The sequence below is a fragment of the Nelumbo nucifera genome, chromosome 3 (assembly GCF_055504915.1).
Source record: "Nelumbo nucifera cultivar China Antique chromosome 3, China Antique-T2T, whole genome shotgun sequence".
Taxonomy (NCBI): Eukaryota; Viridiplantae; Streptophyta; class Magnoliopsida; order Proteales; family Nelumbonaceae; genus Nelumbo; species Nelumbo nucifera.
The window spans coordinates 92,366,663-92,438,751 of record NC_142651.1 but is presented as its reverse complement, the minus strand read 5'-3'; the positions used below and the strand labels follow the sequence as shown (position 1 = coordinate 92,438,751).

Below are 72,089 nucleotides of genomic sequence, written 5' to 3'. Positions count from 1 at the left end.
CTAATATGTTTTGTGATATTAGTCAATTTTTTTTTTTTATCTAATCAAGGTTTGTCTAATATTGATTTAAAAATTTGGTATCTTGGATTGTGATTTTTGGTATTTCTTATTGAAAGTTAGAAATGAGAAGATTTTTTTGCTTATAAGGAAAGATCTTGCAATTGGATCCTTCTTTCCACACAAAGAAACCTTGAGCTTGCGCCCTCAAATGGTTAATCATTCCATGAGAAGAAACCCCTCTGGATCAAAATGTTTTAGCAATGGATTCCAATGGCCTTTTATTAATTTATGGTGGAAGAGTTGATAAGTTTTCTTTTGCAACTTTTGGTGTTTGTATTTTTTTTTCATGAGCCTAAATTTCTTATGGCTATAGGTGAAAAAATAGATAAGATCTCAAATCCTTTCAAATCAAAGTGTGTTGTTGTCTGGGAAGCTCTATGCTTGGCAAAGTCTCAAAACTGGAAGTCTTTTTATCTCTTTTCAGATTTTAAATTTTTTAAGGACGGTAGTAATGAAAATTTGTCTGGTATTTTGTGGTAGTGTCCAAGTTGGGTTGATAGTGGCAAACAGGCAAGTTGTTTGGGAACATGTCTGTTTGGTAGGGTTTCCCCCGTCTTGGTTGGAACCTTTTGTAAATATTTATTTTCCTTGGGTGATTCTTTTAAACCTGAATATTAATTCTGCAGATTTCAATTTGTCGATGGCTTGGTGGGCTTTACTTTGGTATTTTGTTTGGCAATCTAGAAATGAGTTGTGCAATTAGGGCTAGGCAAACTTTGAACTCTTTTAAGCATGAGGATACCATTTGTGCCCTATCAAATCCTCCTTTGGAGAGAAACTTGATTGTCGATAGTCCTCTTGGACCAAGTTTCAAATGCAACCTTTGTTGTTTGTGCTTTTATTAATGATTTTTTGGTTTGTTTGCATTCTGAGAGGAGCAAGATAACTTTCTTTCATGGCTGTCCATTGTCTGGGCTTTGTACAATGCTATTTGTTTCAAAGGGAAGTCCGTTGATGTTCATAAACTTATTTTTCAAATTAATAATGCTTTTGAGCATTGATGTTATGTAAATAACAATGTTTAGAAAACCATGCCAGACTGGCCGATCGAACCAGTTGAACCAGGACTAGGACCTTGGCCGGTTCAGTCTTACCCCAATAACTGTTTTTATTAGAAAACTGGTGAAAAGTGGTTAACCAGCTGGTTTAACTAGAAAACTGGTGAACTGGTCCCAATTTCATGAAACTGCCTAGGTCCTTAACTAATTAAAATTTTAAAATGTGTTTAATCAGATTTTAACACATGGCCCTTATTTTCATTTATTACTTAATTATCATTAGTCCACCTCTTAACTTGTGTTAACTAATGACTTTATTGTGCATATTACTTTATATGCATGTATTTTAAAGAAAATGTAAATTAAGAGACTTGAACCCTAGTCATTTGCTTTAAAAATTAACAAGCTTTCCATTCATACACCATCTTAAGCATATTAAAAGTTGTAAAATAGATTATATATATATATATATATATATATACATGCCACGTCATCATGGTTCGGCCCTGGTTAAACCTCTGACCCGTGAACCTCTCCCTTTTCTGGTTCTATGTACAGTTCAGTTCTCTGAACACCAACAAATAATTGTGAACCTAATTTATCTTGTCACCCTCCTTTTAATCCTCCCTTGTAGTCTATTATGGTTACAATTTAGTGTGATAGGGGTATTATTAATGATCACCTAGGTCTTATAGAGTTATAGCTTTAACAGATTCAAATAATAAGTCTTTGTTTGTTATAGGAGGACAGTGCATGATCAAAAGTGGCCCGATAGAGGCAGAACTATGGGCTATTGTTTTGTGCTTTGTAGACTTCTATGGATATGAACCTCTTTTCTGTGGTTATCAAGCTGGAGACTTTGCAAGCCATTTTTGGCTTTTAAGGGGACTTTGTTCTTCTCTTCCTTGGTCTTACTCTCTTGTGGATACCATCTCTTCTCCATTGTTTAAATTTAGTATTGTTTCTTCCGACCATGTACATAGAAACTTGAACTCCTTTGCTCATACTTTAGCCTATAAAGCTAAATGAGGAAATGTGGTTTTCTCCTACCCTTTTTGGACCTTGTTTGTGATAAAGCAGAGGAATCTACTCCATACGAGAAGAACAACAGGATAGAGAATCATGGATAGAGGATATTGGACTTTCCTATGTTAGAAGATTTCCTTTTGTTAGAGATTTCATATCTTGTGTATATATTTTATTTACTGATTTCTTGTACAAGGACTTTCCTTCTAAATATGAAATGTTGATTTATAAATACGGAGCTAATACTAGTTCACGAATTGAATAGTTGGGTGAACTCTTTCACAACTCCCTCTTGTATTTTTCTTTATGGTATCAAAGTGGAAGTCCTCCGCATCTAAGATTGAAACAATCCAATACCGATCATGGCTAAGAACAAGACAGCACTCACCATTGGAAATTTTCGTCAGATGACTAGCTTGATCTCGGTCAAGCTCTCAAGCTCCAACTTCTTGCTCTAGCGATCTCAGATCTTTCCTCTCATCAAGAGTTCACATCTTTATCAATTGAATGAAGATGAACCCAACAAGAAGATCAGAGATGGCGAAATTGAAAAGAAAATCCAGAATATGAAATATGGCTCAACAATATGGTCTTCTCTCTAGTTGGATTCTCAATACAATGACAAAAGAAGTCTTAGGACTAGTTGTTGGCTGCAACACAACCAAGCAAATCCGTAGCTGCTTGGAGGAAAATTTCCTTCATTCAACTAAAGAGAGAAATACATTTAAAACTTCAACTTTTAATGATGAAGAAAGGGAATCAACCACTTGATTTTCTAAAAAAATTCAAACTATTGTGTGATAGTCTCGCAGCAATCCAACAACCCATGGAAGACATGAATAAAGTTTTCTATCTAAGCCTCCCTTTCCTTCTTTTAATTAATACTAGTAAAAGTGTACGTGCGTTGCACGTGGCAATATCAAATGATGATGATGATAATAGTCCGCAACCAAATGACCTTATTGGTTGAACCATTAACCTTTTAACTAGGAAAATGAACAATAATTAAGACATTAATTCATTTTTTGCTTTGTATTTTAGCCATTTCTATCTTTACCAACAATAATTCTTATTTTTCAAACATATTTTTGTTTAATATGAAGAATATATAATATTAATGTATGTTCAAATTTTTCTATAAAATTTATAAAAAATTCTATACTTTTATTTTTTATTATTTAATTTATGAGATAATAAAAATTACTTATTTACCAAGAGGAAATGCAATTCCAATATATTGTTTGAACATTGGTTTTTAATATTGTGGTCAAATCAATTATATATATATATATATATATAATTTATATATAATATATATGTTATAATAGAATATAAGGGCAACTTTTGGGGTTTAATATCAATAAAAGTAATATTTTTTAAAAAAAATCAAAAATAGGTTAACTTTTTAAAAATAATATCAATAAAGGGCAAAAACACTATTCATCATCTTCTTCTTGCCATTTGTTTAGCAACGCCGCCACCCGCCACATCTGTCTGTTGCCGCCCGCCACCCATCTCCACCTACGCTGATGGTCATTCCTCTGCCCAGCGCCGTCGTCGCCACCTCTGTCTCCACCCACCTTCGGCAACGTTGCCGGAGGCGGAGGTGGCGGTGGCGACGCTGATAGTCATTCCTCTGCCCAGCGCCGTCGTCGCCACCTCTGTCTCCACCCACCTCCGGCAACGTTGCCGGAGGCAGAGGCGGAGGTGGCGGCATTGGGCAGAGAAATGACCACCAGCACCACCACCGCCACCTCCGGCAATGTTGCCGGAGGCGGAGGTGGAGATGGGTGGAGGCAGTGGTGGGCGGTAAAGGACGGCGATGGCGGGTGGTGGCGGGCGGTGGCAGACGGTGGTGTTGGTGAACAAATGGCAAGAAGAAGATGATGAGTAGTGTTTTTGCCCTTTATTGATATTGTTTTTAAAAAGTTAACCTATTTTTAATTTTTTTTAAATTATTACTTTTATTGATATTAAACTCCAAAAGTTGCCCTTATATTATTATCCCCTTATTATAAATATGTTATTTATATTGAATTTTTCTAAATTTCTTATATGATGAAAATAGTTAAAAAATACTTGTATTTTTTGTTTTCTTTGTTTCAATTATTATATTTTCTTTTCCTTTTAATAATTTATTATTTTTTTAAATTAAATCGGGTCGTATCAGATTCGGATATCCAGTATATTGATCGAATTCAGATTTGAATCAATATTTATGAGATCCAAACAGATCTTCAAATCGAATCAAATTCAAATATACCATGATTCAAATCCAATCCAATCTATTTGCATCCTTACCAAACCACTTGTCTACAATTACCTAGATAATTAAATCATTGAACAATTTGACATGGTTAGTGGGGTCATGTGTTAGACATTAATGCTCTTTATTTTTTATCCTAATTTTTATCCCATTTCTATCATTAATGAAAATAATTCTCATTAACCACACTTTTTTATATGATGAATATATAATATTATAGAATGTATCCAAAATTATGTACAAATTTCTACATTTTCTAGAATTTTATGTATTTTATTATTTAATAATAACATCATGTGTTGATCCATTTGACATGGATAGTTGAACCACTCACCCACCACTTGGATGGAAAAACCATTTTTTTCTTTTTCGATTGATTTTAAATCATGTATTACATTTTAACCATCAAAAAAAATAATTCTTATTTCCACATTTATTTTTGCACATTGTAATAATCAGTAACTAAAGGACCTTATTGGTTGAACCATTAACCTATTTAACCAGGAAAATGGACTATGATTAAGACATTAATTATGTTTTTCTTTGTATTTTAGCCATTTCTATCTTTACTAACAATAATTCTCATTTTCTAAAACATATTTTTGTTTAATATGAAGAATATATAATATTAATGTACGTTCAAACTTTTTTTACAAAATTTATAAAAAAAAAATTGATATTTTTATTTTTTATTATTTAATTTATTAGATAATAAAAATTACTTATTTACCAAGAGGAAATGCAATTCCAATTTATTGTTTGAACACTGGTTTTTAATATTGTGGTCAAATCAATTATTTATATATATATAGTATATATATATATATATTATTTATATATAATATATATGTTATTTATTATTTATTTATAAATATGTTATTTATATTACACTTTTGTAAACTTTTTATATGATGGAAATAGTTGAAAAAATACTTATATTTTCTGTTTTTTAATTCAAATGTTATATTTTTCTTTCTATTTTAATAATTTATTATTTTTTTTTAAATTAAATCAGATCATATCAAATTCGAATATCTGACATCAAAATCGGATTCGGATTCGAATCAATATTTATGAGATTCAATCGAATCTTTGGATCAGATCAGATTTGAATATAGCCTAATTCAATGGTGTAATTTGTTTGAATACATACCAAACCACTTGCCTACGATGAGCTAGCTAATTAAATTATTGAATCATTTGGCATGGTTAGTCAGGTCATGTGTTAGACATTAATGCTATTTATTTTTTATACTAATTTTTATCTCATTTCTATCATTAATGAAAATAATTCTCATTAATCACACTTTTTTATATGATGAATATATAATTTTATAGAATGTACCCAAAATTATCAATAAATTTCTACATTTTCTAGAATTTTATGTATTTTATTATTTAATAATAACATCCTTTTGACATGGATAGTTTAACCACTAATCCATCACTTGGATGGAAAAACCATTTTGCTTTTTCAGTTGATTTTAAATCATGTATTCCATTTTCTTCATCGATAAAAGTAATTCTTATTTTTTACATTTATTTTTGGTTAATATGGTAAATATATAACAATAGAATTGTATCAAAATGTTTTATACAATGATTATATTTTTCTTTGAGTTTATGTATGTATGTATGTATGTATGTATGTATGTATGTATGTATGTATGTATGTATGTATGTATGTATGTATGCATGTATGTATGTATGTATGTATGTATGTATGTTTGTATTTAATATTCGTTAGTTATGACCTCAGAGATTGACTCAATTGATCCAGAATGTTAGATCATTGACCTACCTACCATCTACATATGGAAATGGTTTCATTTTCAAAATGGTTTTAAATTTTGCATTTCATTTATATCATTGATAAAATAATTATTATTTATCATACTTATTTTTGTTTGTATTATATTAGTATATAATAGTATAGATGTGCCCAAAATTGTTTCATATTTTTTGTACTATTCTATTTAAAAAAAAAATTATTTTTATTATACATCATGGATTAACCTAATTTGACTTGAAAAGTTGAACCACTAACCCACCCTCTAGATTGGAAGATGGTTTAATTTCCAATCGGTTTTAAGTTGTATATTTGATGTCCATCATTAATAAAATTAGGTCTATTTTATCATAGTTATGTTTTAATATGACAAATATATAATAATAGAAATGTGTCCATTTTTTTCTATATTTTTTGTATTTCTTATATTTCTAAATTTGTATTATTTATTTATGACTTCATGAAATTATCCATTTGACCCAAATGGTTGAAGTACTTAGCCACGACCTAGATGGAAAATATGATTTCATTTCTAGGTTTATTTTAAAAATATAAAATTTCTATTAATAATTATTTTGTATGGATTTATTAGTGGAATTTAATAATGATAAACAAAAGTATTTTTTTATATTTTTAAATTTGTATTATTTATTAATGACATCATGAAATTATCCATTTTACCCAAATGATTGAACTACTTACCCAACACCTAGATGAAAAATATGATTTCATTTCAATGTTTATTTTAAAAATATAAAATTTTATTCTATTAATAATTAGTGTGTATGGATTTATTAGTGGAATTTAATGATGATAAACAAAAGTATAAATGTTGGATTCAATGAGAGAGAATGTGATTTATTTAATGACTTAAATGTGAGACTTAATGAGAGGTAATTGAATGTATTTAATGGTTTTCTTTTAATTACATTTTTTGCCCTTTCAATGGAGATGAACTAAATTCAAGAGGAGAGGTATTTCAGTAAAGAAAAATTCCATAAGCCAATACCTCCTCGTTCACACTTTTATAAATAGTATAGATGTAATGGAAGAATGTACAAAAGCGGACTTCAATCATGCGTTTGTTGCTCAAAGAGGAAAACGTAAAGGTCAAGGTAATGGAGGAAGAAACTTCAGCTAACAAGGACCCCACCAAAAGCCACATCAACAAACCAATGCAAATCATCCTAATTCAAGTAGAATTACTTGTCAAATTTGTGGGTGTAATGGTCATACTACTCTAAAATGTTGGTATAGGTTCAACCATGCCTATCAGAGTGAAGATCTACCCTAGAACTTTGTTGCTATGAATCTCACTAATGATGATCAAAATCCTAACTTTTATGCAGACATCAATGCTACATCTCATATGACATCTAACATGGGTATTCTACATTCCTTAACCCCTTATAAAGGTACAAGTAAGGTCTACATTGGTGATGGTACTCCTCTTAATATCTCTCATACTGGATCCTTCAAGGTTGGTTCAGTTGAATTGAATAAAGTTTTAGTTGTGCCTAAATTAAAAAAGAAACATAATGCAAAGAAAGCTGAAGATTTAGTCTGCACCAACGATTGGGGCATCCAAATTGAAATGGATCTTACAATGCTTATACATGCAAACCTACATCTTCGATATTAGGTTGAGAGCTTCAGCATTGTAGTCTATCTAGTTAACTAGGGATGGAAATTTTCCCCATCCCCAATGGGGACCTGACTTCCTCGACCCCATTGGGTTAGGAAAGGGATTGAGATCCCCGCCCTGCCCCAACCTCGACTTTTCATATATATATATATATATATATATTACAACTTTTATTTATTTTTCAAAAAATATTGTCGTCTAAAAAAATTCGGGGATTCAAGTCCCCGTGGGGAACCTATCCTCGTCGGGAATCAAGGATGGAGGACAACTTTTATCCCTAGTGAGGATCGAGAACAGGAATTGGGAATATGATCCCCACCCTGAACTTGCCCCATTTCCATTCCTATAATTAACTGACCACCTACACCAACTCTTAAAATCGTTTCACCGTTCTTTAAGTTATTTGGCAAGAACCCAGACTACTCCTTTTTAAGGACTTTTGGTTGCCAATCTTTCCCTTGCAACCAAGATCTTTGCCATGCATTTTTGTTGGTTATAGTCCTCTCCATAAAGGGTATTGGTGCCTTCATCCACCTACTCAACGTATCTTTATCTCCTGACATGTTATTTTTTATGAGCATTTCTTACCATTTACTAACCTCATATTATCTATCCACAAGAACTAGTATGTAGGGGGAATTTGTAACATATCTAAATAGTGATGAATGGATTCTAGAACAAAGGTATCTCCAGCCATTTTCTATATAAGATGAATTCTTTTGCTCCTAGTGCCAATGTTCTTCTTCTTAATAAACCTAGACCCACAGCTAAACCTACAATTTTCCTCACAACCAAACCTTCAACTTCCCTACCTTTAGTTGGTCACCCACCACCTCCTTATAACCCCACTTATCTCTCTTGTCATCTTATGCAAACTTGAATGTGTTTTAGTACTCACACAAGACATGTGTGAACTAAGTTTGGCTTCTCTCAGCATTCTCTCCTTGCTGATTTGTCACATCCACCAGACCTTGATATGATAGAATCCAAGTCTATTAAATTAGCTTTACAACTTCCTCATTGGAGTGCCGCAATGCAGGAAGAGTTGGATGCACTTTGCTATAATCATATTTGGGATTTAGTTTCTCAACCTCCTCATGCCAATGTTGTTGAATCAAAGTGGGTATTCAAAACAAATTCCAAGAAGAGACTTTGATGATACTTTCAGCCCTATCCTCAAGCCTACAACACTTTGATTAGCGATTGCTCTCTCTATTATATTGGGTTGGCCTATACGACAATTTGATGTTAAGAATGTGTTCCCTCATAGCGAATTGAAACAAATAGTGTATATGCCTCAACCACCAGGTTGGGCTTTCGTGACCCGAAACACCATGATTATGTTTGTCTCTTAAGGAAATTGATCTATAGCCTTCGACAAGCCCCATGGGCATGGTTTGATTGCTTTACCCTTCATCTTCTAAATATGGGGTTTCAATGCAGCCAGGTACATTCCACCTTGTTTGTTTTAAATTCTTCTCGAGGTGTTGTTGTGCTCATATTTGTACATTTATGATATACTCATTATTGGTAGTATTGCTGGCCTACTTAATGTTGTTATTAAAACAAAATTAATCTAGTGAGAAAAACAACACCCAAACGTGAATTACATTGCTGAGGTTTAAATACAATAAAGAGGAAGAGTTTGAATGAAACTCTCCTTATTCAAGAAAAAGGTAAAATAGGGTAATCTCATAAAACTAATTTTAATACAGTTCAAACTCTATCACGATCCAGATTCTGGGTAAGCCTTATCTTTTCCTTATCTAATATCCCCCCTTAGGTTATATGTGGACATTGCACGTTTAACTTGGACCGAAGTAAGGAGAAGCGATTGAAGGTAAGAACCTTGGTAAGGCAATATGCCATTTGATCGGAGGATGGAACATGTTGAACAAGGAGATGCTTTTTGGCAACAAAATCACGCACAAAATGTATGTCAATTTCAATGTGCTTAGACTTGGTATGAAGGACTAGATTCGCAACCAAAAAGGTAGCACTAATGTTGTCACAAAATAATGTGGAGCTGACTAAAGAGGGAATCCAATCTCATGTAGCAAAGAGCAAATCCATATAGTTTCAACAACAGTAGAAGCGAGGCTCCTATATTCACTCTCAGTGTTGAACCTGGCAATAGTTGTTTGTTTCTTAGAGGACCAAGAAACCTGATTGTTACCTAAGTAGATACAGAACCCACTTTGGGACTTGTAATCTACTGAATCTCCTGCCCAATCAACATCCGAAAAAGTGAATAGAGCATCAGTGGATGATGGAGTTATACAGAGCCCATAATGCATGGTGGCCTTTAGATAGCGAATGAAGCGTTTCACATCAGTCCAATGAGCAATGGTGGGGTTATGCATATGTTGACAGTCGTTGTTGATAAAGCTATGTTTGGCCTGGTTAATGAGAGATACTGAAGAGCTCCCACAATACGTCGGTACTAAGTGACATCAGAAAATGAGTCATTTGTTTTAGTACACAGCATAGAAGTAGAGGAGAATGGCGTACGAGCTGGTTTGGCATCAAGCATACCAGCACTTGTGAGCAAATCAATAATGTACTTATGCTGTGTAAGAAAAAGACCACTTGGAAGATGAGTTGCTTCTACACCCAAAAAATAATGATTAATCCCACCAAGATCTTTGACAGCAAATTAAGAACTCAAGGAGGAGATAAAAGATGAGACAAGATCAATATTAGTCCCTGTGATGAGAATATCATCAACGTAAACAAGTATGAAAAGAGAGTTGCCATCAGCATGTTTATAAAATAATGAGTGATCAGTTCTAGAGTATGCGAATCCACACAGGTGTAAAATGTCTACAAGCTTGTTGTACCAAGCCCATGGGGCTTGTTTCAATTCATAGAAAATGCTTTGACAGGCAAACATGGTTGGGCTTTGCAACATCTTTAAAGCCTAAAGGTTGCTCCATATAGACAGTTTCAGCTAGATCTCCATGTAAGAATGCATTTTGCACATCAACTTGATGGATGGGCCAACCTTTGGAAATAGCAATAAAAAGCAAGAGTCTGATGGTGGTGGGCTTCACAACAAGACTAAATGTCTCATAATAATCTACTCCTTGTTGTGAAAACCCCTTGGTGACAATATGAGCTTTCTACCATTTTATGCTTCCATCAGGGCCACGTTTCAAACGGAAAACCCAATTGGATCCAATGAAATTATGGTTAGTGGGGAGAGGTACAAGAATCCAAGTGTGGTTATGTTGCAAAGATTCAAATTCTTCTTTCATGGCCAAGCACCAATTCTCGTCTTGGAGGACATGTTTGATGGTGGATGGTTCAGAAATGGGTTCAATAGGTGGGTGTTTGGGAGCAAGATATAGTTTAGGCTTGAAGATACCACTTTTAGCTCTAGTGGTCATAGGATGAATATCGGTTGGTGGTGGCTCAATATGAATGGTTGAAGAGGAGGATGGTTGGTGATGAGAGGTGGACATTTCAGTGAGAGGTGAATGAGTAGGAGATGGGCTTAAATGTGGTGGTGAGGTTACAGGCTCAGTGGCAATAGATGGGATTGATTAGATTGGGGAAGTTGCTAAAAAAGGTTCTATAGAAGGTAAGGACACGAGTACAGGTGGTTTGGGCAAAATGATTGATTGAATGAGAAGGGAAGGGGTAACAGTAGGAGCAGAGGGTTCAGTACTTCGTGAAGCCATGATTTTGAAAGCAAAGTTCTCTTTTGAGTTTCCTAGCTACAACTGATAGAGTCCATTATTATTCGACCCTTGTAGAAGAATTTTCTTCGTTTTCTGATCCTTCACAATAAAGAAATGATGATGAAATTCAAAAAACACATTGTTATCTGCTGAAAATTGTGCTACATATAAGAGATTCTTTGTAACTTCCGGAACATGTAAAACATTTTTGAGAACAAGAGAACGTAAAGGGGTTTGTAAAGTAGATGAACCAATATTCTTGATTTGCAAACCTATCCTATTTGCAATGTGAATTTGATCTAAACCTGTGTATTCAGAATGAAGCTTCAGATTGGAAAGATCTGATGTGAAATGATTTGTAACTCCTGAGTCCAGATACCAACTTCCATCATTAATAGAGGGGGCCATATTAACAGAATTTGCAGCTTTCTCAGATTTTTCTCCATCTTTGTGATATCTGAAGTAGTAGTTCCTTGCAGTGTGGTTTTTCTTCTTACAGATTTGGCAAGTCACAGGAGAGGATCCTATGTTGCCATCATCAAATTGAGGCTTCTTCTGTTGTTGTGCTTTATTTCCTTTCCCTTTATTTTTATTGTATCCTGACTTTTCTTGTTGTTGGTCCACGCTGAGCAACGTGGACATTGGAAATGTTGGTTTCAGGGTGAATCTTCAAGGCTTCCAACCTAATCTCATGATTATATAGCATATCTTGTAAATCATCAAAGGAAATTTCTTCAGATTGAGTACTTACAGATGTGATAAAAGATTCATAGTTTGAACCAAGTCCAATAAGAGTGTGAATCACAAGATCATAATATGAAACCGGTTGACCAACCATTGATAGTTTGTCTGAAATAGCCTTGGCTCTATGGAGATATTCATTCATACTGAGATTGACTTCCTCAGATTCATCAATTCGGTATGCAATTGCATGATTCTGACTCTAGAATGAGAGGTAAAGAGTTTTTCTATACTACGCTAGATAACTTGAGTGATGGTGCATCCAATTACTTGCCCTAGAATGCTTTCTGATATTGTTGAGAGCATCCAACTCAATAAGAGTTGATCCGGTTTTCTCCATTGTATGTAGGCAGGATTGGGAATAGTTTTTCCATCTTCTTGAATGATCTGAGATGGACAAGGGAAGGTACCATCTGCATAACCAAGTAAATCAGACCTAAAGAGAGCAGGAAGAATCTGTGATCTCCAAATCAAATAATTAAATCGGTCCAACTTTACTGTTACAAGTTGACCAAAATTCAATGTTGAAGATGGCATACGAACAAAGAGAGTTTCTCCAGTTGTCATAGCTATGGCAGCAGGCGAGGATGAGTTGTTGTTGCTGTTGCAGGACGCCATCTGCAACTCTGATACCATAAAACAAAATTAATCTAGTGAGAAAAACAACACACAAACATGAATTGCATTGCTGAGGTTTAAATACAATAAAGAGGAAGAGTTCGAATGAAACTCTCCTTATTCAAGATAAAGGTAAAACAAGATAATCTCAGAAAACTAATTTTAATACAGTTCAAACTCTATCTTTTTTTTTTTATAAACTCAGTTCAAACTCTCTCACAATCCAGATTCTGGGTAAGCCTCATCTTTTCCTTATCTAATAGTTATATCTCATCTTGGACAAGTTTTTGCTATAAAGTACCTTGGTGTCCTCCATTATTTTTTGGGTATTGAAGTCAACTATTTTTCAGGTGGTATTATTCTTTCTCAAAGCAAGTATGCCCAAGACATTCTCGTTCATGCTTTCATGTTGGATGCACCACTTGTTGTTAATGTTACCCCAACTAATCAAGATCCAGTAGATGCTCATGCTTATAAAAGCATTGTGGGTCTCTTTCAGCATCTTACAATCACTTATCCAGATCTTGGTTAATGTTGTTAATTATGTTTGCCAATTTATGCAAACTCCTACTATTTGCACATCTTCGCCAAGTCAAACACATCTTACAATATGTCAAAGGTACTCTCCACTATGTACTACGCTTTCTTTAGCAAAGTTCCACTTCTTTATACAATAGATTTTTGTGACATTGATTGGGCGGGCTATTCTCTTACTCCATCTCCTTGGGTGCCAATTGCATTTCCTAGGCTTCAAAAAATTAACCTACCGTTGCATGATCTAGTGCAGAAGCCGAATATTATGATATGGCATTCACAACACCTGAAGTTGTTTGCATTACTTATTTCGGGATCTTGGTATTCATCTCTACAACCCACCACAACTTTTATGTGACAATTTGAATGTTTTACATATGACTGTCAATACTGTGTTTCATACCCGCACGAAGCACATCGAGATTAATTATCACTTTGTGTGGGAAAAAGTGGTGCTTGGGACACTTGTAGCACAATATATACCAGCTCGGATCAACTAGCTGATATATTTACCAAACCTCTCTCTAAACAAGTCTTATTGCACTTTCAATTCAAGTTGTGAATCCACGCTCTTTCCCTCACCAGCTTGAGAGGGAGTGATAAAGCAGAGTCTGATCAATATGAGAAGAACAATAGGATAGCGAACCATGGACGGAGGATATTAGACTTGCCTTAATTGGGGATTTCCTATTCTAGAAGGTTTCCTTTCGTTAGAGATTTTGTATCTTGTATATATATTTTAATTACTGATTTAGTGTTTTCCTTTTAAATATAAAATGTTAAATTTTAAATACCAAGGTTTTAAAAACTGGACTGGACAAGGAACCGTTCTAGGGTCTGGTTCCCAGTTCAAACAGTCCAATCGTCTGGTCTGAACGGACGGCCCACTTTGACAAAAGAATTAAAAAATTAAAAAACCCATAAAACAACCAAAAACCATTCTCGGGACGAACAATTCAACTGCCCGAGTCAATGATTTGCTGACCAAATCAACGGTGTTTGGCCAAACAACGAATTTGGGGTAAAACGAAGGTGACCAGTTCTATTTTTTTGGTCTGACCGTCAAGTCCAGTCCAGTTTTGAAAACATTGATAAATACAGAGTTAATAGTGGTTCACGAATAGAATGATTCAATGAGCTCTTTCACAACTCCCTCTTGTATTTTTAGTTGGTAGTCTAATTAGGGGTTTTACTTCTATCAAGGTTTTATACAAAAACCGAACCTTTATTGTTTGTGCTCATACCGTGGCCATGAGGGCAAATTTGTTGTGATAGATCGGTTCGTAATTCGCCTTCTTTGCTTGTAGTTTGAATGGATGTTCACTTAAATATATTATAAAAAATTCCCATTAATCCATCACATCGACGTCAAAGATTTGTTATAAATTTATAATTATCAAACTACCAATCCAATGGTTTATCATTCTTGTAAGGCGAAGCCGTTAAGGGGTGTGTATCCCACACTCAGGGTGATCCTAAAGCTGTGTAGTGTGCACTATATAACAATGTTTTAAAAATTGGCATGGAGGTCAAACCGTTTTTTTCTCTGGGTCACGGGTCACCAATTCGATCGACCGGATTGAACGGTTCAAATAGTGCCATATCAGCAGATATATGTATTATTTTTTTTCGCTTCATGGAGCTACACAACAGGGGGTAGCCCATCCCCTTTCCCTTAACCCCTCCAACCCCTGGTGGCAGCGGGATTTGATCCCAGGTCTCTACTCCAACAAGTCAGAGAACCTACCAACTGATATGTATTAAATATATATATATATATATATATATATATATATATATAAATTTGTTTTAGATATGTTATATGTATTATTTTATATTTAATTTATGTTTTTAATTCAGTTTTTAATTTTTTTTATTTATAAAAATATTAAAAATTGCAATTTATGGCCAAAAGGGTTTTTTTTTGTGAATCTTAGCTGGGTGATGGTTCAACTAGCCGGGTCAACGCGGGTTAAAATCATTGCTACATATTGGGCAAATTTGTTAAAATACCCTAAGGTTTAGCTAATTGACTAATTTTACCCCTACTGTTTGACAATTATCTTAAAATATCGCTATTATTTCTAACAATTGACTAGTAACGTCCCTTAATATCCTACCAAAATCTGTTACCACGTCACATATAAATATTTTTAAAACCCAATAATACCATCTCTCTCTCTCTCTTTTCTCTTCGACTTTCTCGCAAAGGGATGGAGCCACCAACTTCAGCTCGGAATGACATTTGAAAACCTAGACCATTTCCTAAAAGCTAGCCTTGAAATCCCAATATCTCCCATCTTCGACTTTCTGCTCCTTCAACAGCTTCATCTTCAAACACAAACAGAAAATAATCAACCAACGCATCTTCTCAAAAAGTTCAATTCCATAAAAAAAGCATTCATTTGTTACATTTTCATCGAGAGAAACCCTCAACTATGCATTTGTTTCCTGAAGTGCTTGTTCAAGCTATGATACCTTCTCCAAATCAAATATCAACCGGTCCTTTTTCAATATTTTCTGCCACAACCACCCCATCTCGAACTCAAGCTTCGACACCCGAGATACAATCGCCATGGACGTGATCTTTTGTGCCAAGTCAAGCCGGTCATATGGATCCATTGGAATAACAGACAATATCTCATCAGGCAAATGGAAAATATGTCCCGTCCCCACTACCCTACGGCATCTCCCTCGCTTTCAAACCCTAAATCTCCAAATCCCACAAACAGAAACAGAAAGAAAACCCTTAATTAAAAAAAGGGAAAAAGAAAACTAACTGTCAAAAATAGTCCATGGAAGGAAGAGAACCAAAATCAAAGAGTTGTAGAGAAATTACTCACAAAACTCATGACTTTTAGACGAAACGATAATGGGCACTCTTTCCCTCACCATGGACGTGATCTTTTGTGCCAAGTCAAGCTGGACATATGGATTCATTGGAGTAACAGACAATATCTCATCGGGCAAATGGAAATCCGTCCCGTCCCCACTGCTGTAATTACCACTGCCCTGCTGTCACGGGGCTAATCGACGGGGCCCCGTGCGGCGCTCGATTGGGGTCGAGAAAGCCTACAAATGCAAGCAACAACACACAAAAGGAAACAAGAGTGCACACAAATTAGACAAAAAGCAACTTGTATTGCATTAATCAGTGGTAAGCACAAGCACACAATACAGTGTCGAGGGGATCTCGTGCTTAACCTTTACACGCTTATGAGCTCACTCGACTACCTACCTCCCCTCAAGGAGTACGTTAAGCTTTTGGAGGAGTGACAAAAGGATACATCAAAATACTATACATTCATACTACTATTTACATAATTGCCATTGGCATATACCCCCCTTACAAAAAGAGTACAAGGACCCCACCCAAGACACTTAGATGGCGTGCTGATGGCGTGCTGATGGCGCTGATGGTGGTTGAACCATCACAGTCTCCCCCACTCAATTCAATCTTCGTCCTCGAAGATTCTTCCTCAAGTACTCGTCCAGCTTCACTGCGAACGGAAGGAGGTCTTCTGCAAGCTCCCAGGTGTCTTCTTCTGCAGGTCCCTTCCACTTCACCAGGTACTCCCATTCTGATGTTTGGGAGGATTGGGATAACCTATGGTTGAGGATGGAGTCAAGGGATCGGTTCTTGGGTGGTTGGTAGGATGGGTGTGGGCGTTGACTTTGGTTTCGGGAGGTGTCTTGGTTGTCAGCATGGTAGGGTTTAAGTTGGCTTACATGAAAGACATGGTGTACTTTTAGCCATGGAGGTAGTTTGAGTCTGTAGGCTGAAGCTCCTACTTTGGCTAGGATTTCACAGGGTCCCTCATATTTTCTTACAAGCCCGGGATGAACTCTTCGAAAGAACCTAAGGCAATGGGTATGGAGTTTTACTAAGGCCAGGTCACCTACTTGGAAGTTCTCGGGTCGTCTACCTAAATCGGCCCATTTCTTCATTCTTCTAGAGGCTTTCTCTAGGGAGGCTCGAGTGATGTCAAGGCATTCTTTCCATTCCCTGGTGAAAATGAAGGCTCGAGGGCTTCTTCCTTGATGGTTGTTGGCGATGCTGTGCGGACATCTTGGTAGTTGGCCGGTGATGACTTCAAAAGGACTTTGATTGGTGGAGGAGCTCTTCTGTGTGTTGACGGAGAACTGCACAATGTCCAGCAATCGAACCCAATTCTTCTGTGTAGCTGATATTAAATGGCGGAGGTACTCTTCAAGGAGGGAGTTCATTCTCTCTGTCTGCCCATCTGACTCTGGATGGCTGCTGCTGGAGAAGTTCAAGTTCGAGCCAAGAAGCTTGAATAGCTCTGTCCAGAAAGCACTAGTGAATCGGGGATCCCGATCACTAACAATGTTCTGTGGGACTCCCCAATACTTCACCACGTGCTTGAAGAAAAGGTATGTCGTGTCTTCAGCTGAAAGGTGCTTTGGTGCTGGGGTGAAAGTGGCATACTTGGAAAATCTATCAACAACAACAATGATGGATGTATATTCTCCCACTTTAGGAAGACCGCTGATGAAGTCCATGGAAACACTCTCCCGAGGTTGTGAGGGAGTTGGAAGAGGTTGTAGGAGTCCAAGAGGCTTGGCACGTTCGGGCTTGTCTTGCTGGCAAATCAGGCATGTCCTTGTGTATTCTCGAACATCTTGCTCCATATGAGGCCAATAGTAGGCATGTTGTAGAAGTGCCAAGGTATGTTGCCACCCAGGATGTCCTGCCCATAAGCTGTCATGACATTCACGTAGGAGAGTCTTCCTCAAGTCTTCAACTCTCGACACAAATATCCGCCTTCCCTTTGTCAAAAGAAGGTCTTCTTCAACCCAAAACCGCCTAGTCTTCCCTTCACGAGCCACTGTCAATAGGCTCTGAGCAATGGGGTCCTTCTGGAGTCCTTCCTTGATGAGCTTGATGAGGTCTAGTCTGATCTGGCTTTGAGAGGGACCTTCACCTGTGGATAGTGCTGCAAGCTCGGCCTTCCTGCTAAGTGCATCAGCAACCCTGTTCATCGGCCCTAGCTTGTACTCTAGAGTCATGTCAAACTCCGCTAAGAAATCTTGCTACTGAGCTTGCTTAGGGCTCAGCTTCTTCTAAGACTGAAAGTAACTAGTAGCTATGTTGTCAGTCTTGACCACGAACTTGGAGCCAAGCAGGTAGTGTCGCCATGTGCGGAGGCAGTGGACGATGGCTGTCATCTCCTTCTCTTGTACAGTGTACCTCCTCTCTGTATCATTCAATTTGTGGCTTTCGAAGGCGATGGGATGTCCTTCTTGCATCAAGACCCCGCCAATAGCAAAATCAGAAGCATCTGTGTGTAGCTCATACGGCTTGCTTGGATCAGGCAAGTCGAGGACAGGTTCTACTGAGACAGCTCTCTTCAAATCATCAAAAGCTGTTTGGCAACATTCACTCCAGGTCCACATATTAGTCTTCTTCAGTAAGTTGGTGAGGGCAGTGCCTCGTGCTGAGAATCCAGAGATGAATCTTCGATAGTAGTTCATGAGGCCAAGGAAGGAGCGAAGTTCGGTGACCCTGGTGGGCGGTGCCCAATCTTGAATGGCCTTGACTTTAGCTGGATCCATACTGATTGTGCCTGCTCGGATTATATGACCGAGGAAGGCCACCTCTTCTGTGGCGAAAGAACATTTCTCCTTCTTAACAAATAGGTTGTTGTCCCGCAAGACCTGTAAAACAGTGCGGAGGTGGTCAACATGTTCCTCCAAGGTTCTACTGTAGATTACAATATCATCAATATACACAACAACAAATTGGTCTAGGTAGGGATGAAATATTCTGTTCATCAATGTACAAAAGGTGGCTGGAGCATTGGTAAGCCCAAAGGGCATGACACAAAATTCAAAGGACCCATAACGGGTAACACAAGCTGTTTTGTGTTCATCTCCTTCGGCTATACGCACTTGATAGTACCCCGACCTCAGGTCTAGCTTGGTGAAGTACTTGGCCCTGCTGAGCTGGTCAAAGAGGTCAGCCACCAATGGTATGGGATATTTGTTCTTGATGGTGAGCTTGTTGAGAGCTCGGTAGTCAATACAGAGCCGAAGAGATCCATCATGCTTCTTCCGAAACAGGACTGGTGCTCCGAAAGGGGCCTTAGAAGGCTGAATCAATTCAGCATCCAACAACTCATTCAACTATCTACGTAGCTCGGCCAGCTCAGGAGGAGACATTCTGTATGGCGGGCGTGCCGGTGATTTGGTTCCAGGCTCCAACTCAATCTTGTGATCAACTTCTCTCCTTGGAGGAAGCTTCTTCGGCAATGTGGGAGGCATGACGTCCTGGAATTCTTCTAGTGCCATTGTAATCGCTGGTGGGATATGCTCGGTTGGTGGATCAGGCAGGTCGGAGTCCACCAATGTGGCTAGGTAAGTGGTCTCTCCTTTCCGCACTCCATCCTTGAGTTACAATGCTGAGAGCATCTTGGGGGTGGACATGGTATCTGGCACAACCGGAACTATGCAAGGAGCATGATCTTCAAATATGCACACTTTGTTGAGGAAGGGCATGGGCACCACCTTTACTTGAGTTAAGAAGTCCATGCCGAGAACACCTGAAAATCATCCATGGGCACGACTGAGAGGTCTATCATCCCTTCCCAGTCACCAAGTTGCAAGACCACCCCATGAGATACACCTTGTATGGGTTTGGCATTAGAGTTCACAGCCTTCAACCATCCAACTTCCTTGGTAGGTGCAAGTTCTACTCAAGATGTCTCCTCCATAGAGATAAAGTTGTGGGTAGCACCAGTATCCACCATGGCTCTTGTGAGCTTACCATTCAAGCGAATGTCTACATACATCAGTCCCTTCAGCTTGAACTTCGATGCTCCTTGCGGGCTCGTCTTTTTCTTCATTGCATTGAGTCTTCGTAGAGCCCCCATTCTTGTCTCCCCTGGTTCCTTCTCCTCCTCACTATGCTCATCATCACTAAGCTTTGCAAGCAAGGCATTGAGCTTCCCCCGACTAGGACAATCCTTAGTCCAATGCTTTCCCTCACAGATGAAGCATGGTGCCGGAGGTGTTCTCTTCACAAACTGGCCACCCCTGTATCCAGTGTCTCCTTCGGGTCTCCTGTAGAACTTAAAAGTGTTGGGTTTACTTGGCCCAGAGTCTCCCTTGGGCGCGTAGTAAGGTTTCCTATCACCTCCTATCTTGCCTACGCCCTGATATGAGTTGGGTTTGGGGCCGTCTTTGCTTGGTCGCCTGTTGTCTACCAATTGTTCAGCAACGGCCATGGCTGTGGCGAGGTCCTTCACACTTCGTCTCTGGAGTTCGAGCTCGGCCCATTGTTGTAGGCCGTCCATAAAGTTGAAGAGAAGGTCTTTGTCTGACATGTCCGTGATCTCGAGCGATAGTGCGGAGAACTCCTTCACGTACTCATGCAATGAGCCCGTGTGTTTTAGGTTCTTGAGCTTCCAACGGGCTTGGTACTCCACGTTCTCTGGATAGAACTGGCGCTTTATCTCGCTCTTGAACACGGACCAAGTATTAATGGAGCATAATCCTCGCTCCGCATCGGCACATCTCCTGCGCCACCATAACATAGCAACATCAGTAAGATACATAACAACAGTACGCACCTTGGCCGCCTCCTCGACGAGTTCGGCGGCAGTGAAATATTGTTCCATTTGCCATAGGAAGTTGTCAAGCTCCCGGGCATCGCGGGTCCCTGCATATGAGGTAGGCTCGCGGACTTTGATCTTTGGAGGGGCTGGAGCAGCAGGTGTGCTGGCTGTACTGGCCATCAGCCTCTTCAGAAGGGTCACTTCACCCTTCAAGTCTTCAAGCTGGATCTGTAGGCACTTCACCAGGTCTTCTAGTGGGTTATCTGGCCTGTTGGAGCTGTCACCGGACTGGTCCTCCAATCTTTCCACGACCGATGCTACGGTCTCAAGGTTGATTTGAAGCTCGTCCACACGGTCACGAGTTTCGCCAACCACTGCTTCACAGCGCATGATGCGCTTGTCCATGGTCGCAAGCCTGTCAACTGACTTGTCACGCTTGCTATGCTTTGAGCTGATGCCTTTGTCCTTGGGAGAGCTACCTCTAGGCTCGTCCTCATCATAAACCCGTGAGATCCCTTCCTGGATCTCCTCTCGCGTGTCACGATTCTTCATCCGGCTGGTGTTGTTGTAGGGCACGAAAGGGACTTGTTGCGCTTGACAACCGCTAGTGTCAACGAGGCTCTGATACCAACTGTCACAGGGCTAATCGACGGGGCCCCATGCGGCGCTCGATTGGGGTGGAGAAAGCCTACAAATACAAGTAACGACACACAAAAAGAAACAAGAGTGCACACAAATTAGACAAAAGGCAACTTGTATTGCATTAATCAGTGGTAAGCACAAGCACACAGTACAGTGTCGAGGGGATCTCGTGCTTAACCTTTACACGCTTATGAGCTCACTCGACTACCTACCTCCCCTCAAAGAGTACGTTAAACTTTTGGGGGAATGAAAAAAGGATACATCAAAATACTTACATTCATACTACTATTTACATAATTGCCATTGCCATGAAACCGTCACACTGCTCGTCTCCCTCACTTTCAAACCCTAACTCCCCAAATCCCACAGAAACCGAAAGAAAACCCTTAATTAAAGAAGGGAAAAAGAAAACTAGCTATCAAAAAAAGTTCATGTAAGGAAGAGAGCCAAAATTAAAGAGTTGCAGAGAAATTACTCACAAAACTCATGGCCTTAGACGAAACAATAATGGGCGCTCTTTCCCCCTCTTTCCTCTCTCTCCCTCTCTCCTCCTGGGTTATGCTTCTTGAGAGTTGTTGCCTCTACGAATTAGAGCATCAGCTATGTTTTCTCACAACGAGTTTGTTCTGCTTCAGCTCTGTTCGCTCATTCCAACGGTGGAACTGATTTGTACACCCCTCTCTTCTTCTTTGTTGTTCAAAGCCGAGGTTCTCCCGTTACGTACACCCAAACCGGGAAACCTAATTCAAGTTCGCCCCAGCACAGCAGACCGGCTGGCTTGAAGGAAACATGAAGTCTCGGTGGTGATTCCGTTTAAAGGTTCCATGATTATCGATGAGCGGAGGACTAATATGTCCAAATGTATGACCCATTCTCATAAATTCATGTTTTTTTCTCACAATTTCTTACTAAAATCTCTGAATAAATTTTTTTCTCACAATTCATGAAGGAATTAAGTTTTATTTTGAAAATTTGAGAAATAATCTAGAGTAAATTAGACATTTTAAGACAATACTGAACAGTAGTATTTGTAATCATATGTATTTTGTATTATTTTGCATGAATTTGAAAAGTACATATTTGTATTTGTAATCTAAACTGAGCGTTAGGAGTAGTTTAAGAAATTTGCCCATACATATTTTCCCCCGCGCACTCGAAAGTCGGATGCCTGTTCCCCGTTAACCGTCAGCGCCACCTTATCCACTGAGTAGTAGTAGTGGAATAACACTCCCAGGAGAAGAGAAATGGCTGCAGTTTATACGCCCTCATCGGCCTTCCTGTCCACTCCACCCCAGAAAGTATACTCGTTTGCTTCTCCCAAGACTCCGTTCCTTGGATTTCCAGTTGCAGCAGCCAAACCTTCTATTCAAGCTCGAGCACTTACCCTCTCTAAGCCAACCCCCAACCAGATTCATTGCCAGGGAGGTGCAGTAGTTCCCAAGGAGCAGAAGTGGATGTTCGACGAATCTAATATCAACGGCCCGGTAATTTTCTCTTTCTTTTATCTCCGGCTGTCTTTTTATGCGCTTATGCGTTTGCAATTCAAATTCATAACTTCCATCGAACCTAGTGAAAGCATGTGTAAAAGGGTTAGAGGAGATTTCAAATGGGTCTGCTGAATGTTAACGTTTCTTGAATTGTTGAAATTTGAAAGAATGTCTGGAGATGGACACAAAGTTCCATGAACAGTTTAGACGTGTTTCTAGGGAATGTACTCATCTCAAAGCCCCAGATGGCTGAGACAATATTGGGTAATGGTCTTTATGTAACGGTGGAGGATCGCTCCTTGGAAGAGTTCCTCCACCAGCAGATGTCCAGTGATCCAGTCCAGTGGCTATGAACCTCTGTTTGTGAATCTCCGTGCATCTCTTCTTCAAGTTTTTCTTCATAAAGTGCAGCTTATCCACCAAAAGAAGGAAAACAAGTGAAGTAGCACTCTACAGATGAATCTTCTTCCTCTTTCCTCGGTATTGGTGAACTGCAGAGAAACTGTAAGCTTTATTTTTTATTATTCTATAATGGAAGGCAAGGAATGTGATCTGAGGGAGTCAAAGGAACATGAAATAGTTCTTTACTTTGTAGGTTGAGTTAAATCAATTACCTAAACTGACTGAAACCCTGCTCTCACCAGTTTTTGGCTTCGACATTACCAGTTTATTATGGGGCTCAAGCTGGTCGATTCATCCATACTATCTAGGCCTTAGATTTCGGGACAACTAAGACTGCATTTGGCATTCCTTATTTTAAGGACTTATATCCTTTTCGATGTTAAAAACTCAGTGTTCATAGGAGCATTTTAACTGCAAATAGGAGATAAGTGCTTAAAATAAAGAATGCCAAATGCAGCCTAAGTGAATTCTGTTTTGTTATTCCAGTTAAGTACTTCCTGTTGGAGCATGTTTTTGGTTGGCCAACTACAAACAATTAGCATGAGGCAGACCTGCTGTGGATTCAATTTTTAACACAATTTTTTGTGCATAATTAAATTAGTATAATATTCTTTAACATTGTATTAATGGGCATTTAAGGATATTGCTCTAAGGTTCTTGCTTCATCCATGTTTGGGATCTTGAAACTGGTGTGTTTAGAATAAAGAATGCCAAATGCAGCCTAAGTGAGTTCTGTTTTGTTATTCCAGTTAAGTACTTCCTGTTGGAGCATGTTTTTGGTTGGCCAACTACAAACAATTAGCATGAGGCAGACCTGCTGTGGATTCAATTTTGAACACAATTTTTTGTGCATAGTTAAATTAGTATAATATTCTTTAACATTGTATTAATGGGCATTTAAGGATATTGCTCTAAGGTTCTTGCTTCATCCATGTTTGGGATCTTGAAACTGGTGTGTTTAGTTTTTTTGTTTTTTGGTAAATGGTGTGTTAAAGTTGATTGATTTTTAATCATTCTATTTTGGTTTCTGTTTTTTTTTTTTTTGTTTTTTTGTCTGATTCTTTATAGGATGAGATTCTGTGACCAATGCCTTACAAAAATAAATTCTGACATTGATGAAATTGCTTTCACACTATTCTTGTTAAGTCTTTTCTTCTAGGATCACTCAAACAATTTTTCATATTCTTTTCTTTTTTAAGGATATTTGGAATAAGACATGGTACCCAAAAGCTGCAGATCATGTAAACACAGAAAAAACATGGTATGTTGTAGATGCAACTGACAAAATTCTGGGAAGATTAGCATCAACTATAGCCATTCATATCCGTGGGAAGAATCTGGCAACATATACTCCCAGTGTGGACATGGGGGCATTTGTCATAGTGGTATGTATTATGTATATATGCTACTTACAGATGATTAATTTCAGCTTGATGTAGGTGTAGATATGTTCTTTTCAGTTACTCTACTTTTGTGTATTAGTGTATGCTGCCTTGTGATATAAGTCAGTTCATACAATTCATATTTGAAATTTGTTTTTTTTTTTTAATTATTTTACATTATGCAAAAGATGATGGTCTAACAGGGTTAGACAAAGATATTTTTTCTAAAAGGTAAGGTAATTTTATTAAATAGAATACAAGATACAAAAGGCCCGACTGAAGGGGCTACCGACCGGGCCTAAAGGCCCTACAAAGATTACAGATCAAACAGACTTGTAGACCTCAGCTGGCACCCAGCACCCTGACCTGCAAACCTTTAGCTGCTGTCCAAGAGACCAGTTTGCCAAAAGAGGTAGAGATTAGGCAGTTTACATCCCTGGAACAGTTTTGGAAGATTCTTCTGTTTCTTTCCAACCAAATAGTATGTATTACTGCTGCAGGAACTGTCTTCCACACACATTTAGCCAACTTTGATAGACCCTGGAGCTCCCAACACCAAAGCAGATCCTTCACAGAGGTAGGCATGACCCAGACTACACCCACGGAAGAGAGATAATGGTCCCAAATTTCTGCAGAAATAGGGCAATGAAGAAAAAGGTGATTGTTGTCCTCTTCTTCATGGCCACACACAACACACACAACAAATCTTGTAGCTGAACTCCTCTCTTGACCAGGTTCTTTTTAGAGAGACTTCTGTCTAGCACCACAACCCAAATAAAGGCATTAACTTTGGAAGGAGGAACTGGATTCCATATTTTCTTAGCAGGAATATCGGCTCTGCCTCCAGTTACTAGATTCCTAGCAAAGGAGTTAACTAAAAACAGGCCATCCGAGGTCCAGTTCCAGCTCCAAGAGTCTTCTTCCAACTGGTTTAAAGGCTGAGAGGATAGCAACTGAAACAGCTCAGCCACTTGTTCTATTTCCCAGTCTTGGAACTGTCTTCTAAAACAAGGAGTCCAAGTGACACTGTTATCTCCCACTTCATAACAGTCAGCAACCAAAGTGTTGGTTCGGCTGTCTTAATTTGTATGTTTATCTTTGTTGGGTCTTAAGTCATTAGTTATTGGGCCTTAGTTACTGGGCCTAATCTTATTTAGTGTTTATTTTGACTAGGTGTCCCATCACTAATCAGGGGCATTCTGGTCTATTTATGTAACATTATGTAATGTTCTTATATATAATAGATTAGGGCTGGCTGAGAACTATTCTGCCGCCCATCTCATATCTTCTTCTTCTTCTTCTTCTTCTCCTCTCATTCGACAGCTCTATTTCAGCAAACATGGTATCAGAGCGCTAATCTTTCGACTGGTTACAGCAGCCGCCTCTTCTTCTACTCGTAGTTAACTCTCTCACTTCTTTTTTTTTGGTTGCTGCAAAGAAACCCTAGAGTTGGTCGTAGAACACAGCTGGACCTACATCTAGGGTTTCCCTTGGTTGTAGGGCCCAAGGGGAGTTAGACCTAGAGGCTGATGCCCTAATAGACGCAGTACAGCAGACTGTAGCCATTCGGCTAAGATAGATCTGTGTAGAACAGATCTAGGCGGAAGGACTAATCTCAGCAGTCCTAGAACTGTTCGTGGGTGAGGTTATAACCTGTGATAGCAGTGCTTAGCACACAGTAGAAGCCAACACAGCAAGTTGCAAGCTGCGGCAGCAGTAATTAGGGCACAGTGTGCAGTGCAGTACTTGGTGTTTCAGCTCTGTGTCGGGTTCTCAGGACTGAGTTTACAGTGCAGCAAGTTCCGTAAGTGTGAAACAGTTCACTATATATTGTGTTTACAGTCTTGACATTTACGAGTAAGAGAAGATGTCTTCCATATCCAGGGAAGTGTCTTCTAGAGATGTTAGGGCTTGTGGGAGATCTCCTAATTTGGAGAATCCAAATCTGCACAGCCTACATATCACAAGTGTGTTGTTGGATGAGTACAACTTCAGAGAATGGTCTGTCTCAGCCATGCTTTTCATCACATACCGGGAATTCACTGGTTACTTGGACGGGCAGAAGAAGGAACCCGAAGTGGGGAGTGCTGAATATGCAACTTGGCACAAGGAGAATGCTACAGTTATGTCCTGGCTACTTGCCTCAATGACTCCAAGAGTAGCTAGGACAGTTCAACATTTCTCCACGGCTGCCAAGATATGGGAAAAAGTTTCTAAAACCTATGGGCAAAAAAAGAATAATGTCAGAATTTACAGACTGAATCAAGACATTGCTGCCTTGAGGCAAGGAGATATGAGTGTTGCAACATATTTTGCTACACTAGAAGGACTATGGGAAGAGTTAGATCACCACCTTATTATTGATTGGGAGAATGCCAGAGACAAGGAAAAGCATGACAAACAAGTTGAAGAGGGTAGAGCATTTAAGTTTCTAGCTGGCCTAGATCCTATATATGAGAGCATAAGGTCCCAAATTTTGGGAAGGGATGAAATGCCAGACTTACATCATGTTTACTACCTTGTGAGGAATGAAGAGGTGAGAAGAAAAGAGATGCAGGTTGATACTCAAACTAAACTAGCTGAACAGTCTGTGGAACATTCGGCCCTAATCTCTACAAATCAAAGGGGAAACAGGCAAGAGACATCTGAAGTGCACCCACTGTGGAGGGGAAAGGCATGTGAAAGAGACCTGTTGGGTTCTCCATCCGCATCTGAAGCCAGCTGCATTGAGGAAAGATAAGAAGCATCAGAAGGGTCAATCTGCAAGTGTGAATCTGGCTACGGGTCAAAGTGATGATGGTTCAAAACACTCATTCACAGTTACTTCCTCTTCCATGGGACAGACTTCTAATTCCCCTGGAACCGGGTCCTTGGGTTTTACTGCCGATGAGGTAGAGGTACTTAGCCGGGCCCTAGCCCGTCTAAGGACCAAATCTCTTCCATCCTCCTCCCTTGCCAGATCAGGTATTGTCTCTGCCTTTAGTGCATCTAGTACTATTGATCCTGCCTCTTGGATTATTGATTCTGGTGCAACTGACCACATGACACACATGTCTTCTCTATTTTCTTCCTATCATTTAATGTCTGGCCAAGATAAAATGAGGGTTGCTGATGCTTCTCTCTCTACCATCTCTGGGAAAGGAGTGGTTGACCTAAGCAAGGACCTCTCACTCAAATCTGTCTTGCATGTTCCCAATCTTTCTTCAAATCTCTTATCTTTTTCAAAGCTTACCAAAAATTTGAATTGTAGTATAACATTTTTTCCTACTCATTGTGTCTTTCAGGACAGATTGACGAAGAGAACGATTGGGAGCGGTCATGAGTGTGGAGGTCTCTACTACCTTGATGTAGACATCAGTTCGGCCTTACAAACATCTACTACTAGTAGTCAGTCCAATGTGGAGTCAATAGCTAGGTTACATCTGTGGCATGCTAGGCTAGGTCATTTACCGTTTTCATCATTGGAAGTGTTGTTTCCAGAATTATTCAAAGGTGTTTCAAGTCAAGAGTTAGTTTGTGAAGTCTGTCAACTATCAAAGCAATGTAGAACTGTTTATTCAACTTCGAGTAATGACATTCAAGCTCCCTTTGACTTAGTCCACTCTGATGTTTGGGGCCCCTCTCCCATTATTTCTGTTGATGGCTTTCGATACTTTATCAGTTCTATTGATCGCTATTCTCGATGCACATGGATCTACTTATTAAAAGCACGAGAAGAAGTACCGCGGGTAACCATGACATTTTGCAAAATGATTGAAACACAATTTGGCACGAAGATCAAACAATTCAGGTCAGATAATGCTGCAGAATACTTTGAAAGGTCCTTGAATCTGTTTATGGAGGATGCTGGAATGATTCATCATTCATCTTGTGCTAGTACCCCCCAACAGAATGGGGTTGCTGAACGCAAGAATAGGCACCTATTGGAGACTGCCCGAGCCTTACTATTTCAGCACAAAGTTCCAAAAAACTATTGGTCTCAAGTAATCCTTACTGCATCATATCTGATAAATCGAATGCCATCCAAGGTATTGGGGATGAAAACTCCTTTCTCTGTTCTTTGCCCTCATCTTCCTGCTTTCACCGAGAGTCTTTGGTTGTGTATGCTTTATTGTCAAGGATCCGAAAACCAAATTGGATCCTAGGGCTACAAAGGGAATCTTTTTGGGGTACTCCCCTACTCAGAAGGGATACAAGTGTTATGATCCAGTCACCAAGAAAAAATATGTCACAAAGGATGTGGTATTCTTTAAGTCTCAATCCTATTTTCATTCTTCCCAGAATCCTCTTCAGGGGGAGACTAGTGGAATGGAAGAAGATTCTTCTGTTCCCCCATTCTTTGTGCCTCTCTCTACCTCAGGCCTTCCATCCTCTCCTCCTAATCCACCTAGTTGTGGTATCCCGGGTGAATCTAGTGAGGCTCCCATTGTACCAACTACTACTAGTGATGTTGCAAATATTACTGAAGACTCCAACAGGCTACAAAGAGATCTCAGAATCACCTACAACAGAAGGAAGAAGAGCCCTCTAACTCATGACAACAACCAATTGGACTCGGATCAACCTGTCTCAGAAACTCAAGGTAATCCCATCAGTTCCTTTGACTTGGATCTTCCTATTGCCCTTCGTAAGTCTACTCGTTCTTGTTCTTTTGTCTCCTCGTTATTGTTCTTTTGTGTCTGCTCTCTCTTCTGTGCATGTTCCTACCAGGTATTCTGAGGCAGTATCTGACCCAAAATGGAAAGAGGCTATGGACGAAGAAATGAAGGCCTTAATGAAAGCAGGGACTTGGGAATTAATGGATCTACCAGAAGGGAAAGGCACTGTTGGATGCAAGTGGGTGTTCACTGTGAAGCATAGGGAGGACGGGTCCATTGAAAGGTACAAGGTTAGACTGGTAGCAAAAGGGTTTACTCAAAAAGAAGGGATTGACTACAAAGAAACCTTTGCTCCGGTGGCAAAACTCAACACAATCCGAGTTCTATTATCATTAGCTGCAAATTTCTCATGGGAGCTACATCAGTTGGACGTGAAGAATGCTTTCTTGAATGGCGACCTGCATGAAGAGGTGTTCATGGATCCTCCACCAGGTTATGGGTTTGGCAAGAAGGTATGTAGACTGAGAAAAGCCCTATACGGCCTTAAGCAGTTCCCTTGAGCTTGGTTTGAGAAGCTATGTGGGGCCATGAAGAAAGGGGGTTACACTCAAAGTGGGGCAGATCATACCCTATTCATAAGGAAGAGAAATGGCAATCTTACAACACTTATTGTCTATGTGGATGATATGGTAATTACAAGGGATGATCAGGAAGAGATTAAAAGACTAAAGGAGGTCTTGGCTGCTGAATTTGAGATCAAAGACCTAGGCCAACTGAGATACTTTCTTGGGATTGAAGTTGCAAGATCCAAAGAGGGCATCTATATATGTTAGCGGAAATACATCCTTGATCTTCTTCAAGAGACAGGCATGATGGGGTGTAGGCCAGTAGATACTCCAATAGAACAGAATCATGGTCTACAGGAGTCAGTAGGAGAGGACTACCTTGATAAGGAAAGATACCAAAAGCTAGTGGGGAAGTTGATTTACCTGTCCCTCACTCGCCCTAACATTGCTTATGCTGTATATGTTGTCAGTCAGTTCATGCACACTCCTAAAATTCCTCACATGAAAGCTGTGGAAAGGATCCTCAGATATTTGAAGTCTTGCCCGGGGAAAGGGATTCTGTTCAGGAAAAACAGTAAAATTGAAGTTGAAGGATATACTGATGCAGATTGGGCTGGCTCTGTTGGGGACAGGAAGTCTACTTCTGGGTACTGCACCTTTGTTGGAGGAAATTTAGTTACATGGAGGAGTAAAAAACAGAATGTGGTTGCTAGATCTAGTGCAGAGGTTGAATATCGAGCTATGGCTCATGGTGTTGCTGAACTTTTATGGCTTAAGATCCTGCTTGGTGAACTTGGAATAAAGATTGAGTGTCCTCTCAGGTTGTACTGTGACAACAAGGCTACCATCAACATTGCAAATAACCCAGTGCAACATGATAGAACGAAACATATTGAGATAGACCGTCACTTTGTCAGAGAAAGAATTGTCTCAGGAGAACTCTGCATCCCTTATACTCCCTCCGAGATGCAGATTGCAGATGTTCTGACTAAAGGGCTAGCTACAATGAAATTCGTGGACTTACTTGGCAAGCTAAACATGATTGACATCCATGCTTAGCTTGAGGGGGAGTGTTGGTTCGGCTGTCTTAATTTGTATGTTTATCTTTGTTGAGTCTTAAGTCATTAGTTATTGGGCCTTAGTTACTGGGCCTAATCTTATTTAGTGTTTATTTTGACTAGGTGTCCCATCACTAATCAGGGGCATTCTGGTCTATTTATGTAATATTATGTAATGTTCTTATATATAGGCTGAGAACTATTCTGCCACCCATCTCATATCTTCTTCTTGTTCTTCTTCTTCTCCTCTCATTCGACAGCTCTATTTCATAAAACACAAAGCATCCTGGTTTTCTGCAAGCTGGAATAACTGGGGGAAGGATTCAGCTAGAGGCTTGTTATTGCACCAAGGATCTTTCTAGAATATCAGTCTGTGACCAGACCACAGCCTAAGAGACAAGCCTCTATTGAAAAGTGGGGCCACCTCCATGATTTTCTTCCATTGGGAACACCCCAAAGAGGGGAAATTTGAAGTAGTTGTCCAATCACCTCTGTCAGTACCAAGTTTTGCTGCTATTAAACTCCTCCACCACCTTTCCCTTTCTTTCCCGAATCTCCAAAGTCCAAACCCATTTCCCCAAAAGGGCCTTGTTGAAGATTTTCAACTTTCTAATCCCCAGCCCCCCTTTTTCTTTTGGTACACACATCTTGTCCCAATTGACTAAATGTATTTTCTTATCCTCCTCCCAGCCTCTCCATAGGAAGTCTCTCTGTAACTTTTCAATTCTTTGCACTACTTTAGATGGGATTGGGAAAAGGGAGAGAAAATATGAAGGTAAATTTGAAAGGGAGCTCTTTATAAGGGTGATTCTACCTCCCAAGGGAAGGTATTTAAATTTCCAGGAGACTAGCTTCCTTTCTAACCAATCCACCACAGCATCCCACACTAGAGAGGAGGTGCACTTGGCTCCCAATGGAAGTCCAAGATACTTAATAGGCAGAGAGCTAACTTGGCAAGCCAGCACATCAGCAAGAGCTTCTAAATTTTCTACCCTTCCAACTGGTATTAAGCTGCTCTTTGACCAATTAACTTTCAGCCCCGACACCACATCAAACCAACTCAGCACCCCTAGAAGGACTTCCAATTGCTCCACTTCAGCATTGATAAAGCAGAGTGTGTCATCAGCAAACTGCATCAAGTGAACCTGCTCCCCCCGGGCTTGATTCAAAGATATATACTTCTATTTTCCACTTTGGCTGCAATTGATTGGACATAAAATATGTTGCAAGACAGCTATTTATAAAATATTAATTTTTAGTGATCGGCTGCCAGTAAAATACCAAGGGTAGCAAAAAAAATCCAAGTCTAGAGTGAGAACAGTGTAAAATGACTTTTTCCCTTTCCGAAGTTAAGTCAATGTACCTTTTTTCTTGGTTGAGATTGTAGGCTTTACTTTTAAGAATCCTACTGATAACTGTCTACTTAAATTACTCACATCCAAGAAAACCTGCGATTTCGTAGAAGTCTCTCTTTTCCATGTAAGCCTAAAATTTAGTGTTCTTCTGATGGCCCTGTTTTCCAAGTTTGTCTCAAAGTTGCAATTAAACATTAAAAAATTATGAAAATATTTAAAAACTAATTATTTTTAGCTCACAATTTTTTAGCATGCCAAAATATTTGGCATGCTCTGTAGAACATTCTGCTTGCACTTCTGTTGCTATTCCATCACCAAGAATCAGGTAATGCTTTCTTGCTATTTTTTCTTCTGACAAGTTCAACTTCAAACATCCATACTATTTCATAGCAACACAGCTTATTCTTCTTTTGGCATAAGATAAAAGGCTGTTTTTCTCATGGAATCCATAGATCCATTGGCCCACATGATAAGAGGGTAGTGAAGAGTTAATTTCTTCATTTTGATGCAGACATGATTATCCTTTTGCAACTTTGCAATCAATAGTTCAATAATGCAAGACAGCAATGTTTAGATTGAACAACCAAGATATTTTATTTTTAAGGCGATGCACTGTGAAAGTTTATGTTTTAGGTTTAACTTTAGTTGGAACACAAGTTTTCTTCATTCTAGAAATTTGGTAAGTCAAATGGGATATATGCATCTCGTGCCAAGTGTTGGAATCCACCTATTTCTATATAGTTTTACTGATATCCTTTGCACAGGTGAAGATGTTTACTTAGCATTAGCACCTTTTTATAGTGACAATGGAGTGATTATGGAGTTGCAGGATATAATTTTTATGGTCTGACCTGGATTCCAATAGAGGTGAACAAGGGAAGAATGGTGAAGAATGACAACAGAATTGTAGATGAGCATGTCATGACTAAGGATGGAGATTTGGGAGGCCCTGAGGATGGATTGGAAAGGGAGGAGCAATATTGTCAATGTGGTAAGCAGATGATTGTCGTTTTGGCCTCATAGGTAATGGGGTGACCAGTCAATGCCTTGGTATTAACTAGTCAAAAACAAAATATATTTTCTAAATTTAAGATATAGAAGATTTAGTTTCAGTAATCTTGTTTTTGCATATATTGAAAGGAAAGCAAGATATGCTGAGATAGGGAGTGGCGGTCTTTGTTTTTCAAAGAAAGACTGCAACTTTGACTATTTGATGTGGTCCCCTTGTTTGTGGCAATTCTTTATCAGCACAGCACCAATTGGAAGAAGGCCTAAATGAACTCCTTCACTATTCTTATCTTATTGCTTATTTCTATTTTATATGCCATCAACCAACTACATGCCATTGCAAATTCTTTTAGCAACTAACTTGCATATAACAAAATAAAGGCATGTTATATGATGTTGTTTTAAATAATTAGAGATTAAGACAAGAAAATAAAACTTTAAAATGCAACATTTCCATTCTATTGCATCATTATTGAAGGAGGCTAACACAACATTTATAGTTTTCATTCCCAAGCAATAAGGTGTAGTAGAGCTTAAAGATTTCTGACCCATCAGCTTAATTAGCAGCATTTATAAGATAATAGGTTAAGTGTTGACAAATTGGATGAGAAGAGTCCTCAATCAGATCATGTCTCCATCTAAGGGGGTATTTGTTAATGGAAAGCACATTCTTGATGGGCCATTGATAGCCAATGAATGAATTGATTAGAGAACGAGAGCAAGTCTACTAGGCGTTATGAAGTTGGACATGGAAAAAGCTTATGACCACGTCCTATGGGATTTATCATCAACAATGTCTATTGAAGGGGTGATAGACTAATTCATGAATATGTTGATTTTCTATGTTTGAAATAAAGCATATACATTTTTTGAAGATTTTAAACAACTAATAGTGCAAGATAATTGCTGCTTACTATGGAACCTAAGGAATTACACTTGGATTCATGTTTTTATTCAAAAAAAAAGAAAATCACTTAGGTGACTAGGCAACAATTGATAGTAAAAGATAGGTTTTATTAAAAAAAAAAAATTCATCACCTAGCCTAGCCTCAATTCCTTGAAAACTATGCCTCCAGGGTCCACTGCCTTACTTTGACAATCAAGAAATACAAAGATAGCTTAACATGTGGAACAAAGTAGAATTTTCAGAAGGAAGAATGACGAAAGAATTCCCTCCTTGTTCAATTCAAAAGGACGACTTGAAGCCATCTAAAGGCATCGAAGGTTTGGAAGAACTGACTTCAAGGGGGGGATGAATCAAAGAAATCAATCAAGCAACTTCTTCAAGATAGAGAACTCCAACGCCTTGAGTCTATTTGATTAATTCCACAGGTGAGGAAGGAAAAGGTTTACATGGGGGAAGTTGAAGGGGATGGTGGAGATTCCAAGGATGGGGAACGAGAAATAAACGAAACATCAACTAGAGTGAAATCTTTGGAAATCATAGCTCAATTGAACAATGAGGTAGGTATGGACTTTGGCTCTTCCATTTCTCCTCCTACTTCTTTTACTTCTTTGGGTTTGGAAACTCCTAAGAAAGAGGGAGATAATAGAGGAGATGGTTTTGAATCTACGGATGAGGGGAGAAGTAGTGTGAGAAGAAAAAAAATCAAGGGAGGACCAACGCAAGGTCTATAATAGAAAAAGGACGGTGGGGCAAGGAGGTTCAGGGGTTGGAGTTGAAAGGTTAGAAGTGGAGGACCAAAAGGAGAGTAGAGAGGTTACAAAGTAGGGAGAAGAGGAGAGAGTGGCGGTCGAAATTGAAAAGGATATTGGGGAAGACAATACTGAGAGAGGAAGGGTGAGTATTGACCAACTGGTTGATGGATAGGTGGAGGCTAGGAAAGCTCTGGGCCTATTTTTCCTAGGAGGAGAAGGGGTAGTGAGGAAGGTAATAGAACATTTTGAGAGAAGCAAAAGAGGAGAACATAATAAAAAGAAAGTTATTGGAGAAGGGTGAGAAGTGTGAGAGGAAGGAGAGGGGGGCGGGGAGAAGGAATAGTTGATGGAAGTAGAGGGAAATTGCAGGAAGGTTAGAGGTGGGAGTTGGGAACTGACTTTGAAGATGAAGTTGATATCTTGGTATGTTAGGGGCTTGAGAGAGGAAAGAAGGCATACAGTAGAAGCAAGAAAGCAGGGCTGATTTGGAGCTGCACTCTGTTTGCAAGATGTTGGAATTTATGGAAGGAATGAATTAGAAGAATTTTTGGAGCCAAAGCTTTGATTTTGGAGTGGATAGTGGCAGCTGTCAGAAAATCTGTTGTTGGCGGGGCTCTAGTTCCAGAATATCACCAACTATCCAAAGAAGACATTGGGGATAAGGTTGGGGAAGTGTTGGGGTTTCAAAAGTGTAATCTGGTTTTGTTTTGTTTTGTTTTGTTTGATTTGTAATTGAGTTAGTTGCCAGAACTCCTGGCAGGTGGGTGTTGCCTTAACACCTGGTAGGTTGAAGCTTTTTTCTTTTCTAATGAAAACACGTGGAGCAATGAGTTTTCATGGTCACAAAACTTTCTTCTGATCCTCCAATAAAACATGACATTGCTATCAACCAAATCACCCAGTGAGTGCTTGCTTGGGTGATTTGGCTTCGATATGTTCACATGGTCACAACACTTGTGATCCTTTAATAAAACACAGATATGCTATTAATCAAACGAAAAACCAAATTATCCAGTGAGTGCATCCTGCTGTTGCTACTCCAAATGAACAGTACCAACCTGCTAACATGTGAAAAATAGAGATTGCCTCTAGGATCTATTACCTTACTATGACACTTTAGAAATATCAAGGTAGCCTAAAACTTTAAGCAATTAGTTCAAACGACCACGACACTTTCATGCAATCCTCCAATAAAACACAAACATGCTATCAATCAAATGAAAAACCAAATCATCTAGCAAGTGCATGCCTAAGTGATTTCGTTTTGGTGAGTTCACATGGTCACAACACTTTCTTGCAACCCTACAATAAAACACAGAAATAATAGCAATCAAATTACCCAGTGAGTGCAAGCCTTTTTCCTACCCCAAATGATACAAAAAGAACACGCTAACATATGAAAAAATAGAGACTACCTCTAAGGTTTACTACCTTAATATGACAATCAAGAATTGCCAAGGTAGCCTAATATGTGTTGTAATGTGCTCACATGGTCACACTTCTTTCTTGTGGCTCCAATAAAGTACTAACCTGCTATCAATCAAAAGAAAATCCAATTCACCTAGTGAGTGCATTCTTGTTGTTGCTACCCCAAGTGATACATGAACTACATGTTATGATATGATAAAATGGAGATTGTGTTATGGGCCCGGGCGTAGGATCTCATCACAGGTCGGTCCACGGGGAGAACCTCTTGCTTCCCCTTGCGCGCAGACCCTATTGTGGAAACCGAATGGGTGATTTGTCCAAGAGACCACCCGAACTCTCCTCACTCTTCTCTTACTGGAAAACTGAATGCTTTATTTCAATTCATAGGCTCCTTAAATAGGAGATTACAAGAGGGGGTTCCTTGATGTATTCGGCTAGGCTAGGATAATCCCTCTCTAAATCAAACTCAAACTCCTACTTCTAATGGTAAACAAAACTCTTACTAAGAATATAAGATAAGATAAGGATAAGGGATGAGGGATAATGTAAGCTGGCGGCGAGTTGGCGAGCAGAGCTGTCGTGGCAAGATAAGTGTGAACCCCCTGATGAGCTGTCGTGTGGGCCCGCTCCTTACTGCTGCTGCCGGCGGTGGCGGTAAACCTTTCCCACGAATGCATCCATAACATCACACCCCTCCTGGGCAATGAGCTTGTCCTCAAGCTCGAGATCAGGATAGGCGTCGTGAAGATCCGACCAGGGGATCCAGGTGGCCTCTACTGATGGTAGATCGTCCACTCCACAAGGACCTCGAAAGTACCCCGGTTGATGCGGGATCGGACAAGGGCCCGAGGCTGGAGAATGGGTCTGCCGTCCTTCAAGGGGGGTAGGGGAGGTACTTGATCAGGAGGAGTCCCTGTAAAAGGCTTGAGTAGGGACACGTGGAAGGTATCATGGAGTCTGCAGTGTTCCAGTAGCTCGAACTGGTAAGCAACCTTCCCGATCTATCGTAAAACCCTGAAGGGCCCGTAGAATTTGGGTGCCAGCTTAGGGGGGGCTCTGCGTCTGAGGGAGAGCTTTCGATAAGGTTGGAGCTTCAGTCAAACGAACTGTCCCAGCTCGAAGGTGACCTCTCGGTGGTGCTGATCGTAGGCATTCTTCATACGCGCCTGAGCCTGCTGTAAGCGCAAGGAGACTTCGGCCAGGAGGGCATCACGATCTTGTAGTCCGCGATCCACTTCTTCCAACCGTGTTGAACCGAGTTCGTAAGATAATAGACGGGGGGGTCCCGACCATAAACAACCCGGAAGGGAGTCATGCCAAGAGAGGAGTGGTAGGAGGTGTTGTAACAGTATTCGGCCCACAGAAGGTACTCCACCCATCGCCGGGGCTGGTCTCCCACAAAACAGCGGAGGTACATCTCTATTGTTCGGTTTACCACCTCCGTTTGGCCACCAGTCTGTGGATGGTAGGCGGAGGAGAAGGCCAAGGCTGTTCCTTGCAAACGAAATAGCTCCTTCCAGAAAGTGCTAGTAAAGATTGGGTCTCTATCACTTACGATGGATTCGGGTAGCCCATGCAATCGGAAGATGTGGGTGAAGAAGGCATGAGCAACTGAAACCGCGCTGTAAGGGTGGGATAAGGGAAGGAAATGTGCATATTTGGAAAAACGGTCCACCACTACAAATAAGACCGACTTCCCTCCAAATTTGGGTAGGCCCTCAATGAAGTCCATGGAAATATCTGCCCAGATCTGAGTTGGGAGTGCCAGTGGCTGGAGAAGGCCTGCTGGGTGTAGGTTTTCCCACTTTTGTTGTTGGCACATAGAGCAGTTCTGAATGAAGTCCCGCACCGAAGCCTTCATACCCTGCCAGTGGAAGTCAGCGTGGATGCGGTGCAATGTTTTCTGGATGCCTTCGTGTGTGGAGTTGTGTATGCTGGAGATGACGGAGGGAAACAAAGGGCAGTCGGATGGGAGAAAAATCCGCCCTTTGTATAGTGGCAGCCCGTCGTGCATGGACCAGTTTGGGCTGATCGTTCCGGTTTGTATTTTCTTGACCAGCTCGTTCCACTCTGGTGACTGTGGTAGTATGTTTCGAATGTCTTCCAGCAGGGTGGCTCGGGGCTATGAGATCGCATGGAGCAGCATGTTGTCTTCTTCTCGGCGAGACAAGGCATCTGCGACACGATTCAAGGTTTCCGCCTTGTAGTCCACCCGGAAATCGAATCCAAGAAGCTTGTTGACCCAATGCTGTTGCGGCGAGGTGGTAAGCTGTTGTTCCAACAAATATTTGAGGTTGTAGTGGTCCGTCTTGACGACGAAGGATCTGCCCCACAAGTACGGCCTCTAGTGCTGCACTGCCTTTGCCAGTCCAATCAGTTCCCGTTCGTAGGCGGGTAACCTAAGGTGGCGGTCGGCCAGTTTGCGGCTGAAGAAAGCGACTGGATGTCCTTGCTGCTGTAGTATGGCGCCTATGCTGGTGCCGGATGCATCGAACTCCACCGTGAACTCGAGGTCGAAGTTTGGCAACTGTAGAACTGGTGTGGAGGATAGGGCTTCCCTTAAACTCACAAAGGCTGTATCGGCTGAACTATCCCAGAGGAAGGCATTTTTCTTGAGCAAATTGGTTAGTGGAGCCGCCCAGAGTCCATAATTTTGTACGAACTTGTGGTAGTAGCCTGTCAGCCCTAGGAACCCGCGGAGAGCCTTGGCGGATTGCGGTCTGGGCCATTCCCTGATCGCCTGAATCTTGGAGTCATCCACAGTGACCCCTTGCCCGCTGATCACATGTCCTAAGTAAAGGACCCGGTGTTCCCCAAAGGAGCATTTGGATCGCTTTAAGGAAGAGATGGTGTTGTTTCAAGAGTTCAAGAACGATCCGTAGATGTTGCACGTGTTCTACCCACGATTTTCTATAGACTAGGATGTCGTCAAAGAACACCAAGACGAATCTGCGGAGGTGAGAGTGAAATACCTCGTTCATCAGGGCCTGGAACGTGGAAGGCACGTTGCTGAGGCCGAATGGCATAACCAGGAATTCGAAATGGCCATGATGTGTTTTGAAGGCCGTTTTCTCTACATCTTCGGGAGTCATTCGGACCTGGAAGTAACCCGACCGGAGGTCTAGTTTTGAGAAGTATTGTGCGCCATGGAGCTCGTCCAATAGTTCGTCTACAATGGGGATAGGAAATTTGTCCTTGACCGTCTAGCTGTTAAGTTCTCTATAGTCTACACAAAATCTCCAAGTCCCATCTTGCTTGGGTACCAACAGAACAGGAGAGGAGAAGGGGGAGCGGCTGGGTCGGATGATCCCCTACTGTAACATGTCCGCGCACTGCCTTTCTATTTCATCCTTCTGTCGATGTGGGTAACGGTAGGGTCGGACGATGACAGGATCCGATCCGGCTATCAGAGGGATCCGATGATCGCAGTCTCTGGAAGGTGGGAGCCCCTTGGGTTCCTTGAATACTGCTGAGAACTCCGTGAGGAGCCTCTCCATATCTGTTGCGCGTGAGTCCTCACCTTGAAGTATGTGCAGCTGCGTTTTTGTTCTTATTCTGGTTCCCTGCCATGTAACCGGTTTCCCATCCAGGTGGAAAGTCATTGTTAGGGCGCTGAAATCCCAAAGGATGGGCCCTAGAGTGATTAGCCATTTGACTCCCAGGACGATGTCAAATTCATCCAAGGAGAGTACAAATAAGTCAGCCCGGAAGGATTCTGTTCCGACCTGAATTTCGGTGTCTTTGCAGATACCGGGGCTGTGAACTTTTTCCCCGTTGGCCACGGCTACCTGTAACTGTGGCCTGATTTCCATTGGTAATTCTAACTGACAGGCAGCCTGTTCACTGACGAAGTTGTGGGTGCTTCCGGAGTCTACGAGGATACGAACCGGTTGCCCTGCTATCCGCGCCCTTAGTTGCATGGTTTGGGAAGTTTTGATCCCTGTGATGGCGTGGAGGGAGATCTCTGGTTCTAATGTTGCAGGTTCATCCTCGTCCTCTTCAGATTCTTCTACCAGAAGACAAAACAGCTTCTTGCACCTGTGCCCAGAGGAGTACAGATCATCGCAGTTGAAGCACTGCCCTCTTGTGCGCCGTTCTGCCATCTCGACTCGGGTCAGCCGTCTGATGGGGGGTGTTGTCCTGCTACTTCCTACACTTGCTGCCGATCTGGAGGGGTTACCGGCAGGAGGCCTTTGTTCCCTGCTGGCTATCGAAGAAGGAGACACCCCTGCTGTCTTCGAAGGTGCCCAGGTTGTTGCCGATCGTCCAATATTGAGGTTTCCGTGGGAGAGCTGCATTTTCCTTTTGAAGGCGCGCGTGAGGTTCATCGCTGTGGCCAAGTTAGGAGGGTGTTGCATCTCTACGTCCACTCCTAGAGTTTCTACTAACCCTGCTGTAAACATATCTATTTGCTGATTTGCGCGAACCGAGGTTGCTCTGGCGAGAAGGGTTTGGAACTGGCGTTGGTACTCTGCCACGGTTCCGGTTTGCTTGAGATTGATCAACTCGCCCAGCGGGTTGCTTGTCAATGGGGGTCCAAACCAGAGGAGACAATATGATTTAAACTGCCCCCAGCTGAGACCGGGTTCTTCTTGATCCAGTCTGTAGAACCAGAGTTGCGCCTCTTCTGATAGGTGGAAGGCGGCCAGACTGACTTTGTCCTTGTCATCAGTACGCTGGTTATGGAAGAACTGTTCGCAGCGATACAGCCATCCTAACGGGTCTCCAGTGCCGCTGTAAGATGGAAATTCCAGCCGGCTATACTTGGGAATAACAGTGGCTGTCGGGGCAGCGATCTGCTGTTTGCTGGACGTCTCTGCCCAGTCCGGACGGCGGCTGTTGGTGGTGGCGATTCCCTCAGAGCTTCTTTCTTTGTTGGAGAGGAACGCTTCCAGCAGGCGTCGTAGCTCTCGGACATCATCCTTGACCTCACGAACCTCCATGCTGGTTTCAGCGAGCCTATGTTCTAGCTCGTGGACCCTGGAAGACAGCAGCTCCTGTTCCCCCATGACGGTAGGCTCTGATACCGGAATGTTATGGGCCCGGACGTAGGATCTCGTCACGGGTCGGTCCACGGGGAGAACCTCTTGCTTCCCCTTGCGCCTTCCCTTGCGTGCAGACCCTATTGTGGAAACCAAATGGGTGATTTGTCCAAGAGACCACCCGAACTCTCCTCACTCTTCTCTTACTCTCTTACTGGAAAACTAAATGCTTTATTTCAATTCATAGGCTCCTTAAATAGGAGATTACAAGAGGGGATTCCTTGATGTATTCGGCTAGGCTAGGATAATCCCTCTCTAAATCAAACTCAAACTCCTACTTCTAATGGTAAACAAAACTCTTACTAAGAATATAAGATAAGATAAGGATAAGGGATGAGGGATAATGTAAGCTGGCGGCGAGTTGGCGAGCAGAGCTGTCGTGGCAGGATAAGTGTGGGCCCGCTCCTTAATGCTGCTGCCGGTGGCGGCGGTAAACCTTTCCCACAAATGCATCCATAACAGATTGCCTCTAGGATCCACTACCTTACTAGGAATATCAAGAAATATGAAGGTATACTAGCATGTGAAGTGATAAGTTGACATAATCATAACACTTCCTTTTGGAGTCTAAACAAACCTAGACATATAATTATCAAAAAAAAAAACCTAGACATATTATAAAAATGTTAAACCAAACCACTCAATGAATGCATGCCTATGATTTGGTTTTCATGAATTCACATTGTCACGACAATTTCCTGTGACCGTCCAATAAAACACAAATGTGCTGCTATCAACAAAATGAAATGAAAAACCAAATAACCCAATGAAGGCATGTTTGCTATTGCAACACCAAACGATACAAGAATAATCCACTATCATATAAAATAGAGACTACCCCTAGGATATACTACCTAATTATGACAATCAGGTAATACCAAGGTATATTTACATGTAGAGTGATGCCTAGGTGGTAAGGCACTCGTGGAGATGGAGGGCCACCTCACTTAATTGCCAAGATATTTTTTTCACAGTGCTTTTGGATACTTTTATATTCTTAGCTTTCTAAGATTATAATAATAAAACAGACACTATTAAGCTAAATTATTCAGTTTGAGTTGAAATACTAGTTTTTTTATTATTTTTCTTATTTGTTAGGGTTCAGTCGAGATGTATACTGTTTTTGAACCCTTGAAGACTTCAAAACCTGAACTTATAAGCATGGAAGAACTCAAAATGTTGTCCAATCAACAAATATTGATTTTCTTCTTTCTTTCTTTCTTTCTTTCATCATTTCTTTTCTTTTCTTCTTTTCCTAGGACAAAAATATAGATTCAGCCCCTCTATTTTTCTGAAATTTCTTTTCTTCCTTTTTTTCATGAATATGTTGATTTTCTATGTTTTAAATGAAACTTATGCATTTTTTTATGAAGATTGTAGACAATTAATAGTGAAAATAGCTGCTGCTTGCTATGGAACCTAGGGAATTACCCTAGGATTCATGGTTTTTATTTACAAAAAATCCCATTGCCTAGGCAACAAGGTGCCCCCTATTGCCTAACCTCGTCTCGGTGCCTTGAAATCTATGGGTGTGTCAACCAAAAGACAAAGGTGGTTTGAGTATTAGACCTCTAGAAGTGGTCAACAAGAGACTTCTTGGGAAATGGATCTGGAGATCTGGATCAGAAAAGGATGCCTTCTGGAGGAAGCGGTAATCCAGGGTAAGTGGGGATGAAAGGCAAGACTCGACTGTAGAGGAGGTCCAAATGTCTTATGATGTTAACATATGGAAATGCATTTCAAACTTCAAAGCTCAAGCAGCCTTTCTGGTTAACATCAATTTTAAACCGGGAATGGGGACCAGATGAGGACCCTTGACTCAGAAATCGATCATTGAGTTATTTCCATTTCTGTTTCTGCTGGCTCAAGGATTATTTTGCAATGCTGGGGAATCAAGGGGTGTGAAGTCCATTTTTGAGGTGGAATCTTAATGATTGGGAAGGCTCAGGTTCTCTTAAACCTGCTAGAAATGTTGCAGGCAGGTTCATCTTGATCCATCTATGCAAGACAGGATGAGGTGGAGACTAGAAACCTCAGGTGAATTCACTGTCAAATCATTTTTCATATTCTTGGCTCCCTCCAACACAGAGATGGTCCCTTGGTCCTGGATATGGAAAGCAAAGTGACCATCAAGGGTGAAATTCTTCATGTGGTCTGCATTAATTAACAGAATTTTCACTGCAGATCACTTAAGCAGAAGTGGTATGGCCATAGATAATCAATGTGTTTTCTGCCAATCGGAGACTGAGGATGTTTCCCATCTACTAATCCGGTGCCCTGTAGCCTACTGTATATGGTACCTTTTATTTGCAGCTGTTTAGGATGGTATTGGTATTGCAGCCTGGCCTGCTAATATGTTTAGCAGGAGGGGCAAGAGGCTGCAGCTTTTGGTTCCCAGTGCTCTGTGCTGGATCATTTGGCTAGAGTGCAACAACAGAATATTCAGCCATTTTGACACTGAGATAGAAAGATTGATTGGGAAGGTGGAAAGTTGCTTGACCAGGCTCCTGGAAGAGTTCAATGGCATGAATCAGCAGCAGTGTAAATCAGTGGGAAAGACTCATTTTCCTCTTTCTTTCTTTTTTTTTTTTTTTTGTTGTGTGTGTGTGTGGATGCTGTAAATGAATGACTAGCAGATGCACTTTTTGTAATTAGTATTCTTTTTGTATTCTCATCCCTTTGTGCAGAGCGTTGGTGTACAGTGGTTCTAATGTAATCTTTTGACACATTTTCAGTTAATACAATTCATACTTTACCATTCAAAAAAGACTTTGTAGTTGACTAGGTTGAGTAGTCATCAGTCAACTTAGTTGACCTAGTCTATCAGTATTGGATTTGTTGTTTTTCAAAGGTGCTAAGGGAAAAGCTATGGATTAGCTACCTTAAGTTCTGGTAGATGGTCGAGGAGAAAGTGATTGAAAACTCGAGCTTGAGTTCAAGTGCTTTTTTACAAATCTAGTTTGATATTTTTACTGTTTTATCAACATCTAATTAGTTCAGATGATTTTCTCTCCTTTTTCTCCCACTTTATTTTCTTTTTTCTTCTCTTTTTTGTCTGTTTTTCTCTCTGCTGGTACCTGTACTGCCTCTTCATCCCACAAATGAGACTAAAACCTTAATGAAATCTTTAGACTTTTTTTCTTTCTTTTTAGGTGGAGTCTTCAACATTAATATAATACTTTTCATAATACATCTTTTGGAACTCCATATTTCTCTTTGATGCATGGTGACTCCTGATCAAAGCCGTGCTGGGCCAATACTTAGGCTTCATGCCCACTGCTTGAGTAAACTTGTTTTTTTTCGTTGACTTCCTGCAAGAAATGAGTTGCTGAACCATGTTGGGTTAATGAATTCCTTTTCAATGTCTCCCACAATCGCTGGTGCAAGTTTGGATCTTCACTTAAATTGAGTAACTGTTGTTTCTCAGGTTTTGTATGCAAAGTTGGTCATGTGCTCACTTCATAATTTTTTCTATATGTTTCTACATGTTTAATCCAAGTTACAAAAATTGAGGGGTCCTTAATGATAGCTCTCATCTTCTTTCATCGCCATGTGATGTCAAGTATAAATAAGAATTTTGTGCTTTCATGTGTTTCTTTAATGATTGGTACTAAACTCAGATAAATGTACTTGAAAACAGGTGAATGCAGAAAAGGTTGCTGTATCTGGTAAAAAGAGGACACAAAAGCTATATAGGAGGCATTCTGGAAAACCTGGTGGCATGAAGGTGGAAACATTTGATCAACTCCAACAAAGAATTCCAGAGAGAATAATTGAACATGCTGTCCGTGGCATGCTTCCTAAGGGGAGGGTGAGTAATGTTTCTTATTTTTTTCTTTCCAAATTCCTTTCTTTTTTTATATATACAAAAAAGTATGATTTAAAAAAATGATGGTAAAGATAAATATTATTATTAAGGGTTAGTTTGTGAGGGTTGAAGCTTTTTGATGAGTATCTTTTGCCGAGCTGCTTTGGAGAGGCCACTAAAAGAAGTTTCAATGGAAATCCCTTTATTTGGCTGAAGGACAGCAAATTTGGGCTTTTCAATTTTTACCATACATTGCTCATATGCTGTCCATGCAAAACCAAAAGCTGCCACGAAAAGCCTTCCTGGAAGGGCTGAAGTTTTGATTGAGCTGCTTTGGGGAAGCGACTAAAAGAAGCTTCAGCAGAAAACCCTACTTCTGGCTGAGGACAGCTATTTTAGGCTTTTTGGGGTTTTCACAAACCTAGCATATGTCCTGTTCAGGTGCCCCCCCCCCATAAAGCCAGAAGCTGCTACCTGGAAGCCCTCCCAAACAAGCACCAATGAAATTAGTGGATTACTTATGTGCTGTCAAGATGGATCCCACCTTGCAAAACCAAAAACTGCCACAAGAAAGTCCTCTCAAATGATAAAATTCTTTGGAGCTCGCTTGTGAAATTAATGTTGTCTAGGGTGCATATTTATTGAACACTACATGGTAAGTGGTTGACGCAGATCACTGTGAAAGTGAGACTAAGTACATAACTGATGAGCTAGGTGTACTGTGCTTTTCATAAAATGTGAATTTGATCATTTGAGAGCCGCCATGGCCTCTTAGCTGTATGGTGTAAGTGGTGTGCTTGATTACCAAAAGAAAGTAGTATGCTTTGTTATTGCCTATGTTAATATGGTTGAATTATACTTTGTTCCACTTGTCTATGTTGACATGGTTTGAACATTCTATATTGTGGTTCCACTGAGTTCAAACATGTGAAACCATTTAATTAGGATGTTTAAGAGCAGGAATGGATTTCAATCACAGAATATTTTATTCTAATTTTTATTCTTTTTTTAGGAACAACATAATCTTGATCTGAAAAAGCACCTTATTAATTTGAATGCCTTGGAAAGTTAGGGGAAAGCTTGTTCCTGCAGACTTGTTTGAAAGATTCTTATTAAATTATCTCTTGAGAATAACATGTGGTCAGGTGATTGGCATCTTCCATGTTAGGTTCAGTTTGTTTCTTACTATTGTTTGAAGAATCACTTTTGGGTCACCACTGAACCATCCCTTTTCCAGGTCATTTACTTTAAAGGGGAAAATGGCCCGTAATTAGAGCTTGAAGCAGCCTCCTTTTGGCTCTAAATGGCCTTAGTTCTGGGCTGAGGTGCTATATTACAGTGGCTACCCCATATGTTTTCCAGGTTGTCGTCTAGCAATGCTTTAACTACGGTGTTATTGTAGTTTGTGCCCACGTGTACATGTATTTTCTTTCATTTCAAATTTTAAGTCACTATTATTACTGATTTGTGTATTTCTTATACATGGTGGTTTCTTTTCTTTCTATGTGATATCTATGCTTTTTGTTTTAAGTGTTTAACTACTCCAACACCTCGACTAATCCTTTCTGCAAAAGTATCATATTAAGAATATACTTGATATTGTTATTGGAGAAAATGAAAATGGTTGTTTTCCTTTGGCTACTTGCACAGAGATTTGCTCACAGAAGATATGTTATACTGCCTTGGAAGTACCGTTATATTTCCTTAATATTCTTTTGTAGCATATCATAATCTCCTTTTCTAAGCTGCCCAACGTCTGTATTGGATATTTGGACTGTGCAGCTGGGTAGGGCTCTCTTCAATCATCTCAAGGTATACAAGTGTCCAAACCACCCACATGAGGCTCAAAAACCCATTGAACTGCCCATCAGGGACAAGAGAGTACAGGTACAAAAGTAGATACGGCACAGTTGGATTGTTATATTTCTTTTCCAGGAAAAGCCAGTATAAGGGCTGAGGTAAAAAACCAGCCATGGATGGTGTCATTTCTTTTCTTTTTTCTTTCTTTTTTGTTTTTTAATCACTTAAAAAGTGTTTGTCCATGTTAAATGGTTCATTGTACTGATTTGACAAAGAGAGGACTTGCCTCAACTTGATGTCTAAATATAAACACAAATCATGTTTTATTTGTTATTTTGATAAGTGAAAAGCAATTCTACGAATAAAATCATGTATACATAGCATACTACTACAGCACTACAAATGCTTAGGTTCAAAATTCAAGTCTTACATAAATTTCACTTGTTTGCATAGTTCCACATTTTCACATTTCTTATCTCCCAACTTCCATCATCATTATCATCATCAAAGCCTTATCCCAACAATATTGGGTTGATTACATGAATCTGTTTTGCTATTCCATTTTTTTAATTATCTCCAAACTTATTTGATTTGAAAAGAATGCATAGGCAATCAATGTAGACCTCCATATGATATATTCATGTGAAGATATTCAGTGTATGGCTAGATAAAGGCCAGATCTGCTCCTCACACCAACCGCACAACACATAGCAGTCGTGCATTGGAAGCATCTCCCCATGAATGAAAAATACAAGTATTGGAGATGTTCCTGATGTACACCTGCAATGTGTGGTTTGGTTAACCGAACCGTGGGCTAATTTTTAAAATAGAATCGGGGTTAAAATCAGTAACCAAAATCAAACTGAAGTCAACCGATTAACTGGTTGATTGGTTTGGTTAACCATCGGTTTTTCAGTTTTTTTATTATTTACAATATTTATTATAGAAAAATATATAAATATATAATAAAATACTATAAATATATATAATATTATATTTTAAATAATAAATAATATATTATATATTATAAATATATGTTTATATATAATGCATATTTTTTAATTTATAATGTATAGAAAATATAAAATATATATAAATATATGTATACCGATCAGTTTAGTTAATCATCGATTTTCTATTTTGGTTAATCGAAACCAAACCGGTACCTTCAGTTTTTTTAAAATATTGAACCAAACCGGATTTTTGGTTCAATTTTGGTTAGTTTGGTTTTTCGGTTTTTTTGCCCACCCCTACTTAGGGTGTTTGTATAGTTTTTGCTCTTAGGCAAGGTTCAAAGTATCGATACGTATCGGTCGATATTGTTCTGGGACTTCTCTGATACACCCCTACAATGGATGTATCGAGGGTCTGACCGGTTCAGGGGTGGAGGAGCCTTAAACCGGCCCCCCTGAACTGGTTTTGAAAAAAAAAATAAAAAAAGTATCGATATCGCTCGATACGCCCCTACCAACGTATCAGGCGTATCGATATTTTGAACCTTACTCTTAGGAGATTCCAAAATAAGAAATTAAGAACAAAGTTGGGCGAAAGTTGGTAAGGATCTGTTTCCCTCTTATTTTCTATCAAACCAATCATAGCTTAAGAGTTATGGTGCACACATCCATCCATTTGTATGTTCACAAACGCTCATCAAGGATACAAATTCTTTCCCTGTAGCGCTTACCAAGTGTGTCTTATTGTTAGACAGTGTATGCCCTTAGGTCCAATCAGATTAATGTATATATGCATTTATTGTAAATGAATAAAAGTACATAATTGATTCATGTTATAATTGGTCTTTCTGTGTAATTACCCTTAAATTGAACACTTATGAGACTCATGTTAGTTTAGAATGTTCTCAGCCATTAGATAGACTTGGGGAAGTTTATCCTACCAATGCTGACACTGGTGTGTTATACCAAGAAGGTTAGGGTAGCCTGTCTCAGCTACTAGGGTTAGACCCAAAGCACATGCAGTGTGTGTTTGTTCGAAACACTGAACTTGGACTAATTTTCAGTCATGCCTTAGACCGTGGAGACTAGTGGACAAAACTAGAAATTTATACATAACCCCTAGACTCGATTATAGTACTACACTAGGTATCGGACTGGGTTGTCTTTGATATGTCAATCAGTGAGATTCTTTGGGGATCAAAACCTAGATATGTTGGGGGAGTCTGAGAATTCACTCGAGTGGGTGATCATAATGACAAAATCAGCCCCTTTGTCGGACAAAGTGAATGACTGGGATTGCACTCTCTCTGATGGAAACCAAAATTGTCGGTAGTCGATTTCAAACATGTTTAAGATTTGATATATATATATATATATTATGTTTTAAAGAAAAAGGTTTGCAAAAGGTTTTAATTCCCGGGACCCATCCGAGCAGAGAGTGCAACACTACACTTTGCAGCTAAGGGAGAGGTCATTCCTTGTTGGGTAGTGTTTGATCATTAAGGGCTGAGAGGTTAAGTGTAAGAAACCATTTAGGGTTGTTTTACCTAATGGGTTATCTCAATTAAGTCCATTGTCCTTGTGCCATCATAGGATGGCTGGACTCAATGATCATTTAGTGTAAATGTTGGGCCCATTAAGAGCCCATACTAATGGACTCAGGGGTTCACTATACTTGATAGTGAATTCAGCTAGGCTTTTTCACAGAAGTTAGACCGAACCCATATGGGCTTATGTGAGGTCATTGTTGGGGTCCCACACCATACAAAGAGAGCCAAATGGGCCAGCAACTATCTAGGATCGTGAGCCACTTACTTAATGGGCCTAAAGCCCATGATTAATTAGATTAATCAAGAAGTCACATGACAACTTATGCAGTCATGTGACATGGGAGAATATGGGTATGGATATGGGATAAGAGGATAACTATTATCCACTTAAAGAGTCCAGATCCAAATAAAGATTTGGATTAAAGACTCCTCCTAATTGGATTAGGAGTGTTGATCCTTAAGGCTTATAAAAGGAGGAGGGGGCAAACTGTTCTAGATACACTTTTGTTCTCAGTTCTCTCCTACTCTTGCCGCTCAAAACCCTAGTTTGACCTCCAATTCTTAAGCTGATAGAGATCAATTCCGGTATCTAATTTTTGCAAGAAAATATCATATTCAATTCGTGCTCACCCTTGCTCGATCCAAACTGTTGAATTACAGTTCTTGCTGAAGGACTGTGTTGTTGAATCGGCTTCAACCTAAGCTGCGTCATTTTCAGTAGAAGCTGGTTTTGGTACCCTCTTCGGGCGTGAACTACCACTTTGGGAGCTACACTTGTGGATTCCGTATCAAGTATACTTCTCCCTTATTTTTTGTTTTAGATCTGGTCCAATTCGGTGCAAGAACGATCCTTGAAAATGCAATTTTTCTAAAATTGGGAATACGATTTCTGAAAGGGTAAAAAAAAATTTGAAATTTCACCCAACCATCTAACAAGGTTCGGCCATCAATGTGATGGATTTCCCCTTCCTTCACTTATATGGCTATACCATAGTTCTGGAATATTCTAGGTGTGTAGTACAAGAAATCCTTGTAACTTGTACTACTTACAAGTTGGGTAGGGCTTGATGATGATGATAATGGAGGATTAGGGACTAGTTTGATTCCCTCAAGAGTAGACCAAACAAGAAAAAGGAATATGAAAAGCCAAATAAAACAAAAAGGGATTAGGCCAAACAAAAAAAATTATAGGAAAAGCAAAGTGAAAAAGATAATCCCCTCAAATTTGAGTAGAGGATTTCAAGATCTCTTCTTTCCTTTTTGACAAACAAGAGAGACGAATCTGGATTTGCTCCTTACATTATGCTCCTCACACTGACCTTATATTCCAGCCATGCATTGCGAACATCTCCCATATTTGTATGTTGGTATTTATGAAGAGATGTTTCCAATGCACGGTGGAATGCTTAGTGAGGTAGGTGTGAGTGGATCCAGACTCAAGGGAAAACCCAGTCTCACATTTCCCTGTACCGGAAATTTTTCTAGACTCCTTTATCCACTTTTCATCAAGATATGGAGTGCAGTTGCCAGTCTCCTTTAAAGTTCAAGGTATTAATGCCCCCAAATGTATCGGCACAGGTGTATCAATACTTTTTAGGCTATGCATTTTTTTAGTTCAAATCAGCCACAAGATTGCCCCTCACAACGTCCCACAATACATCATTGCTGTGTATTACAAACATCTCCTGATGATGACATCATCATTTCTGGGATTATCATCGGTAGATATTCCCAATAGACAACGGGGATGTGCTGTGGGGGGCTGATTTCGTCTTACATTTTTTTCAAAAATTCATTTTTATACATGTTTTTATATAATGTAATTAATAAAAAAATTGATTTCCTCAAAACACAAGTGTATTGAGAATCCAACAATACCATACCTATCACTATTTTGAACCTTGGTCTTTTGTGGTTACTTGTTAGTCCTGTCACCTTTTTTCTTTATGGGTTATAACTTTTGCTTCTCCCTCACTGGCTTTTGCTAACGAAACAAGTGACTAATGATCAAATTGCAAAAAAAAAAAAGAGTGAAAATTTGATGCAGACGCACAAAAAAGGGCCATTCTTTGTCATCGAAAACCCCTCTTTTTCCGTCACGCAATCCTTGTTTCTTTTTCTTTTTTTCTTTTTCAGATTCTTATGATGACAATAGAACCAAACACAATCACAGATATAAAAAACTTATAGTACGGTATCTACCACTTACTGATGATCGATGATAGAGGGAGAGGAAGTGCACAACTAACCAATCATCTCTCTCTCTCTCAAACTTCCTCGTCTGGAGCTCTACCAATACCAGCAATGTTATCCTCACCTCTTGCGGTTTCTGCTTGGCAGCGTCGTAGTTGGATGCAATGCAATGGTCTCCTTGGCACTCTAGCGTTTCTTCAGCCTTGCTTCTGGCTGCTTCATTACCTTTCCTCACCTTTTCCTTGGCTCCACGCTGCTGCTGCTGCTTTGCATTTTCGGTTGCATGCCAACAACCTGGGCGAACTATTGCATGGATTGAAGGGCTTATGCATAGAGTGGGAGATGAGTCAGTGAATTACAGTGGAGATAACAGCTTAAACGGAGGGAGAAAGATAGAATGGTGTTGAATCATGCTGGCCTATTGCACTGTTGAGGACAAATGGCTTGGTATGAATGGAGGACCAAAAATAACTCTTTTCCAGTGCATCCAGATTGAATTTGCGACTGACTGGCTTTTAGTAATGTCTTCGCTAATTGAATAATGAAGCATAATATTGCTTTAGAAAAGATGGATTGAACCATCAATAGTGCCATTTGGCTTAGTTGGCAAGGTTTCTGGCAGGTTGTAGCAGAGACTTGAATCAAATCCTGCCGTCACCAGGGTTGGGGTGTAATGGGTAGTAGACAGACTATCCCAAATGTGTAGCCCCATGAAGCAAGAAAAATAAAATAAAAAAAAATCCTGAACTTAGCCATTACAATATCATTTATTTGCTTAGATAAGGAATTCAATTTAATTAAAAATCCAGTAAGTAGACGTAGTTGTCTTGAGCTTAATTGAGATAATATCCAGCTGAGAATGGCCAATCTGAATGGGTTGAGAACAAAAACATTCGACTGAGATAACCATTTCAGTTATTTGATTGTTGTTAACTTGAGAAAAAAACACTCTCTTAAACTATTTCTTCTATTTTCATCACTACGATTGCTACAACTAGATCATCATCACGATCATTCAATACCACAACAATTAATTACCAGTACCAGGTGTTGAGACTTGAGAGAAAGGATTCTTGTAGAGGGAGGAGAATGAGATTAATTACCACCGTCCCATACCAGACCCAACCCATTAACATCTCTACGCATGAGCATCAGATCAGAATACACTTGGAAAACTATGCAAACAAGTGAAATTTATGTAAGACTAGAATTTTGAACCTAAGCATTTCCAGCGCTGTAATAGTATGCAATGTATATGTTTGTAGCTTGAGTCAATGCAGTGCTGAATCCTAACTCTTGTGATTCAATATTTCTCTGATCTTAATAAAAGTCTTATTTGCTGATAAAAAAATACTATGCTATGTATACATTATTGTTATTATTATTTTGATAAATCTATGTATATGTATACATTATTTTATTGGCAGAATTACTTTTCACTAATCAAAATAACAAATAAAACATGATTTGTGTTTATATTTAGACATCAAGTTGAGGCAAGTCCCTCTCTTTGTCAAATCAGTACAATGAACCATTTAACATGGACAAACACTTTTTAAGTGTTCAAAAAACAAAAAAGAAAAGAAATGACACCATCCATGGCTGGTTTTTACCTCAGCCCTTATACTGGCTTTTCCTGGAAAAGAAATATAACAATCCAACTGTGCCGTATCTACTTTTGTACCTGTACTCTCTTGTCCCTGATGGGCAGTTCAATGGGTTTTTGAGCCTCATGTGGGTGGTTTGGGCCCTTGTATACCTTGAGATGAGTGAAGAGAGCCCTACCCAGCTGCACAGTCCAAATATCCAATACAGACGTTGGGCAGCTTAGAAAAGGAGATTATGATATGCTACAAAAGAATATTAAGGAAATATAATGGTACTTCCAAGACAGTATACAACATATCTTCTGTGAGCAAATCTCTGTGCAAGTAGCCAAAGGAAAACAACCATTTTCATTTTTTCCAATAACATTATCAAGTATATTGTTAATATGATACTTTTGCAGAAAGCATTAATCAAGGTGTTGTAGTTAAAACAAAAGGCATAGATATCACATAGAAAGAAAAGAAACTATTATGTATAAGAAATACACAAATCAGTAATAGTAGTAATTAAAATGAAAGAAAATACATGTACATATAGGTACAAACAATAGTACATGAGAACCTGGAAAACATATGGGGTAGCCACTGTAATAGCACCTCAGCCCAGAACTACGGCCATTTAGAACCAAAAGGAGGCTGCTTCAGGCTCTAGTTACGAGCCATTTTCCCCTTTAAAGGAAATGACCAGGAAAAGGAAAGGCTCAGTGGTTACCTAAAAATGATTCTTCACACAAAAACAGACTGAACCTAACATGGAAAATGCCAATCACTTGACCACATGTTATTCTCAAGAAATAATTTAATAAGAATCTTTCAAGGAAGTCTACAGGAACATGCTTTCCTCAAACTTTCCAAGGCATTTATTCATCAAAAAAAAAAACTTTCCAAAGCATTCAAGTTAATAAGGTGTTTCTTCAGATCAAAACTATGTTGTTCCTTGAACACAAATGCAAAGGAAAAAACAAAAATTAGAATAAAATATGCTGTGCTTGAAAAGCATTCTTGCTCATAATTCATAAACAGCCTTATTACATGGTTTCACATGTTTCAACTCAGTGAACCACAAAATACAGAATGTTCAAACCATGTCAACACGGACAAGTGGAACAAAGCATAACTCAACCATATTAACATAGGCTAACAAAGCATACTGCCTTCTTTTGGTGATCACAGCACACCACATACACCATACAGATAAGAGGCCATGGTAGTTCCCAAATGATCAAACTCACATTTTATGAAAAACACAGTACACCAAGCTCATCAGTTATGTAGTTAGCCACAATTTCAGTCATCTGCATCAACCACTTGCTATGGACTAATGTTCAATAAATATGCACCCTAGACAACGTTAATTTCACAAGCGAGATCCAAAGAATTTTATCATTAATTAATTATGAAGTCACGTATTTCCTTAGTGCCCATTTGGGAGGGCTTTCTTGTGGCAGCTTTTGGTTTGCAAGGTGGGGCCCATCTGGACAGCATATAAGTAATCCACTAATTTCCTTGGTGCTCATTTGGGAGGGCTTTCATCTAGCGGCTTCCGGCTTTATGAGGGCCCCACCTGGACAGATTATATGCTAAGTTTGTGAAAACCCCAAGAAGTCTAAAATAGCTGTCCTCAGCCAGAAGTAGGGCTTTCTGCTGAAGCTTCTTTTAGTCATTTCTCCAAAGCAGCTCAATCAAATCTTCAGCCCTCCCAGGAGGACTTTTCGTGGCAGCTTTTGGTTTTGCATGGTGGGCCACATCCAAAGATCAAAAAATCGCAATGTATCAGGGCATATCGGCCAATACATATTGTATCAGCATTCAGCAACCCCCCGATAAGCCCCTATTACAGGTGTTTCAGGGTCTGGCCTAGTCCAGGGTGTAGACGGGCCTTAAACCGACCCCCTGAACCAATTTGAAAATAAAATTAAAAAGAATCATACATATAGCGCAGCACGATACAAACCGATATGCCCCAATTTAGAACCTTAGCCTCATCTGAACAGCATATGAGCAATGTTTGGAAAAAACTGAAAAGCCCAAATTTGCTGTCCTTCAGCCAAATAAAGAGATTTCCATTGAAACTTCTTTTAGTGGCCTCTCCAAAGCAGCTCAGTAAAAGATACTAATCAAAAAGCTTCAACCCTCACAAACTGACCCTTAATACTAATAGTTATCTTTACCATCATTTTTTAAATCATATTTTATATATATATATATAAGAGAAGAAAGGAATTTGGAAAGAAAAAATAAGAAATGTTACTCACCCTCCCCTTAGGAAGCATGCCTCGGACAGCATGTTCAATTATTCTCTCTGGAATTCTTTGTTGGAGCTGATCAAATGTTTCCACCTTCATGCCACCAGGTCTTCCAGAATGCCTCCTATATAGCTTTTGTGTCCTCTTTTTACCAGATACAGCAACCTTTTCTGCATTCACCTGTTTTCAAGTACATTTATCTGAGTTTAGTACCAATCATTAAAGAAACACATGAAAGAAGCACATAATTCTTATTTATACTTGAAATCACATGGCGATGAAAGAAGATAAGAGCTATCATTAAGGACCCCTCAATTTTTGTAACTTGGATTAAACATGTAGAAACTTATAGAAAAAATTATGGAGTGAGCACATGACCAACTGTGCATCCTGACTATGAATTTCTCTAGGCCTGACCCAGGGAATAAGCATACAAAATCTGAGAAACAACAGTTACTCAATAAGTCAATTTAAATGAAGATCTAAACTTGCACCAGCAATTGTGGGAGACACACTGAAAAGGAATTTATTAACCCAACATGGTTCAGCAACTCATATCTTCCAAGAAGTCAACTAAAAAACAAAACCAATTTACTCAAGCAGTGGGCATGAAGCCCAAGTTTTGGCCCCACAGGGATTTGATCAGGAGTAACCGTGCATCAAAGAGAGAGAAGAAAATATAGAGATCCTAAATATGTGTTTTGAAAAGTATTATGTTAATGTGGAAGACTCCACCTCAAAAAAGAGGAAAAAAAGTCTAAAGATTCTATTGAGATTCAGCAGTTTCTTATGATTTTCTTGTTTATAATCATTAGTTAGTGTTATTGGGCCCAACGCCCATTAGTTTATGGTGCTTTTCTTGGAGCTTTTTTTTGTTATGAACAGTAGATGCCCTATTAAGGGCATATTAGTCTTTATAATCAATCCTTTTTATGAGTATATAAGATAATAAGTGGGGTGACCAGATCATTATTGGCTTTTCCCCATCTCTTCTTCTCTTTCTCTTCTCTTCTCACTAAGAACTCTTTCTTTTGGTTTTTCTTTTTCACTGTTATCAAATCAAGTTATTGTTTTCTCTTTTTCTACTTGGTATTAAAGCAACTTTTGGGATTTTTTGTCTTCCATCATGCAGCCCTAGATCAGCTGATTGCATGGTGAGTTAGAGAGCTGATCGAAAACTCTAAAAGTGCCCAGTTCTTGGATTTTTTGGTGGATCTAGAACCCTTTGTGCTAGATCTTGGATTGATCATCAAAATCAAGAAGAACTAGAGGAAAAAGAGTCTTGATTGCAGTAGGGCTCTTTATTTTTGACCTAGGAAGGGGCGCTCTGGAGTTTTTAGACTTCTTGGTGTTCTCCAAAGGGGCGGTTCAAGTTCTGGAGTTTTATGAGGTCTCTAGTGGGAGAAGCAGCTTTTTCTCCTATTTCTACTGGCTCCCATGGAAACAGGAATCTTTGTGGGCAAAGGTTTCTAGGTATCAAAAGGTTGATTGAGGCCTAAAAGGTATAAATCTATTTTCTCTCACGGTTGATTTTCTAAACTATTCTGGCAATTATGGAGGGCTCGGAGTTGAGTACAAATCTACTAGTGAAATGGGACTAAGTGGAGGAGGTGCTAGTAACCCTTTTGGGGCAAGGACCATCACTATAGTTAGGTTGGATGGTACAAACTATTTGGAGCAGCCACAATCAGCCAAAAAGGCCATTGGTGCTCGTGGAAAATTGGAGTATGTCACTGATGAAAAAAAGAAACCTGAGACTAACTCTTCCCAATGGGTGCAGGAGAACTACATGGTGATGACCTGGCTGTGCAACTCTAAGTTACCCCATATAATCAAAAATTTTCTATGGGCCAACACATCTAAGGAGATTTGGGATGGAATTGTAGACTTACTCATAGAGTGAAAATGTTGCTAGGGCCTTCCAGTTGAGGAATCAAGTGATTGCTACTAGGAAGGGCGATAAATCTGTTGCAATTTATCTTTAAGCCCTCAAAACCTTATGGCAGGAGAGAGATCATTTGGAGACTGTGGTTTGGGAGAATAATAAAGATGCAACTACTTACTAGAAGGTGGTAGAGAAGAATAGAATGTTTGAGTTTCTAGCAGGACTCAACCTAGAGTATGATATTGCACGACAAAATGTTCTTTCCCATGATAGTGTAACTCTCACTCGGGCATATGCCTTTGTGTCTAGAGAAGAAAGTTGGAGGAATATGATGATGAGGAACTTAAACCTTGAGCAGTTTGATATGGTTAGCACAATGAAACCTAAGCCTGGTGAGGATAAGGGTGGTAGTGATGGTAGGAAGGAGGACAAGAAGGACTTGATCTATGACTATTGTAAGAAGCCTAAGCATATCAAAAATAACTGTTGAAAGCTTCATCCACACCTTATACCAAGTTGGCTTAGAAACAAGAAAGGGAATCCTAATATGGCAGTCATTGTTGACTTATCTAGACCACTACCATAGCTTCTTTGGAATCAGTTGCAACTATTGCAGTTAGGGCCAAGTTGGAGAGATATGGGCAATTTCTAAGTCAAAGAGATACAACTAGTTCAAACTCTTCACCAGGTGGACAGAAAGGTGCAAGTGGCCCAAGAGCTAGTCATTCTACTTCATTTGCACATACATGTAGTTCATATGCCACTGCAAATTATGCCTCCACTATAAGTAAGGGAGAACCTCCCTGGATTATAGATTCAAGAGCTTCAAAACATATGATGGCTCCCACGTTCCCATTGAGTGTCCATAGTTGATGGCTCCCATGTTCCCATTGTTGAGAAAGGATCTATCAAAATAACTGATACCATTTCCCTGCCTTCTATACTGCATGTTCCTAGGTTGAGTACTAACCTTTCATCTGTGAGCAGTTGACAAAAAAATTGAATTGTTTAGTAATTTTTTCTCCTGGCCATTGTGTTTTGTAGGATCAGGAGCCAAAAAGGGCGACTAAGAGTGGTCATGAGGTGAATGGAGTATACCTTCTCGATGTGCTTCCCAGTCATCAGAGTCATCATGTCAGTAGCAGGATTAATGAGTCACAGAGCCAGTGGGTCAGATAGGACATTTGTCATTTGGTTCTTTGTGCTTTTTGTTTCCAAAGTTGTTTAAATCTACTAAGTTGTCCAATTTGGGGTGTAAAGGTTGTCAACTTGGAAAACATTGCAAGCATTCATTTAAGCAAAGTTATAAAAGATATTCTTCAGTTTTTTATATTGTTCACACTGATGTTTGGAGACCATATCATGTTCCTTCTATGGGTAGCTACCATTACTTTCTACTGTTTGTGGATGATTATTCATGGTACTCTTGGGTATATTTGATGAGATCTTGTGATGAAGTACCTTCCTTGGTACAACAGTTCCACTAGATGGTGTTGACGTAGTTTGGAGTACAAGTGAAGGTGTTCAGATTAAATAATGCTAGAGAATATTTTGAAAAAAAAAAGTTGCATCATATTTATTAGAGCATGGAGTATTCCATCAGAGTAGCTATACATATATTCCACAACAGAATGGTGTAGAAGAAAGGAAGAACAGACATTGTGGAAGTGACATGAAGTATGATGGTGAGCTCCATAGTTCCAATTCGGTTTTGAGGTGATACAGTTCTCAAAACAGTCTTCTTGATTAATTGGGTACCCTCTCGTGTTCTTGGATACACTACTGTGTTCAGTCTTCTTTTTCTTGAGGGGAGATGTTTCATGTTCCATTGAAGGTGTTTGGATGTGTATTCTCTGTCCATATTATTGGTCCTCACTGCTCAAAGATGGACCCTAAGGCAAAGAAGTATGTATCCTCGAGTATGCATGAAATCAAAAGGGGTATTGTTATTATGATCCTATGTCAAAGAATTGGTATGTTACCATGGATGTCACCTTTTTTTAATCTACATCTTTCTTTTCGAAGAGTCTTTCTTAGGGGGAGTATTTTGGGGAAGGAAATGAGCAACCTACACTTCCTATTCCAGCTCCTTTACCTACTCCAATGCCTGACCTAGTTATTCCACCTACTTAGCTTGCTCCATTGCATCCTACTAAGTTTTTTACACGACAACGCCTACGGTAGCATAAGGAGGTTGACTCCACAACAAAGGAACCCATACCACTTCCTATCAACTCATCTGAAATTCCAAGTTCGGATGACACATACCTAGGTATGCCTTTTGCTCCATCTAATGTTCCAATTCATGTTGATACTACACCTGTACCTAACACCACTACAGATTGCCTAAACCTTCCAATTGCACTCCGAAAGGGGAAGAAAAAGTGCACAACCCATTGTATCTCACATCATCTTCCTACAATGGGTTATCTCCCTCCTACTAGGCATTTGTTGCTTCTCTTGATTCTATGTTTATACCCAAGACTGTTAGTGAGGATCTCTCCAAACCTGAGTGGAAGATAGCTATGTAGGAGGAAATGGAAGCCTTGATTATAAGCCAAACCTGGGAAGTTGTGGATCTACTTGATGGGAAGGATACAATTGGTTGCATATGGGTTTATACTGTGAAGTACAGGGTTGATGGAAGCATATAAAGGTACAATGCAAGGCTGGTTGCAAAATGGTACACTTAGACTTATAGGATAGACTACTTGGAGGCTTTTGCACCGGTGGCCAAGATGAATTCAGTTCAGATCCTTTTATCTCTAGCAGTTGCTTACTCTTGGCCCCTCTTCCAACTTGATGTGAAAAATTCTTTTCTTAATTGGAGATTTGCAAGAGGTGTACATGGACCTTCTAGCTAGTTTTTACAGCGATATGAGCAAAGGAAGGGTATGCAGATTGAATAAGTCCTTATATAGTTATATGGTTTCAAACAATCACCTAGAGATTGGTTTAATAGGTTTAAGAGTGCATTGACTGTGTTTGGTTATACTCAAACCCAGTCTAATCATACTTTGTTTGTAAAGAGAAGGGGATCATTGGTGTCAGTGTTAATAGTGTATGTGGATGGCATTGTAGTCACAGAAAATGACCTAAGTGAGGCTGATGCATTGAAGAAAAACGTATACCAAAAGATAAGAAAACTTGGGGTTAAACCAATTGATACACCCATTGACTAAAATCACAAAACTAATGCTTCATAAGGTAAGCTAGTAAAGGATGTTGGGAGGTATCAGAGATTGGTGGGTCGGTTGTTATACTTGTGCATGACAAGACCAAATATCTCCTATGCAATTAGTGTGGTGAGTCGGTACATGCATGCCCCACAAGTTCAACACTAGAAAGCCATTGATAGGATTCTTGCTTATCTAAAAGGACATCTAGGCAAAGGGATATTATTTGTTGACCATGGACATTGGAAGTTGGGAGCTTATACAGATGTTGATTGGCTGACGAGTCGGCCCGACCTGGCCCATTCTAAGTTGGGCTAGGACATTATTTTAGGCTTGCGAGCTCGGGATTGAGACTAAAACACCATGCCCGACCTTTTCTTGTGTCGAGCTAGGGATTTTTCAAAGCCCGATCCCAACTTGATAATATATATTATATAATAAAAAATATATTTTATTTAATAAAAAATATATACAATATTTCTTCTTTTTTTTCAAGTAATAGTGAGATCTTTTATTATTTTTGAGTTTTGAGGGCTTTTAATATAAATAAAATACTTTTTTATTGAACAAAAAAAAGAAAAAAAATTTTGTTTTCAAATCTTTGGTCAGGCTCAGACTTGGGTCAAGACCTAGGCCCAATTGTCAGACTAGGCTCGGGCTCGGGCCTGAATGTATTTTGTTGATACAAAGGCGAAGCTTGGCCCATGAATAGGTCTAATCGGGAGTGTGCACTCTTGTTGGAGGCAATCTGATTTCATGGAAGAGTAAGAAGCAACCAGTTGTAGCTAGGTCAAGTGTAGAAGTTGAATATAGAGCTATGTTACATGGTGTTTCAAAGCTTCTTTGGGTTCGATCCTTATTAGGAGAGATTGGAGTTGATGCACAAGAACCTATGATGTTGCACTATGATTATCAAATAGCAATTAACATTGCTCAACCCAATTCAGCATGACAGAACAAAACATATAGAGGTGGACAGACATTTCATAAGAGAAAGGGTGACATCTGGGTAAGTGTAACTACCATATGTTGCATCTGATTTACAGCTAGTTGATGTTCTCACAAAAGGAGTTGCAAGCAATAAACTTGAACATGATCTATGAAAGTTGGGAATGTGTGACATATACTCCCAACATAAGGCGGAGTGTTGAGATTTAGTAGTTTCTTATGATTTTCTTGTTTATAATCATTAGTTAGTGTTATTGGGCCAAGGCCCATTAGTTTTTGTTGTTTTTTCGGAGCTATTTTTATGTTATGAATAGTAGCCACCCTATTAAGGGCATATTAGTCTCTGTAATCAATCCTTTTTATGAGCATATAAGATAATGAGTGAGGCATCCAAATCATTATTGGCTTCTCCCCATCTCTTCTTCTCTTCTCACTACAACTCTTTCTTTCTTTCTTTCTTTCTTTCTTTTTCACTGTTTTCAAATCAAATTATTGTTTTCTCTTTTTCTACTAATTCCATTAAGGTTTTAGTTTCCTTTGTGGGATAGAGAGGTTGTATAGATACCAACAGGGAGAAAAACAAACAAAAAGAAAAGAAAAAAGAAAATAAAGTGGGGGAAAAAGGGGGGAAGAGCATCCCAACCAATTAGATGTTGATAAAAACAGTCCAAAAATATCAAACTAGATTTGTAAAAAAAACACTTGCACTCAAGCTTGGGCTTTCAATTACTTTCTCCTCGACCTTCTACCAGAACTTCAGGTAGCTAATCCATAGCTTTTCCTTTAGCACCTCCAAAAAAATAAATCCAATACTCATAGACTAGGTCAACTAAGTTGACTGATGACTAGTCAGTCTAGTCAACTACAAAGTCTTATTTTTTTATGAAAGGTAAAGTATGAACTGTATTAACTGAAAATGTGTCAAAAGATTACATCATTTAGGTCTTCTTCGAATCGGTGTTGTGCTGATATAAAATTGCCAAAAACAAGGGGACCACATCAAATAGTCAAAGTTGCAATCTTTCTTTGAAAAACAAAGGCTGACACTCCCTATCTCAGCATATCCTGCTTCCCTTCTAACATTTGTGAGAACAAGATTACTGAAACTAAATCTTCTATATCTTAAATTTAGAAAATATATATTTTTTTTGACTAGTTAATACCAAGACATTGACTGGTCACCACATTACCTATGAGGCCAAAACAACAATCATCTGCTTACCACATTGACAACATTGCTCCCCCCTTTCCACCATAAATCCATTCTCAGGGTCTCCCAAATCTCCACCCTTAGTCATGACATGCTCCTCTTCAATCCTCTATTATTCTTCACTAGATATAACATTCTTCCCTTGTTCATCTCTATTGGAAGCCAGGTCAGACCATAAAAATATATCCTGCAACTCCAAAATCTCTCTGTTGTCACTATAAAAAGGTGCTTAGTGCTTAGTAAGCATCTTCACCTGTGCAAAGGATATCAGTAAACTATTTAGAAATAGGTGGGCTCCAACATTGAGCATGAGATACATATATCCCATTTCATCATCATCATCATCCATGCTTTATCCCAACTATATAGGGATATCTATATCCCATTTGACTTACCAAATTTCTAGAATGAAGAAAACTTATGTTCCAACTAAAGTTAAACCTAAAACATAAACTTCCACAATGTATCTCCTTAAAAATAAAAGATCTTGGTTGTTCAATCTAAACATTGCTGTCTTGCATTATTGAACTATTGATTGCACAGTTCTGAAAAGGATAGTCATGTATGCATCAAAATGAAGAAATTAAATCTCCACTACCCTCTTATCATGTGAGCCAATGGATCTATGGATTCCATGAGAAAAGCAACCTTTTTTGCTTATTTATTATGATGCCAAAAGAAGAATAAGCTATCAAGGTTGCCATGTAATAGTATGGATGTTTGAAGTGGAACTTGTCAGAAGAAAAAAAAATAGCAAGAAAGCATTACTTGATTCTTGGTGAGGGAACAGAAAAGGAAAAGAAACAAAGACTATTTTTGGATCCTCAACAAATATTTTGGCATGCTAAAAAAATTGTGAGATAAAAATAGTTATCTTTTGCTGATCAAAAAATAATTATTTTTTTAAATAATTTTCATCATTTTTTAATGTTTAATTGCAACTTTGAGACAAACTGGGAAAACAGGGCCATCAGATGAACACTAAATTTTAGGCTTACATGGAAAAGAGAGACTTCTATGAAATCACAGGTTTTTTGGATGTGAGTAACTTAAGTAGACAGTTATCAGTAGGATTCTTAAAAGTAAAACCTACAATCTCATCCAAGAAACAATGTACATTGACTTAACTTCAGGAAGGGCAAAAGTTATTTTACGCTGTTCTCACTCTAGATTTGGATTTTTTTTTGCTACCCTTAGTATTTTACCGGCAGCCAAACACTAAAATTTAATACTTTATAAATAACCATCTTGCAATATATTTTATGTCCAAGCAAATGCAGCCATAGTGGAAAACAGATGTCTTTGTCTAACCCTGATAGACCATCATCTTTTGCATAGTGTAGAATAATTAAGAAAAAAACAAAATTCCAAATATGAATTGTATAAACTGACTTATATCACAAGGCAGCATACACTAATACACAAAAGTAGAGTAACTGAAAAGAACATATTTACACCTACATCAAGCTGAAAATAGCCATCTGCAAGTAGCATATATATGTACATACATACCACTATAACAAATGCCCCCATGTCCACACTGGGAGTATAGGTTGCCAGATTCTTCCCTCGGATATGAATGGCTATAGTTGATGCTAATCTTCCCAGAATTTTGTCAGTTGCATCCACAACATACCATGTTTTTTCTGTGTTTACATGATCTGCAGCTTTTGGGTACCATGTCTTATTCCAAATATCCTGAAAAAAGAAAAGAATATGTAGTTTCATCAATGCCAGAATTTATTTTTGCACTTAAGTCAGCATTTGCAGAAAGGCATTGGTCACAGAATCTCATTCTATGATTCTATGAAGAATCAGACAAATGAAAAAAATAAACAAAATAGAGTGGTTAAAAATTAATCAACTTTTAATACACCATTTAGCAAAAAAAAAACTAAATACACTGGCTCCAAGATCCCGAACATGGACGAAGTAAGAACCTGATTTGATGCCCAATTGCCCATCAATACATAGTAAAAGAATATTCTACTAATTTAATTATACACTAAAAAAATGTGTAAAAAATTGAATCCACAGCAGGTCTGCCTCGTGCCAGTTGTTTGTAGTTGGCCAACCAAAAAACGCTTCAACACGAAGTACTTGATTGGAAGAAAAACCGAACTCAGTTGTCCCGAAATCTAAGGCCTAGATAGTATGGATGAATCGACCAGCTTGAGCCCCATTATAAACTGGAAATGTCAACGCCAAAAACTGGTGAAGGCAGGGTTCAGTCGGATTAGGTCATTAATTTGGCTCAACTTACAAAGTATAGAACTATTTCATGTTCCTTTGACTGCCTCAAAATAGACCTTACACTTTCTCTGCAGTTCACCAAAACCGAGGAAAGAGGAACATTCATCTTGTTTTCCTTCTTTTGGTGGGTAAGCTGCACTTTACGAAGAGAAACATGGAGAAGAGATGCACGGAGAGTCACAAACAGAGGTTCATAGCCCCTAGACCGGACATATGCTGGTAGAGGAACTCTTCCCAAGGAGTATTCCTCCACCGTTATATAAACACCACTACCCAATATTGGTCTCAGCCATCTGGGGTTTTGAGAGGAGTACATTCCCTAGAAACATGCCTCAACTGTTCATGGAACTTATAGAAAAACCAAAAAAAAAAAGAAGAAGAAGAAGAAGAAAATAAGACGATTTGTATCCATCTCAAGACATTCTTTCAAATTTCAATAATTCAAGAAACGTTCACATTCAGCAGACCCATTTGAAATCTCCTTTAACCCTTCTATGCATGCTTTCACTAGGTTCGATGGAAGTTATGAATTGGAATTGCAAACGCATAAGCGCATAAATAGAGAGCTGGAGATAAAAGAGAGAGAAAATTACAGGGCCGTTGATATTGGACTCGTCGAACATCCACTTCTGCTCCTTGGGAATTACTGCATCTCCCTGGCAACGAATCTGGTTGGGGGTTGGCTTAGCGAGGGTAAGTGCTCGAGCTTGAACAAAAGGTTTGGGTGCTACTGCAACTGGAAATCCAAGGAACGGAGTCTTGGGAGAGGCAAATGAGGATAATTTTTGGGGCGGAATGGAAAGGAAGGCCGACGGGGCCGTATGAGCTACCGCCATTTCTCTTCTCCTGGGAGTGTTAACTACTACTCAGTGGATAAGGTGGAGCTGACAATTAACGGAGGAGCGGCTTCCGACTTCCGAGGGCGCGGGGGAAATATGTAGTGCAAACTGTGAATAGTATGTATTATGGAAGACACCGGATCTGCTCCTCACACAGGGCGCCTCACTCGCGCCTTACATGCACTTCGTACCATGCATTAAAAACATCTCCCGTAATAATAATTTATAAATACGGGGATGTTCCCAATCCAGGCGCCCCTGTGTGAGGAGTAGATCCCATTTCCTGAAGTAGTGCACACTGCGTATGTCACACAGGGGCGCCTCACAGGAACATCCACCGTGCACTGAGAACATCTGAATAATAATTTATAAGTATGGAAAATGTTTCCAATGTATGGTAGGATATACGTGTGAGATCGGTGTGAGGCGCCCTTGTGAGGAAGAGATGGGGTCTCCACTACACAACTGCACATCTTTAGGATCACCCTGAGTGTGAGATACGCACCCTTAACAGCTGCGCATTACGAGAATGACAAACCATTGGATTGGTATTTTGATAGCTATAATTAATCTCTGACGTCGATGTGATGGACTAATGGGATGTATTGACTACACATTATACAGACGGATTTTAGCTATTTCTGTTTATCCATAGATAATGCTCCATGTTTTTTAAGAGTTGGGATCTGCTGACCACAATACATTGCATGCCACACTCATCCAGACGCACGTTGAGAATATTGATGACCACAATACAATTGATGTTTCATATGTGCGGCTGGGTGAATGTGACCAGTAATATGTTGTGGTCAACAGATTCAAACTCGTCTTTTAAAGGTATATAAGGTGTATGGACCAAGTTTGGATCAAATCCTATAATAAGATATATTGAATTGGATCAATTCAGATTTAATGAAAGTTTTTATTAAATAGGATTGGACCTAGTCCATTTGTAATGGATTTATATTGGATTTGGTAAGATTGAACCAATATAGTGCATTGGCATAAGATAAAGAGCAAGGGTGTCAATGGACCAAATTGAGTTGAACCCTTTTCTTCCTCTGTGATCAAATGTGCATACATAGCTGCCACCCAACCCCGTCCTTGCATACCACCACATACCAACAACCGTTCTTGCATTTAACCTCTATTTGTTTGTTTCACCTACAGTAAGATTCTTTTCAGACATTTGCAGTGTTCCTACAGCAGGTTCACCTTCCCACCTTCACATGTGCAACTACTTTATTCTGAGAATGTCTCTAAAAGGGAAAGAAGTTATTACCTATCCAGATTCTACACATTCAACTGAAGACTTTGAGACCTTCTTCTCACATGCAGTCAACGTGGAAGATAGGGATCAGCCTCTTATCTCCGAACCATTAGATGAAGCAGTACAACTCATTAACTTGACATTAAAGGAGCGTATCTTCCCACGTCAACAAGTTTCTGAAGAGGCTCTAGCCACACATGTTTAAAGTCAGTGGAAAGCTACAGAAAATATAACGGTAAGGTTTCTTGAAGGAGGTAGCTTAGAATTTACCTTTCTCAATCAGAACGACAGGCGCATAGCCTTAGAAAGAGGTCCTTGGTTTTACCGTTCAAGTTGGATTCTTCTTGAAGAATGGAGCGATTCCAATACTGGTCTTGTGAACAAGGTCTGAACTCAATAAGTCTGGTTACAAATTCACATGATTCCCCGAGCCATGGTAGAAGACAAGTGTGTGTGTTTTCTTGCTAGTGCAGTTGGCGCCATCGTTCCCAATCAAGATACAACTCCAACTGGTCATCTAATCAGAGGTCTCTATGTTCGTAAGAAGATTATTAATTAGTCCCTAAACTATATGTTAAATGTTGATATATTTTATTTGTGTTTTGTTTGAACTTTGAAAAAAATTGGTTATTTATGATAAAAACTAAAAAGTAAAACCAATATAAGCATAATACGATAGTACAATATTTAATTCAGTTTTGTATAAATTTAAATATATATTGACAAAAAAATCAGTTTTGCATAAAACACTAATCGATTTAAATATACATTTTGATTTTGCATAAAAACTAAAAAGAAATAAACATAAGTATATATAGATATTTAGAAATATATATTTTAGTTTAATATATATATATATTTAAACCGACCCTTCATGTTCGAGTCGATTTTGCTTCAGGGTCAGTCGGTTTCGATTGAAGAAAATGACTCAAACTGACCCAACCCGACCCATGAACGCCCCTAAAAAATAGAATAAAAAACAAAAATATAAACATAAAATAAACAAGAGAGTAAAGGAACTCAGTCTTCTCTCTTCTCCGTCACCAACAGAACCCATAGAAGATAAAAGGGGAGAAAGGGAAGCCCACCGATCGGTTGAATTAATACGTTTTCTTGTGGGTCATCATTGGAGGGAACCCAAACATGAAAACTGAATACGTTTAGGATCAGATTCTAAGGAACTCTAATCCTCAGGAAAATCTGAAGTATCTCATTAGGATTAAGTCAGTCCATATGCTTCTCTAAACCTTCTATGTCCCCCCCCCCCCCCTTCGGAGGAAACCTATTTTAGATTTGGGTCTCTCTGGCTCTAATTGGTATCATTAGAACTGGTTCTGAAGTTGGGATTACCGAACCCAAAAAGAATGGATGCCTCACCAAGATACTGGGGAGGAGAGGTACCTTCTTGATGTCTCAGAGGACGTCCTCAACCAGTTTGGACATATGTATACATTGCCCCAAAATATTAGGTGTTCTACAAATAATCAAAACATCACCGACCCATAGATGGACTCCTTGAAGTGACAAATTGTTGAGCATGAGGACTTCTTTGTTTCTTATAAAAAGCATAGGGCATATCAATCGAGGATCATGATCAGTATTTGGGGTTCATTTGTTTTGGGAGAATAGGGGTCTAGAATCAGAATTGGAATAGGCCATTCCGATTCTAATTGTTTGATTGGGTGGAATTGGAATCCCATTCCCATTCTTGATGAAATGGCATTTCCCCCATTTGAGGGAATGATCATTCCCTCTCCACCCTTTGGGAATGAATCCCATTCCAGTTTATTTTTACTTCCAATTCCGATTCCTATTTGAACCAAACAGACTATGGGAGTAGATCATTCCAATTCTGGCTGTGAACCAAACAGACCCTAAGATTTTTACAACTGGCAGATCCAGTTTAATGTTCAGATTTGGGGAACTAACAACCAAATGAACTTCCATATTTTTATAATACATGTATGATTTGAATAATAAGATCAGCAAAATTATATCAAACGGTATTGTTTGTTGGACATTTTTATGAGAGAGAGATGGCTAGAACTAGAATGTGTTTGGATTTTTTTTTCCCATTAAAAAAAAGGTGAAATAACATCAAGTAGGCTAGTTGGTTGGGGTTGCTTTTTGGGGGGTAGGGTCTTGGAACTCTCTAGGCCACTGGTTCAACAGTCTGGATTTCTAAAGTTACTCTTTCAGACTTTCAGTAACTTTGACATTTTGCAAAGAGAGAACTAGTACAAATTTGAAGCACGGAATGATCATATATTAAATAATACTTCTAATGATCCTTCACAATGGTGCTATTTATTTGCATTGTCCCTACAAGGATCTCAAGCCTTCCTGCATCCCCTCATGGTAATGTTGATGCCAAAGGCTGGATAAAGGTGGTTTATTTCTTGCCCCCATACTTATTTAAGCTAGACACCAGATCCAGCCAAACGCCGCCTTGACGCATTTGAAACACAAACTTGACCAAGCTTGTCAGCTTCTGCTGCCAAACGCTCTTTGATGGGCATATAATGCCGTAACCATTCACCAGTATACACCTGAAAGATCCAAGGCACTAAATTAAGAAATAACATGGAATTATCTTAAACAAGAATATGAAAAGAAAACAAAAGGCTGCTTACCATCAACTGGACATTTGCTTCAAGGAAATGAAGCAAAAAAGTTGGTTCATCATCAGAGTATGTTGCATTAGTAATATTTATTGTGGCTCCTAATTTTTGACATCAAATTTTCAACCTATTTCTTGAGAAATAATATATTAAGAAAATTAAAAAAAAAAAAAAACTGCTACACTAGTAAGAAATCACGGTTTTCTTGGGAACAGAATAACAGATAATCCTCATCTCTTTGAATTGCATTACTAAGCTTTGAAGTAAGATCCCAAGAGAATATAGGTACATAAAAGAGAAAAAAGAGGAAATTTGTGCAACATATGCTAAAAATTAGGAAAGAAAAATACTGGAATGTTACAGAGAGAGAGAGAGAGAGTTGAGCCCAGATTTGGGAAGGGGTAAGAAAAGGCAATGTTTTAGATGATAAATTATTGAAATAGTCCTCAGAGATATCATGTTGCAACAGATGAACAGCATTCACATAAATTTGCATTATTATTCTTTATGGGTCACTTGTATGGCTTAAAAAATATGGTTCTACCAATTTGTAATGATGGATAAAAATTCCACAATTCCTATCAAGTCAAAACACCAAATCCAAAATAATTTTGATATGAGCTACAGGACTAACCTGCTGTGGTCTCATAATCTTTGTATCTGGATCATCCAGAGACTCCCGCCAGTGTGACAGCCAGCCAGCCATGCGAGGGATAGCAAACAAAACAGGGAAGAACTCCGTTGGGAATCCCATTGCCCTGATCAACAAATGTTCAATATTTTAACACTGGTAAGACTCAAAGAAGAAAATAAATGATGCCTTGAGCCATACCTATAAATTAACCCAGAATAGAAATCAACATTGGGATACAGCTTCCTCTTAACAAAATACTCATCTGAAAGTGCAGCTTTCTCCAATGCAACAGCTACCTGCAAATGATAAAGTTCTAGCAAATAAAACCCCAGTGATAACACAAAATACCATTGTGGCTCTCAACAGAAACTGACTTCCTAAAATCCCTAAAATGACTTTGCAAAGGAGTTTATGGGATCCACAGAGATAGGAAAACCTCAATGAGAGGATCCCGCCCAACAATGGAGAAGACTGCCTCTGCTAGCAGGCGTATGACCTTCGCACGGGGGTCATAGTTCTTGTATACGCGATGCCCAAAACCAGACATCTTTCTCTTCCTGAACAGGTTGCAAAGCATACAAGAAGATAAATATAACTAACTAAAGTAGATAATTGAATTGTTCAACATAACCTTTCATGTACTATCATGAAATTTATGACAGGAAAGAAGAGCAAGCATAGATAATAGGAACTACCTGTTTTTAACACCTTCAATGAATTCCGGGATGTTCTCAATGGTTCCAATCTCATTCAGCATCTTAAGCACAGCCTATGATCAACACAAATTAAGTAAGCCACATTGTTTGATAATTGACTCACTATTCATATATCATGCTATTCATTAAGATTAACTATATTTAAAACTATGCAAATAGATCAAATATAATAACTGTTCATTTGAACTAGAAACCATTCAATGCCAGAACGTATGGGACTTAAACCCAGAAACTGTGTTTAAAAAGAATGGACAGACAGAACAAAGCACAGAGATGAATGTAATAGGTACCTCATTTGCTCCACCATGAAGAGGGCCATACAATGCTCCAACAGCCCCAGCAAGAGCGGTATAGACATCCACACCACTGCAAGAGTACTGTCAGGTGTGTTGTACAAGCTTAAGTCAGCTTTGTTTGGATTGCAGACATTAATACACATACCTAGATGCAAGATGCCTGGCAGCTGCTGTGGAACAATTCATTTCATGCTCTGCATGAAGTATAAAGAGAACATCCAGAGCTCGAGCTAGACGAGGATTGGGTTTATAGGACCGGTTGCCTCTGCAATTTATAAATGAAATAGTTCTAATTAGGTCTCAGATAAGCCCAGAATCCAATATTTCTATAACGATTTCTCTTAGGAGCAACAAACTGAAGAGGGCAATCAAATTCATTGCTCATGAGTCACCAGGTAACTTGAGACACAACACAAACATGCATGAACCTGGACAAACACCATTCATTCCACTTGTATGCCTTTTAACCGAACACAACAAAGCAGAACACACAAACAGACGTGCACAAGTCAGGTAGGTC

General features: G+C 39.3%; 3 protein-coding genes across 7 annotated transcripts in view; 1 reads left to right on the top strand and 2 right to left on the bottom strand.

Moving 5' to 3' along the window:
* Positions 1–21,875: 21,875 nt before the first annotated feature.
* On the top strand, positions 21,876–47,539 carry LOC104609006 (large ribosomal subunit protein uL13c-like). 4 transcript variants are annotated; one of them, XR_737182.3, is made up of 5 exons: positions 21,876–23,063; positions 24,668–24,853; positions 45,205–45,375; positions 46,385–46,517; positions 46,610–46,875. XR_737182.3 is itself a non-coding variant. In XM_010275170.3 (4 exons), exons 1-4 carry the CDS (start codon positions 22,824–22,826, stop codon positions 47,269–47,271), a joined length of 714 nt encoding a protein of 237 aa, XP_010273472.1. In that variant the 5' UTR covers positions 21,876–22,823; the 3' UTR covers positions 47,272–47,539. The 4 variants fall into 4 exon arrangements, 3 of the variants coding, with proteins under 3 accessions (XP_010273472.1, XP_010273474.1, XP_010273473.1); XM_010275170.3 differs by lacking the exons at positions 46,385–46,517; positions 46,610–46,875 and adding an exon at positions 47,155–47,539; XM_010275172.3 differs by lacking the exon at positions 46,385–46,517.
* Positions 47,540–53,317: 5,778 nt separating this feature from the next.
* EMB1473 (Ribosomal protein L13 family protein) lies at positions 53,318–66,137 on the bottom strand. Its single transcript, XM_010275169.3, has 4 exons — positions 65,787–66,137; positions 64,453–64,638; positions 55,731–55,901; positions 53,318–53,657 (listed from the first exon to the last, which is right to left on the bottom strand). The coding sequence occupies exons 1-4, from the start codon at positions 66,027–66,029 to the stop codon at positions 53,541–53,543; spliced, it is 717 nt and encodes a 238-aa protein (XP_010273471.1). The 5' UTR covers positions 66,030–66,137; the 3' UTR covers positions 53,318–53,540.
* A 3,409-nt stretch (positions 66,138–69,546) lies between these two features.
* Positions 69,547–72,089, bottom strand: part of LOC104609004 (citrate synthase, glyoxysomal) — a 7,585-nt gene continuing 5,042 nt past the window's right edge. For both annotated transcript variants that reach the window (XM_010275168.3, XM_088900026.1), the window contains exons 8-14: positions 71,715–71,834; positions 71,564–71,639; positions 71,253–71,326; positions 70,994–71,114; positions 70,756–70,853; positions 70,558–70,681; positions 69,547–69,851 (exon numbers count right to left, since the gene is read on the bottom strand). In XM_010275168.3, the coding sequence (XP_010273470.1) occupies positions 69,723–69,851; positions 70,558–70,681; positions 70,756–70,853; positions 70,994–71,114; positions 71,253–71,326; positions 71,564–71,639; positions 71,715–71,834 (742 nt within the window). In that variant the 3' untranslated portion in view covers positions 69,547–69,722. The remainder of the gene's footprint in view (positions 69,852–70,557; positions 70,682–70,755; positions 70,854–70,993; positions 71,115–71,252; positions 71,327–71,563; positions 71,640–71,714; positions 71,835–72,089) is intronic.

Bases quoted from the DNA above. Each gene is read 5' to 3' on its own strand.
- LOC104609006 (XM_010275170.3), top strand. From the start codon at position 22,824: ATGGCTGCAGTTTATACGCCCTCATCGGCCTTCCTGTCCACTCCACCC. The intron at 24,854-45,204 runs GTATGTATTATG...ACTTGAAAACAG, and splicing joins TGGGGGCATTTGTCATAGTG to GTGAATGCAGAAAAGGTTGC. The intron at 45,376-47,154 runs GTGAGTAATGTT...TGGACTGTGCAG, and splicing joins GCATGCTTCCTAAGGGGAGG to CTGGGTAGGGCTCTCTTCAA.
- EMB1473 (XM_010275169.3), bottom strand. From the start codon at position 66,029: ATGGCGGTAGCTCATACGGCCCCGTCGGCCTTCCTTTCCATTCCGCCC. The intron at 64,639-65,786 runs GTAATTTTCTCT...TTCTTTTTTCAG, and splicing joins AGTCCAATATCAACGGCCCT to GATATTTGGAATAAGACATG. The intron at 55,902-64,452 runs GTATGTATGTAC...ACTTGAAAACAG, and splicing joins TGGGGGCATTTGTTATAGTG to GTGAATGCAGAAAAGGTTGC.